The 63,847-nt window shown below is 37.3% G+C and overlaps 1 non-coding gene and 1 gene segment (V, D, J or C); both read left to right on the forward strand.

Annotated features, from left to right (window-relative positions):
- Positions 1-13,382: 13,382 nt before the first annotated feature.
- Positions 13,383-59,995, forward strand: LOC122904011. The segment is given in 6 exon segments: positions 13,383-13,442; positions 13,553-13,861; positions 32,828-32,899; positions 43,904-44,227; positions 56,984-57,031; positions 59,679-59,995. Coding segments are annotated over 6 exon segments (939 nt in total).
- Positions 14,777-14,878, forward strand: LOC122905713. Its single transcript, XR_006384406.1, has one exon. It is a non-coding gene; the product is annotated as a U6 spliceosomal RNA (small nuclear RNA).
- Positions 59,996-63,847: the final 3,852 nt, after the last annotated feature.

Consider the following 63,847-nt stretch of genomic DNA (forward strand, 5'->3'; position numbering starts at 1 on the left):
CGTGTTCCTGACCTTAGCGGAAAAGCTTTCAGTTTTTCTCCATTGAGAATGATATTTGCGGTGGGTTTTTCCATAAATGGCTTTGATAATATTGAGGTATGTGCCCTCTATCCCTACACTTGTAGAGTTTTAATCAGGAAGGGATGCTGCACTTTGTCAATGCTTTTTCAGCATCTATTGAGAGTATCATATGGTTCTTGTTCTTTATTTTATTAATGTGTTGTATCACATTGTTTGATTTGCGGATGTTGAGCCAACGTTGCAGCCCTGGAATAAATCCCACTTGGTCGTGGTGAATAATCCTTTCTATGTACTGTTGGATCCTATTGGCTAGTATTTTGGTGAGAATTTTCTATCTGTGTTCATCAAGGATATTGGTCGGTAATTCTCTTTTTTGATGGATCCTTGTCTAGTTTGGGGTTCAAGGTGATTCTGGCCTCATAAAATGAGTTTGGAAGTTTTCCTTCCATTTCTATTTTTAGGAACAGTTTCAGAAGAATAGGAATTAGTTCTTCTTTAAACATTTGGTAGAATTCCCCTGGGAAGCAGTCTGGCCGTGGGCTTTTGTTTGTTTGGAGATTTTTTTATAGATTATTTATTTGATAGAGAGAGATCACAAGTAGGCATAGAGGCAGGCAGAGAGAGAGAAGGGGGAAGCAGGCTCCCTGCTGAGCAGAGAGCACGACACGGGGCTCGATCCCAGGACCCTGAGATCACGACCCGAGCTGAAGGCAGAGGCTTAAACCACTGAGCCACCCAGGCACCCCTGTTTGGAGATTTTTGATGACTGCTTCAATCTCCTTACTGGTTATGGGTCTGTTCAGGTTTTCTATTTCTTCCTGGTTCAGTTGTTGTAGTTTATATGTCTCTAGGAATGTATCCATTTCTTCCATATTGTTGAATTTGTTGGCATAGAGTTGCTCATACTGTGTCCTTATAATTGTTTGTATTTCTTTGGTGTTGATTGTGATCTCCCCTCTTTCATTCATGATTTTATTTATTTGAGTCATTTCTCTTTCCTTTTTGATAAGTCTGATTAGGGGTTTATCAATCATTAATTCTTTCAAAGAATGAACTCCTAGTTTCATTGATTTGTTCTATTGTTTTTTTGGTCTCTATTTCATTGATTTCTGTTCTGATCTTTATGATTTCTCTTCTCTTGCTGGGTTTAGGCTTTCTTTGTTGTTCTTTTGGAGATGCATCTTGAAATAAGTTGCTGTGGCTAAGGTTGAAGAGTTTACTACCTTTTTTTTTAATTTATTTATTTTCAGAAAAACAGTATTCATTATTTTTTCACCACACCCAGTGCTCCATGCAAGCCATGCCCTCTATAATACCCACCACCTGGTACCCCAACCTCCCACCCCCCCGCCACTTCAACCCCCTCAGATTGTTTTGCAGAGTCCATACTCTCTCATGGTTCACTCCCCTTCCAATTTACCCAAAAACACATACCCTCCCCAATGTCCATAACCCTACCCCCCTTCTCCCAACCCCCTCCCCCCAGCAACCCACAGTTTGTTTCGTGAGATTAAGAGTCACTTATGGTTTGTCTCCCTCCCTATCCCATCTTGTTTCATGGATTCTTCTCCTACCCACTTAAGCCCCCATATTGTATCACCACTTCCTCATATCAGGGAGATCATATGATAGTTGTCTTTCTCTGCTTGACTTATTTCGCTAAGCATGATACGCTCTAGTTCCATCCATGTTGTCGCAAATGGCAAGATTTCGTTTCTTTTGATGGCTGCATAGTATTCCATTGTGTATATATACCACTTCTTCTTTATCCATTCATCTGTTGATGGACATCTAGGTTCTTTCCATAGTTTGGCTATTGTGGACATTGCTGCTATAAACATTCGGGTGCACGTGCCCCTTTGGATCACTACGTTTGTATCTTTAGGGTAAATACCCAGTAGTGCAATTGCTGGGTCATAGGGCAGTTCTATTTTCAACATTTTGAGGAACCTCCATGCTGTTTTCCAGAGTGGTTGCACCAGCTTGCATTCCCACCAACAGTGTAGGAGGGTTCCCCTTTCTCCGCATCCTCACCAGCATCTGTCATTTCCTGACTTGTTGATTTTAGCCATTCTGACTGGTGTGAGGTGATATCTCATTGTGGTTTTGATTTGTATTTCCCTGATGCCGAGTGATATGGAGCAATTTTTCATGTGTCTGTTGGCCATCTGGATGTCTTCTTTGCAGAAACGTCTGTTCATGTCCTCTGCCCATTTCTTGATTGGATTATTTGTTCTTTGAGTGTTGAGTTTGTTAAGTTCTTTATAGATTTTGGACACTAGTCCTTTATCTGATATGCCGTTTGCAAATATTTTTCCCATTTTGTCAATTGTCTTTTGATTTTGTTAACTATTTCCTTTGCTGTGCAAAAGCTTTTGATCTTGATGAAATCCCAATAGTTCATTTTTGCCTTTGCTTCCCTTGCCTTTGGCGATGTTCCTAGGAAGATGTTGCTGTGGCTGAGGTTGAAGAGATTGCTGCCTGTGTTCTCCTCAAGGATTTTGATGGATTCCTTCTCACATTGAGGTCCTTAATCCATTTTGAGTCTATTTTTGTGCGTGGTGTAAGGAAATGGTCCAATTTCATTTTTCTGCACGTGGCTGTCCAATTTTCCCAACACCATTTATTAAAGAGGCTGTCTTTTTTCCATTGGACATTCTTTCCTTCTTTGTCAAAGATTAGTTGACCATAGAGTTGAGGGTCTATTTCTGGGCTCTCTATTCTGTTCCATTGGTCTATGTGTCTGTTTTTGTGCCAGTACCATGCTATCTTGATGATGACATAATAATAGACATAGTAATAGAGCTTGAAGTCTGGAATTGTGATGTCACCAACTTTGGCTTTCTTTTTCAATATCCCTTTGGCTATTTGAGGTCTTTTTTGGTTCCATATAAATTTTAGAATTATTTGTTCCATTTCTTTGGAAAAGATGGATGGTACTTTGATAAGAATTGCATTAAATGTGTAGATTGCTTTAGGTAGCATAGACATTTTCACAATATTTATTCTTCCAATCCAGGAGCATGGAACATTTTTCCATTTCTTTGTGTCTTCCTCAATTTCTTTCATGAGTACTTTATAGTTTTCTGAGTATAGATTCTTAGCCTCTTTGGTTAGGTTTATTCCTAGGTATCTTATGGTTTGGGGTGCAATTGTAAATGGGATTGACTCCTTAATTTCTCTTTCTTCTGTCTTGTTGTTGGTGTAGAGAAATGCAACTGATTTCTGTGCATTGATCTTATATCCTGACACTTTACTGAATTCCTGTACAAGTTCTAGCAGTTTTGGAGTGGAGTCTTTTGGGTTTTCCACATAGAGTATCATATCATCCGCGAAGAGTGATAATTTGACTTCTTCTTTGCCTATTTGGATGCCTTTAATTTCCTTTTGTTGTCTGATTGCTGAGGCTAGGACTTCAAGTACTATGTTGAATAGCAGTGGTGATAATGGACATCCCTGCCGTGTTCCTGACCTTAGTGGAAAAGCTTTCAGTTTTTCTCCACTTGAAGAGGTTACTACCTATTTTCTCCTCTAGGATTTTGATGGACTCCTGTCTCACAGTGAGGTCTTTCATTCATTTAGAGTTTATCTTTGTTTACGGTGTGAAAGAATGGTCCAGTTTCATTCTTCCATATATAGCCGTCCAATTTTCCCAGCACCATTTATTGAAGAGACTTTCTTTTTAAAACAAGAGACAAGAACCATATTGTCTTCTCAATTGATGCAGAAAAGGCATTTGACAAAATACAGCATCTTTTCTGATTGTAACTCTTCAGAGTGTAGGGATAGAGGGTACAGTCCTCAATTTCATGAAACCCATCTATAAGAAGCCTACAGTGAATATCATTCTCAATGGGGAAAAGCTGAGAGCCTTTTCCTTAGGATTAGGAACACAAGGGAGAAGGGGCAAGATGCCAGAGAAGTAGGAGACCCTATTTCAACCTGTCCCCTGAATTGAGCTGGATATCTACCAGAACACTCTGAACACTCATGAAATCGACCTGAGATGTAAGATTATACACATCTCTTCTCTAGAGAGGCAGAGGATCATCAGTTGAGAGGTACAAAGGAGAAGTTGGGTTTGCATGAACAGATATTGGAAGATAAACAGAAGGGGGAGGGAGCCACCAGAGCTAGCCATTGGAAAGTAATACCCCAATGCAAAAGTGCCCTGTGCTTGGGTTCCAGCACTAGCTTGGAGACTAGTGGCTGCAAGATGTGAAGGAACTGGTAACAGCACTCACACAGAACAAAGGGACTTAAGGGAAGATTGTTGGGACCAGGTAGCTGCAAATGTGGACCTATGCCCACAGTCCGGGACTGGCTGCAGCTTCCACCTGCCTTGCCTGAGAGGACCTGACACAAACTCAAGGCATCAGTCCCTGGGACTGGCAGCTGCCACTGCCACTCCTGCCACCTCCATTGCCTCGACCCCCATTGGGGCTGAGAGGACCTGGGGCAGACTTGAGTCAGGGGTCCCAGGAATTGCAGCTGCTGTGACCAGGCTCACCTGGACCAGTATCACTAGTGGTTTGCATGGCACCGGTGTACAGAGACAAGCGGGGGCCTCCACTGACCACTGAGATGGTCATTGGGGGCACAAACCACCTGTGGGAGTCTACAGTATACAACAAGGCTTATAAAAGGTGAATCTGTGTTCTGGACCATTCAGAAAGGATCAGACTGTGGCTTCTCTTTGAGGTGGAGGTCTGGGTGCAGACAGTTTACTTTGCTCTTACCCTTCAAAAAGGCACAAAATGCCATCAGAGAAAAAAATCCTCCAGAGAACAACAGCCCAAAAAACACAGACCCTTGATGGGGAGCAGGGCAAATCACCCCAAGCAGGATTGATTGAAAAACAATGTGGCAGCCCCGTATCCCAGAAGACAAACTGAAAGAGGACAAAAAACCACAGGGTCCCCATGAAACCATAAAACCCCAGCACCAGGGGAAAACAGTATATTAAGTTCCTGGTATTGCCTTACAGCCTATATATTTCTTAGCTACAACTTTTCTCACCCCATCTTTTTTTTTTTTTCAATTCTTTCTCATGATTCTTGTTCTTTTATTTCTTTTACCTACTTGCCATTTTAATTAGATGTTTAATACAACATATTCTGTAGTAACATTTTAACTTGAACTTTTTCATACATATACCTTTCACTTTTTCTTTTTCTTTATATATATATAGATATAAATATACATATAAGCTTCACTATAGTCCTTTTTTTTTCCCTTTTCAATGCTATCATTATATATATGCCAATTTTAATTTCCCTGTATCTCTGGAAATTTGAGTTCTATAACAAAAATAACAAGATACATGCAGGAAGAACTGAAATATCCTTCCTCACCCACATAGAGGGATTATAATCACCTTCCATCACCCCCCTTTTATTTATTTTTTTTGTTTTGTTTTTTTTTCTGGCTAGACTTTAAGTATAAATTTTTTTCAAGTTTATTTAATTTTTTTCCAATTTATTTATTTTCAGAAAAACATTATTCATTATTTTTTCAACACACCCATGCTCCATGCAAGCCATGCCCTCTATAATACCCACCACCTGGTACACCAACCTCCCACACCCCCGTCACTTCAAACCCCTCAGATTGTTTTTCAGAGTCCATAGTCTCTCATGATTCACCTCCCCTTCCAATTTACCCAAATTCCCTACTACTCTCTAACGCCCCTTGTCCTTCATGCTATTTGTTATGCTCCACAAATAAGTGAAACCATATGATAATTGACTCTCTCTGCTTGACTTATTTCACTCAGCATAATCTCTTCCAGTCCGGTCCATGTTGCTACAAAAGTTGGGTATTCATCCTTTCTGATGGAGGCATAGTACTCCATAGTGTATATGGACCACATCTTCCTTATCCATTCATCCGTTGAAGGGCGTCTTGGTTCTTTCCACAGTTTGGTGACTGTGGCCATTGCTGCTATAAACATTGGGGTACAGATGGCCCTTCGTTTCACGACATCTGTGTCTTTGGGGTAAATACCCAGGAGTGCAATTGCAGGGTCATAGGGAAGCTCTATTTTTAATTTCTTGAGGAATCTCCACACTGTTCTCCAAAGAGGCTGCACCAACTTGCATTCCCACCAACAGTGTAAGAGGGTTCCCCTTTCTCTACATCCTCTCCAACACATGTTGTTTCCTGTTTTGTTAATTTTGGCCATTCTAACTGGTGTAAGGTGATATCTCAATGTGGATTTAATTTGAATCTCCCTTAGGGCTAATGATGATGAGCATTTTTTCATGTGTCTGATAGCCATTTGTATTTCTTGATTGGAGAAGTGTCTGTTCATATCTTCTGCCCATTTTTTGATGTGTTTGTCTGTTTCGTGTGGGTTGAGTTTGAGGAGTTCATTATAGATCCTGGATATCAACCTTTTGTCTGTACTGTCATTTGCAAATATCTTCTCCCATTCCGTGGGTTGCCTCTTTGTTTTTTTGACTGTTTCCTTTGCTGTGCAGAAGCTTTTGATTTTGATGAAGTCCCAGAAGTTTATTTTCGCTTTTGTTTCCTTTGCCTTTGGAGACGTATCTTGAAAGAAGTTGCTGTGGCTGATATCAAAGAGATTACTGCCTATGTTCTCCTCTAGGATTCTGATGGATTCCTGTCTCACGTTGAGGTCTTTTATCCATTTTGAGTTGATCTTTGTGTACGGTGTAAGAGAATGGTCGAGTTTCATTCTTCTACATATAGCTGTCCAGTTTTCCCAGCACCATTTATTGAAGAGACTGTCTTTTTTCCACTGTCTATTTTTTCCTGTTTTGTCAAAGATTAATTGACCATAGAGTTGAGGGTCCATATCAGGGCTCTCTACTCTGTTCCACTGGTCTATGTGTCTGTTTTTATGCCAGTACCATGCTGTCTTGGTGATCACAGCTTTGTAATAAAGCTTGAAATCAGGTAACGTGATGCTGCCAGCTTTATTTTTGTTTTTCAATATTTCCTTAGCGATTTGGGGTCTCTTCTGATTCCATACAAATTTTAGGATTATTTGCTCCAGCTCTTTGAAGAATGCTGGTGGAATTTTGATCAGAATGGCATTAAAAGTGTAGTGTTCAACATAGTATTAGAAGTCCTAGCAACAGCAATCAGACAACAGAGAGAAATAAAAGGTATCCAAATTGGTAATGAAGAAGTCAAACTCTCCCTCCTCGCAGATGACATGATTCTTTATATGGAAAACCCAAAAGACTCCACCCCCAAACTACTAGAACTCATACAGCAATTCAGCAACGTGGCAAGATACAAAGTCAATGTGCAGAAATCAGTGGCTTTCTTATACACTAACAAGGAAAATACAGAAAGGGAAATTAGAGAATCGATTCCATTTACTATAGCACCAAGAACCATAAGATACCTGGGAATAAACCTAACTAAAGAGGTAAAGGATCTGTACTTGAGGAACTACAGAACACTCGTGAAAGAAATTGAAGAAGACACATATAGATGGAAGACCATTCCATGCTCTTGGATCGGAAGAATAAACATTGTTAAAATGTCTATACTGCCTAGAGCAATCTACACTTTTGTTTTGTTTTTATTTTTTCTTTTGATGGTCTTTTTGCGTGTTGGTTTGGTTTTGGTTTTGTACTTTATAGCCTTACTCTTGGGGCTCATTTTGGCTGAATTATTTTCTTTCTTTCTTTCTTTCTTTCTTTCTTTCTTTCTTTCTTTCTTTCCTTCTTTCATCAGTGACTTCTGATTGCTCCAAAACTCCCCACGGTGCACCTTGCTTGGATAGTGGTTGATATTTTCAACTATATATCCCCTTACTGCAATTCAACAGAATGATAAGGAGGAGGAATTTCCAGCAAAGAAAAGACAGAGAGACAATGACCTCTCCAGCAGGACTAATGGATATGGATCTAAGCAATATGTCAGAAATAGACTTCAGGGTAATAGTTGTAAAGATAATAGTAGGCTTGAGAAAACTAGATTTGGCAACATAGATTCATTAAGGGAGAAATGGCAGTAGATCTGGCAGAAGTTAAAAATGCTATCAGTGAGAGTATCTAATCTAGATACTCTAACAGTTAGGGTAAATGAGACAGAAGGACAAATTAGCCATCATGAAGACAAACTAATAGAAAAGAAGGAGTAGGAGGAGACCTGGAACAAACAGCTTAAAATACATGAAAACAGAATTAGAGAAATAAATGATGTTATGAAATGTTCCAATGTCACTATTATAGGGATCCCTGAGGGGTGGAGAGAGAAAGAGGACTAGAAGATATATTTGACCAAATTGTAGCAAGAATTTCCCTAATCTGGGGAATGAAATAAGTAATAGTGTCCTAGAGGCAGAGGACAGCCCCCAAGATCAATGGGGGCAGATTAAAACTCAGGAATGTACTAGTAAAACTCACAAATTTTAGAACCAAGGAAACCATTTTAAGGGCATTAAGGGGAAGAGATTCCTTACATACAGAGGAAGGAACATCAGAATAACATCAGACTTGCTCGCAGAGACCTGGCAAGCCAGAAAGGGCTCACAAGACATATACAGGGTACTAAATGAGAATAATTTGCAGCCAAGAATTCTTTATCTGGCAAGGCTGTCATTCAGAATAGTTGGAGAGGTAAGAAGCTTCCAGGACCACAGAGACTGAAAGAATATGTTACCACTAAACTGGCTTGGCAAGAAATATTAATGGGTGTTCTATAGAAGGAGAAAGACCCCCAAAAGTGATACAGACAGATATACAGACAATCCATAGAAACAAGGGCTTCACAGGCAACATGATTAAAATAAAATCTTTTCTGTCAATAATCACTATCAAAGTGAACAGCCTAAATGCTCCCATAAAACAGCACAGGCTTGCAGATTGGATAAAGACAGGAATCATCCATATGCTGTCTACAAGAGATGCATTTTGAACCTAATGATACATGAAGACTGAGAGTGGGTGGATGGAGAATGATCCTTCATGCCAACAGACCTGAAAGGAAATCCAGGGTAGCAATTCTCATATCAGACAAATTAGATTTTAAGCTAAAGACTCTAGTCAGAGATACAGCACATTATATCATTCTTAAAGGGTCTATCAAACAAGAAGATCTAACAATTGTAAATATCTATGCCCCCAACCTGGGAGGAGCCAATTACATAAGCTAACTGTTAACCAAAATAGAGTCTAGTTGATAATAATACGTTAATTGTAGGAGACCTTAACACTCCACTCTCAGCAATAGACAGATCAGCTAAGCAGAAAATCAACAAAGAAGCAAGAGTTTTGAATGACACACTGTACCAGGTGGACCTCATAGACATATACAGCTTCCATCCTAAAACAACAGAATACTCATTCTTCTCAGACTTGCATGAAACTCTCTCTAGAGTAGAACACATACTGGGTAACAGATTAGGTCTCAACTGATACCAAAAGATTGAGTTTATTCCATGCATTTCTCAGACCACAATGCTGTGAAACAGGAATTCAATCTCAAAAAAAAAAAAAAAAAGAAAAGAAAAGTATGGAAAAATTCAGACACTTGGAAGCTAAAGACCATTCTGCTCAAGAATGTTTGGGTCAATCAAGAAATCAAAGAAGAACTTAATTCATGGAAACCAATGAGCATGAGGACACATCAATCCAAAACCTATGGGATATGGCAAAGGTGATCCTAAGGGGGAAATACATTGCCATCCAAGCCTTACTCAAAAAAAATAGAAAAATCCCAAATACACAAAATAAGAAACCTTAAAGAACTGGAGAATCAACAACAAATTAAATCTAACCCACATATGAGAAGGGAAATAATTAAGATTAGAACAGAGATCAATGAATTAGAAACCAGAAATACAGTAGAACACATTTATGAAACTAGAAGCTTGGTCTTTGAAAGAATTAATAAGATCAATAAACCACTGACCAGATTTACCCAAAAGAAAAGAGAAAGGGCCCAAATTAATAAAATCATGAGTGAAAGAGGAGAAATCATGACTAACACAAAGAAAATAGAAATAATCATCAGAAATTATTATCAACAGCTATATGCCAATAAGTTAAGCAACCTAGAAGAAATGGATGCATTCCTGAAAACCTATAAACTTCCAAGACTAAAACAGGAAGACATTGACAACCTGAATAGACCAATAACTAGTAATTAGATTGAAGCAGTGATTAAAAACCTCCCAGAAAAACTAGAGTCCACATCCTAATGGATTCCCTGGATAATTCTGCCAAACATTCAAAGAAGAAATAGTACCTATTCTCCTGAAACTGTTCCAAAAAATAGAAACAGAAGAAAAACTTCCAGACTCTTTTTATGAAGCCAACATTACCTTGACCCCCTAAACCAGGCAAAGACCCCACAAAAAAGGAGAATTTCAGACCAATATTCCTGATGAATATGGATGCCAAGATTCTCAACAAGATCCTAGCTAATAAGATCCAACAGTACATTAAAAAGATTATCCACTAGGTGGGATTTATCCCTGTGATGGAAGGGTGGTTCAACATTCACAAATCAATCAGTGTGATAGAACACATAAATAGAAGAGACAAGAACCACATGGTCCTCTCAATTGATGCAGAAAAAGCATTTCACAAAATACAGTATCCTTTCCTGATTAAATCACTTCAGAGGGATAGAGGGAACATTCCTCAACTTCACAAAATCCATCTATGAAAAGCCCACCATGAATATTATTTTCATTAGGGAAAAGCTGAGAGACTTCCCACTGATATCAGGAACATGACAAGGATGCCCTCTCTCGCTGCTGTTGTTTAACATAATACTAGAAGTCTTAGCAACAGCAACCAGACACAAAAAGAAACAAAATGTAATCAAACTGGCAAAGAAGAAGTCAAACTCTCTTCACAGATGACGTGATACTCTGTGAAAAACCCAAAGTCTCCACCCCCAATTTACTAAAACTCATACAGCAATTCAGTAACGTGACAGGATACAAAACCAATGCACAGAAGTCAGTTGCTTTCTTTTACGCTAACAATGAAACGCAGAAGGAGAAATTAGGGAACTGATTCCATTTACAATAGCACCAAAAACCATTAGACACTTTGGAATAAACCTAACCAAAGAGGTAAAGGATCTATACTCAGGAACTATAAAACCCTCATTAAAGAAATTGAAGAGGACACAAAAAGTTGGAAAAACATTCCATTCTCATGGATCAGAAGAATAAACATCGTTAAAATGATGATGCTGGCCAGAGTAATCTATAATTTCAAGCCATGCTGATCAAAATCCCATTGGCATTTTTCAATATCCTGGAACAAACGATACTAAAATATGTATGGAACCAGAAAAGACCCAAAATCGCTAAGGAAATGTTGAAATAGAAAAACAAAGCTGAGGACATCACGTTGCCTGATTTCAAGCTACATTACAAAGCTTTGATCACCAAGACAGCATGGTATGGGCACAAAAAAAAGACACAAAAGCCAATGGATAAAAGCCAATGAATAGAGATCCCAGATATGGACCCTCAACTCTATGTCTAATCTTTGATAAAGCAGGAAAAAATATTCAATAGAAAAAAAAAGTCCTTTCTTTTACTGATTATATACATTTTTAGAAAAGAGATTACAAGGATTTTTAGAATTAAAATGTTATTTAACAAAGCCTTTCCTGTTTTCAATAATAATTAAAGTACAACTTGAAAACATCAAAAGGATATATTATTGTCAGGCACAGGATGTCTTTTATGTTTGTTATCATTTTTTAGTGTGGTAATGTAATTTTAACTTTATGAAATATATTTTATGGTGATTACATATATAGAAACTCAAACATGAAAAAAATTGAGTAATATAGCCACCATCCAAAGGGGTAAGTAGTATAGAAGGGTGCCTATTTTCATAGGCCATAACTAATATTCACATTATCTTTTTAAGGACCTAATAAATTTTCAAAACACAATGTTAACTAAATGGGTTAAGTGATAAAGGACAGGTGTTTAATAGTTTTTGGCAATTAAAAATATTCTTATAGATTACTTAAAGACTTGCAGTATTGCTTACAATAAGTTAACCAAATAAGGAGAATTAAAAAACAGATATTCAAATATCAGCTAAAATGTATATTTATATATTAAATTGAAAGTATTCCTATTTCTGTTTATAAATATGTACGTGGGTCCTTCGGTGGTATAATCAGTAAAGGGTTGGATCTTGCTTTTGGTTCAGATCATGAACTGAGGGTATTGGGATCAAGCCCCACTTCCAGTTCTGAGTTCAATAGGAAGTTGGCTTGGAATTCTCTTTCTTCTACCTTTTTCAGCCCCGTGCATTGTCTCTCTGTCTCTCTCAAATAAATGAATAAATCTTTAAAAATTATAAATATGTAGAGAAAAATCAAAGTAAAAGTAAATGATGGGTGCCTTGTGCTGTCATTTTTATAGTTCATTTTTCTCAAATTGCCTTTAAGGAACTACATTTCTTGTATGTGCTATTATGTACCAGCTATGTGTTTTTGCCTCAGTCACTTCTCTTTGCCACTATACTCATTTGGGAAATGGAGACTAATCATGGCAGCTCTCTCATAAGACTGCAGAGTAATAAATAAAATAATGCAAGAAAATATTTAGAACACTGCCTGACACATTACAAGTCCACAACAGACATTGGATAAATATTAATTGTAAAGCTCATCCTTACTTATGTGACATAACATTCCTTTGCAAATGATCCTACCTATGACATCATGCTCACAAGACTGTTGCAAGCCCCAGGGCAAGTAGAAGCTGGTTTCCAGAGACTGCTCTGACCCGTGTATCCCCAGCAATTGTAGCCTAGTCCCTTCTTGGAGGCACCCAGATGATAAATGAAATTGCATTTCTCTGAGTCCTAATCTGCCTGGTGACATCTCAGTTAACTTTAAAAATGCTTATGCACAACTCACATTCAACAACATCGATGAGATAGTTCGCTGCCTGTTGTTCTGTTGTGCTGTGTTAAAGAAGAGTTAAGGTCAGATTTCCCATCCCAGTCCCAGATCAACAGCAAGTCAGAGACAGACAGACATAGGGGCTGAGCACAGCAGGCACATCCTCATGTTTCTGAGCAATGTTTCTGCAGTATTCGATCCCGGAGGGATGGCTGATGGGTGTGAGAATCATCCTGTCCTACCCCAACCAGACACATTCATACTAGAAATTTCCTAGCAGATAGGGAATACTCTCACCCCATCTGCCCGGCAATGATGGGACACAGGAAGCCCCAGACTGCTCAGATCTGTGGCCGATCATGAACAACCTCAGAGAACTATCTAAGCCACCACTTCTTCTGAGAAACCCAAACAAGCCCCGCCCTCCTGCCACTGATATGTCAAGTCCTGCCAACAGGGATCTCACTTCTTACCTTGTCACTGGGGAGCCAGCCAGGCCAACGGGATGCCACTTCTGGAAGCAGTCATCTTCTCCTGTCTCTGGGCCTGTGAGTTGTCCCCCAGGCACTTCAGTCTACAGGAGAGAGTCAAGAAATTCTTTATTGTTGCCTTTTTCTGTATCATTTGTTCATGGGGATTTCTCTTCTTTGCTTTGCAGTTGGCCTCGGGCAGGTGAAGTTGGAGCAACCTGAAATATCAATTTCCAGAGCAAGATTTAAGAGTGCCCACATACTATGCAAGGTGTCCTCTAAGGACTTTACCAATGAAGTCATACACTGGTACCGGCAGAAACCACATCAGGAGATAGAACATCTAACATATGTCTTGACAAGCTATACTCAAGTTTCTTTAGGTGGGAAGAAAAACAAACTTGAAGCAACTAAAAATGCTGTTACTTCTATTTCAACCTTGAAGGTAAATTTCTTAGAGCAAGAAGATGAGGCCATGTACTACTGTGCCTGCTGGGATTGGATCCACAGCATCAGAGCTGCTAAGAAAATCTACGCAAGAACCATCTTCAGGTCTGATCTACCCACATCCTTCTCAATATGGCAACCACAGAGGTTGCACAGCTGGGTGCCCAGCCTGATCCTCTCTTTCTGCTATATTTCCTGAACTCTGCAGGAAGACATTTTAGATTCTATTCATACAATGAGCTCCACATGATATCAGTAGCACTGGTACAAACATAAACATTTTGATCTTATTTCCCATGAAATTCTGTTGTCTGGGAACTCTGAAAATACAGGATTGGTGGTTCAGAGAAAAATCCATTTATCTGTTAATTCACCATAGAGAAAGAGATTTTGAGTATTTGAATGGTTCAGAATGAATCCAGGAAAAGGTATACATTTTACATAAATATTTCCTATTATTACTACTTTCTGATTTTATTCATTTATTACAGTTCTTCAGAGGTTCAATGATCTTTTGAATGTAAATATTGCCTTCTATTTGTATCTGAGACCATCCTGAATGTATCTGACCATTAATTCCTGAAGTAAACAATCAGGTATTTGTTGGTATAGGAGAGACCAAGGTTTAAACCCTGTATTCTAGAGGTAGAAGCAGAACCTCACTCCACATTCAGGGATCAATTCTAGGAGAAAACCAGCGCATTGGGTGTCTCCAGCATGGTGGATATGCCTCTGACTTCGTTCTCCAGGGTTCTACAAAGAAAACTAAGGATCTAAGGACCAAATGGTTAAAAAGAAAGATAATACACCCTGCATACATCTCTAAAGAAAAAAAAAGGCACTGTCCCTCACAAACCAATAAAAAAAAATCATTATTGAGAATTGAATTCTGTGATTAGTAACTGTATGGTTGTGAGTTTATAAGAAACAGGGAAACATGCAGTGTAAAAATTCCACTCCCTTTCTTGCTTCAGCAGCACATATACTGAAATTGGAATGATACAGAGAAGATTAGCATGGCCCCGTGCAAGGATGGCATGTGAATTCATGAAGTGTTCCATATTTTTCTAAAAAATATATAATAATTCCGCTCCCGCATCTTCAGAATCCCCTTTCAAAGGATGAGGGAAAACCTTTACTTCACAAACCTTGTACCTTTGGTAACATGGTAACACGGATGTCTGATCACATAATTACCATGCCTGCATTTAATACTTGGTCCCCGAGATCATGACAACATAGTCATTCTTTTTCTCTTTCTAAGAATCAGGCGGTGCTACCAAGTACAGAGATGCTATAGAAGCAAAATGAAGTCCTCCCACAGCAGTGTCATCGCCTTCCGAGAGGCAAACACATGATCTGATGTCCTACACCCTGTCCATTATGACTCCTATTTGTGGTGGATCCCGGGAGGAGAACACTGAATGAATGGTTTCAACATCACCTTACCTTACACCTAATAAGTCTACAGAAGCAAAGGTAAGAAGACCACTTCTTCTTGTGATGTGAATGAAATATGTGAATGAAAAGAGGGAATAAGGGGTGCCTGGGTGGCTCAATCATTAAGCATCTGCCTTTGGCTCAGGTCATAATCCCAGGGTCCTGGGATCGAGCATCACATCAGGCTCCCTGCTCAGGAGGAAGCCTGCTGCTCCCTCTCTCACTCCTGTTTGTGTTCCCTCTCTTACTATGTCTCTTTATGTGAAATAAATAAATAAAATCTTTAAAAAAAAGCACTGATATGCTTCTCACAGTATCAGTGCTAAATACAGATTATTTCATTTAATCCTAAAAAGAACGGTGCAAACCTTGATTAACATGGCCACATGGCAGTGAATCTCAGGAGATGGAACCACTCTTACTTTTCAACACAAAACAACCATGACACACTACAGTGTGAGCAGTAGGGCCCAGGGTACCTCATCTATGAGGCTTTGAAGTGAGAGGATACCATATAGCTCTCAAAAACATGCTTTTTGAAGAATTATAAGTAAAATTTACAACTTTACTGAAGGTCAAACCAATTCTCCCCTCACGTGGACCATGGCAGGCATTACTAAGGCATGCATATTAACTTCCAAAGGCACCCAGAGCATGGAGCCTCAAGAGAGGATCTGATCAAGATGGAAGGCCAAAGGTAGAGTCAGTATTTTCAGCACCCCTGCCATCAATATTTTTGGGTTTTTACATTTAATAAAGATTGTTTGTATAATAATTTAAAATGTAACTATATAAAAATAATAAAATAAAACTCGTCTATATGACATTTCAAATTGTTATATATTTATATTTTCCATTATATGGTATTATTGCTTACACCCCCAGAAAAAAGAATAACTAGAAAACTATGATTAAACACAATGACAAGAGTGGTTACCATGGAATAAGAGGGCCATGAATTATGCCCGAGTCCAGCAAACCCCCAGTTTAGTAAATAAGGTTTTACTGAAACACAGCCTGCACCATATGCTTACAAATTGTAGAAAGCTGCCCTTGCATTACAATGGCAGAGCCCAATATTTGCAACAGAGACCCACAAACCTTAAACTATTGATCATTTATCCCTCTACAGAAGATATTTGTCAATCACATCCCTAGAATGATATACTATGGAGTGACATTTATTTTTATTTTATCTTTCCTTCTGTTTCAGGGTTTCCTCAATGACCCTTTGTTACATATCCACTCTCCCCATATTAACTATCTCACTCTGGATAAATTTCTTGCCATATCTTTGATTCATTTTCCTAATTTGGAAATGGAAAACATATACATATTTACCTGGAGGAACCACTGAGAGAAGTAACTTAAAGAATACATATAAAGTTCTTCCACATGCTTGGAGCAGGCCTAATGTTCATTATATTGAGGCACTGAATTTCTTATATGGGTTATTATGGCATATTTGATCATAATAGTGCAAAATATAAAACCAAGACCAAAACTTACTATTTTCTCTACTTCTTAATTTTAAATAATAGAATAAGTGAAAATAGAAAACTTTTCCTCTCAGATTTTCTAACAGAACACCTGCTGCTGACATTCCTGGAATACAACCATGTCTATTCATTTCCTAACTGTCTGTGATGGCTTTTGTGCTACAGTGGCTGAGGCGGTGAATTAGAAGAGAGACCTTAGGGCCAAACAGCCTAAGTAAAGTATTTGTTATCTGACTCTGAACTGAAAAATGTTGACAGCTCCTTCCATGCAAAAAAAAAAAAAAAAAAGAGAGAGTAAAGAAATGAGTTTTTAATTACAATTAAAATTCAAGATACAATAAGAAAATATTTTGATAAATTTTACTCTGAAAATGAAAACAAAGCTTGCACGGCACAAAGCAGCATAAGTTAAATCAAAAGACAAATAACAATCCATGAGGAAATACTTTCAAGTTGTACAGCACATGATGATCAACTATCCTCAAAATAAAAATACATTTTAAAAATGGAAGGAAAATGGCAAAAGACATGAAAATCCAATTCACGAAGAGAAATATAAAAATAGTTCTTGAATATATTCATGTTCAACTTCACCTTTAATAAGGTAAATATCAATTAAAATTACATTGAGATACCATTTCTCATTCATGAGACTGAATAAAAGCGGTACACTATGTTGGGGAAGCTGTGGGAGACACTCTGACACATTGCTGGAAGGATGCAAAATACAACCCTTTCATGGAGGAATTTGGAAATATCTAACAAAATTTCACATGCATTTAACTTTAACCTAGCAAAAACACTTTTAGAAATTTACTCTGAAGGTACACTTCCAACACTATAAACATATATATATATATATATATATATGCACAAAAGTATTCATTGGGCAACTGCAAAATGTTAGAAATGATATAAATATTCAAATATAGTGAGTTTAGTTGGATAAATGATGGCACATACACCTAGTAGAAGAGTATACACTGCTAGATAGAATGTGAGATGTAAAATCCATTGCAATACATTTTTCTGGCAAATCACAATTGGAAGATAAAATTTTAAAAAATTATCACTTACAATAGTCACACTAACAATATCAAGAGAACCTTTATAATATGTAGAGGTTAAATTTAACCAAAAATGGGAAGGATTTGTATGCTAAAATCAATAAAACTTTACTGACAGAAGTTGAAGAAGAAGTAAATAAATCTAGAGATATACCATGTTCACAGATTGGAAGACTCAATACTGATAAGTACGTTCAATGTAATCCCTACTAAAATCCCAGGAGAACTTCTCATACAAATTAATAAACTGATTGCAATATTTATATTGGAAGATGAAGAATAGTGCATTGCAAAATAGTTTTGAAAATAATTTAAGCACTTACTATGAACCTACACTGCTCAAGACAGGGGGGTATTGGTGAAAACATAGATACATAGATAAGAGGGAGAGAATCCAGAAATAAGGCAACACATATGTGGTTAACTAATTTCTAACAAAGATGCCAGGGAAATCCATTGGACAAAGAATGGACTTCTCTACAACTGGTTATGAAACAACTTTTCATCTATGTAAAAAAAAAATAATAAACCACAATCCATATCAAATATCACATACACAAACTAAAAACAGATTCTAGGACAAAATGTAAACACTAAAGCAATAACACTTCTAGATATTGTTGTGAACACATTGTGAAAATATGTCACAAAAATATTTGTGACCGGGGGGGGACAAGATGGTGGGGAAGTAGGAGGAGGCGCCTTTTCAACCTGTACCCTAAAGTGAGCTGATTACCTACCAAAGAACTCCAGTCACCCATGAAATCAGCCTGAGATCAGAATTAAACGCATCTGGATCTCTACAGGGGCAGAAGACGCCAGTGGGCAGGTAAAGCAGAGTGGAAAAGGCGGGCTGATATCGGAAGATAAACGAAAGGGGGAGGGAGCCACCAGAGGTGACTGGTTGGAAAGTAATACCCCTAATACAAGAGAGAGTGCCCTGCATCTGGGGACCAGCATTGACCTGGAGACTGGTTGAAAGCACTCCAAAAGAGCAAAGGATCGCGGGGGAGAAATTTGGGAATCAGGGTGGCTAGGGATAGGGGCTCAAGTCCCAGGTCCCAGGACAGCCTCCCCTGGCGCTGAACCAGAGAAAGTGTGGTGGAGAAACCAGGTCTTTGTCCCTGAGCGACCAGTGTGCCCGAGACTGCTGCGTGAGTTCTGGCTCCTGTGAGGGGATGGGAGCCACACCCAGGTGGCAGAATGCGCTAGCCCTGCTACAGAGCCTGAGATATGTGTGCCCTACATCCTCCCCTGAGAGAGGTACAAAGGCCCAGCCGGCGCTCTTTGATATGCGTCATTGTTTCAGAGCCTAAGACGCGCACCCCAAACTCTCCCCTGAGAGAGGTGCATGAAGGCCCAGCCTGGTGCTTTCAGACCTGCGCCCCGTTCTCAGAGCCTGAGACACACGCGTGACCCACAGCCTCCCCTGAAAGAGATGCGAGCAAGCCGGGCACTCTTAGACCCAGAAAGACCAGGCACTCCCAGGCCGAGCCAGCAGGAAAATCTCAATATGTGATTGCTACTTGGAACCTCTCTGGTGGTCTGGAGTTCCCAGACAGCCGCCGCTGCCATGGTTTTGGGTACAAGCAGAAGATCCTGCATCCCCAGGGACTGCGACTTGGAACCTGCTCTGCCAGAGGCCAAGGGGAAATTTATATGGGCTCTGCAACACCCACAGAAGAACAGACTGAGGCTTCTCTCTGAGAGGGAGGTCAGGGTGTAGTTTGCTTTCCTCTAAACCTACAAAAACCATCAAAAGCGGTCAAGGCAAGAGGGGGGGAAAAAAAAGGTGAACAAACATAAAAACCTCCAGAGAACAAAAGCCTGAAAAAAACATTTTCCTCAGAGCCCACCCCCTTGAGGGGGACTGGAGGACTTACTCAGGGAACATCATTGAAAATCCACGTGGCAGGCCCCTCCCCCAGAAAACCAACCAGGAAAGGAAAAAAAAAAAAAAAAAAAAAAAAGACTACAAGAGAACCACCACCACTTCATAGGACAACTTTTATTTTTAATTTGTTCCCACTATTCTGGCTCATTTTTTATATAGATAATTTTTAACCTATTTACCATCACAGCGAGCTGTCCAGTACATCAAATTCCATAATAACCTTTTAACCTGAACTTTTTGATACAAACACCTATGTTTTTCTTTTGCATTTTTATTTTTTGAATTTTTTTCTTAATTTCAGTTTAGTTTAGTCTAGTTTATTCCTTTTTTATTTTTATTTTCTAATATTCATATAGAGTTAAACTTCAAAGTAATCCCCTTTCCCCAATCAATACTACACCTATAGGTAAACCAATTTTTAATCCCCTTTTATCCTAGAAAAGTTGAGTCTTGGGCGCCTGGGTGGCTCAGTGGGTTAAGCCGCTGCCTTCGGCTCAGGTCATGATCTCGGGGTCCTGGGATCGAGTCCCGCATCGGGCTCTCTGCTCAGCGGGGAGCCTGCTTCCTCCTCTCTCTCTCTGCCTGCTTCTCTGCCTACTTGTAATCTCTCTCTGTCAAATAAATAAATAAAATATTTAAAAAAAAAAAAAGTTGAGTCTTTAACAAAGATATCAAGATACATCCAGGAAGGATCAAAACATCCTTTCTCACCCACAATGAGAATTTTTAACCACTCTCCCATTTTTTTCTTCCACCAGTGTTTCTGTGTTTTTGTGTTTGTCCTGATAGTATATAAATCTTACACTTGGGGTTCTTTTTGATGAGGTTCTTCCTTTATTTACATATTTTTTTCTCTTGTTATATACTTTTATCAGTCTTTTTGTTTGTCTGTTTTTGTTTGTATACCTCATAAATCTTACCTTGGGGCCCATTTGGGCTGAACCTTCGCTTTCATCTTCCCTTTCTTTCCTGTCTCTCTCACTCTCTCTCTCTCTTTTTTCCTTTTTCTTTTCTTTTTTCTCTCATTTGGGTGGGGGATCCTGATTGCTCAGAAGTGTTCCAGGGTGCACCTTGACTGCACCACGGTCGATACATCCAGCTACATCTGTTCAGTCATCTCTCACCAAAATGACCAGGAGGAGGAAGTCCCAACAGAAGAAAAATAAAGAGGATGGACCTTCTGCAACAGAGCTAATGGCTATCAACATAGATAATATGTCGGAAAGAGAATTCAGGGTAACAATTATCCAGGCAATAGCTAGGTTGGAGAAAGCCATGGATGACCAAATGGAATTGATTAGGGCTGAGCTGAAAGCGACCAGACAGGATGTTCACAATGCTAGGGAAGAGCTAAAAGCTACCAGGGCTGAGGTTCACAATGCTCTCAATGAGTTCCAATCTAATATAAGTTCTCTCAACGCTAGGGTAACTGAGACAGAAGATAGAATTAGTGATCTGGAGGACAAACAGATAGAGAGAAAGGATCAAGAGGAAGCCTGAAATAAACAGCTTAGAAACCATGAAAACAGAATCAGAGAAATAAATGATGTCATGAAACGTTCCAATGTAAGAATTATTGGAATCCCTGAAGGGGAGGAGAAACAAAGAAGTCTAGAAGATATAGTGGAACTAGTTCTTCATGAAAATTTTCCCAATCTCATGAATGGAACCAGCGTTCATGTACTAGAGGCCGAACGGTCTCCACCCAAGATTACAGATTCCAGAAAAACATCAATACACCTGATAGTCAAATTGAGGAATCATAATTGTAGGTATAATCTCTTGAAAGCCTCTAGGACATAGAGGCTTCTTACTTACAGAGGAAAGTTCATCAGAATAATGTCAGACCTCTCCACAGACCTGGCAAGACAGAAAGGGCTGGCAAGATATATTCAGGGCACTAAATGAGAAGAACATGCAGCCAAGAATACTTTATCCAGCAAGACCGACATTCAAAATGGATGGAGAGATAAAGAGTTTCCAAGACCAGCAAGGCTTAAAATACTATGCAACCACCAAGCCAACACTGCAGGAAATATTAAGGGGGGTTCTATAAAAGAGGGAAAATCCCAAGAATAGCATTGAACAGAAATATAGAGACAGTCTACAGAAAGAAAGACTTCAAAGGTAACACAATGTCAATAAAAACGTATCTATCAATAATCACTCTCAATGTGAATGGCCTAATTGCACCCATAAAATGGCACTGGGTTGCAGATTGGATAAAACGACAGGACCCATCCATATGTTGTCTACAAGAGGCCCATTTTGAACTTAAAGATACACCCAGACTGAAAGTGAAGGGATGGAGAAGCATCTTTCATGCCAATGGGCCTCAAAAGAAGGCTGGGGTAGTGATTCTATATCAGATAAATTAGATTTTAAACTAAAGACTGTAGTCAGAGATACAGAAGGACACTACATAATCCTTAAAGGGACTATCCACAAAGATGATCTAACAATTGTAAATATGTATGCCCCCAATATGGGAACAGCCAATTACATAAGAAAACTGTTAATCAAGATAAAGAGTCATATTGATATGAATACACTAATCGTAGATCTTAACACACCTCTCTCAGAAATAGACAGATCATCGAAGCAGAAAATCAATAAAGAAACAAGAGCATTGAATGAGACATTGGACCAGATGGACCTCATAGATATATACAGAACATTCCACCCTAAAACAACAGAATACTCATTCTTCTCAAGTGCACATGGAGCCTTCTCAAGAATTGACCACATATTTGGTACAAATCAGGACTCAACCAATACCAAAAGACTGAGATTATTCCCTGCATATTCTCAGATCACAGTGCTTTGAAACTGGAGCTCAATCACAAGGAAAAGTTCAGAAGGAACTTGTTTCAAACACCTGGAAGTTAAAGACCACCTTGCTTAAGAATGCTTGGATCAACCAGGAGATCAAAGAAGAACTGAAACAATTCATGGAAATCAATGAGAATGAAGACACATTAGTCCAAAACCTATGGGATACAGCAAAGGTGGTCCTAAGGGGGAAATACATGGCCATTCACGCCTCTCTCAAAAAAATTGAAAAATCCATAGAGACTATGGACTCTGAAAAACAATCTGAGGGGTTTGAAGTGGCGGAGGGGTGGGAGGTTGGGGTACCAGGTGATGGGTATTATAGAGGGCACGGCTTGCATGGAGCACTGGGTGTGGTGAAAAAATAATGAATACTGTTTTTCTGAAAATAAATAAATTGGGAAAAAAAATTGAAAAATCCAGAACGCACTAGCTGTCTCTACACCTTGAAGAACTGGAAAAGCAACAACAAATCAAACCAACTCCACACATAAGAAGGGAAATCATCAAGATTAGAGCTGAGATCAATGAGGTAGAAACCAGAGATACAGTAGAATGTATCAGTGAAACTAGAAGCTTGTTTTTTTGAAAGAATCAATAAGATCAATAAACCATTGAATACACTAATCCAAAAGAAAAGAGAGAAAGACCAGATTCATAAAATTATGAATGAAAAGAGAGAGATCACAACTAACACCAAGGAAGTAGAAACAATCATCAGAAGTTATTATCAACAGTTATATGCCAATAAGCTTAGCAACCTAGATGAAATGGATGCATTCCTGGAAAACTATAAACTCCCAAAATTGAACCAGGAAGAAACTGACAACCTGAATTGACCGATATCTAGTAACGAGATTGAAGTGGTGATCAAAAACCTCCCAAAAAACAAGAGCCCAGGACCTAACAGATTCCCTGGGGAATTCTACCAAACTTTTAAAGAAGAAATAACACCTATTCTCCTGAAGCTGTTTCAAAAAATTAAAGCAGAAGGAAAACTTCCAGACTCTTTCTATGAAGGCAGCATTACCCTGATCCCCAAACCAGGCAAAGACCCTACCAAAAAGGAAAATTTCAGACCAATATCACTGCTGAATATGGATGCTAAGATTCTCAACAAGATCCTAGCCAACAGGATCCAACAGCACATTAAAAAGATTATCCACCATGACCAGGTGGTGTTCATTCCTGGGCTGCAAGTATGGTTCAACATTTGCAAATCAATCAGTGTGATAGAACAAATTAATAAGAATAGAGGGAAGAACCACATGGTCCTCTCAATTGATGCAGGAAAAGCATTTGACAAAATGCAGCATCTGTTCCTGATTAAAACACTTCAAAGTATAGGGATAGAGGGAACATTCCTGAACTTCATCAAATCTATGAAAGACCCATAGCAAATATCATCCTCAATGGGAAAAAGCTTGCTGCCTTCCCGTTGAGATAAGGAACACGACAAGGATGCCCACTCTCACCACTCTTGTTCAACATAGTATTAGAAGTCCTAGCAACAGCAATCAGACAACAAAGAGAAATAAAAGGTATCCAAATTGGCAATGAGTAAGTCAAACTCTCTCTCTTTGCAGATGACATGATTCTTTATATGGAAAACCCAAAAGACTCCACCCCCAAACTACTAGAACTCATAGAGCAATTCAGTAACGTGGCAGGATACAAAGTCAATGTACAGAAATCAGTGGCTTTTTTATACACTAATAATGAAAATACAGGAAGGGAAATTAGAGAATCGATTCCATTTACTATAGTACAAAGAACCGTAAAATACCTGGGAATAAACCTAACCAAAGAGGTAAAGGATCTGTACTTGAAGAACTACAGAACACTCATGAAAGAAACTGAAGAAGACACAAAAAGATGGAAGACCACTCCATGCTCTTGGATTGGAAGAATAAACATTGTTAAAATGTCTGTACTGCCTAAAGCAATCTATACTTTTAATGCCATTCCAATCATAATTCCACCAGTATTCTTCAAAGAGCTGGAGCAAATAATCCTAAAATTTGTATGGAATCAGAAGAGACCCCAAATCGCTAAGGAAATGTTGAAAAACAAAAATAAAACTGGGGGCATCATGTTACCTGATTTTAAGCTTTACTAAAAAGCTGTGATCACCAAGACAGCATGGTACTGGCATAAAAACAGACACATAGACCAGCGGAACAGAGTAGAGAGCCCAGATATGGACCCTCGACTCTATCTCGACAAAACAGGAAAAAATATACAGTGGAAAAAAGACAGTCTCTTCAATAAATGGTGCTGGGAAAACTGGACAGCTATAAGTAGAAGAATGAAACGCGCCCATTCTCTTACACCGTACACAAAGATCAACTCAAAATGGATAAAAGACCTCAACGTGAGACAGGAATCCATCAGAATCCTAGAGGAGAACATAGGCAGTTACCTCTTCGATATCAGCCACAGCAACTTCTTTCAAGATATGTCTCCAAAGGCAAAGGAAACAAAAGTGAAAATGAAATTTTGGGACGTCATCAAAATCAAAAGCTTCTTCACAGCAAAGGAAACAGTCAACAAAAGAAAGAGGCAACCCATGAAATGGGAGAAGATATTTGCAAATGACAGTACAGGCAAAAGGTTGATATCCAGGTTCTATAAAGAACTCCACAAACTCAACACACACATAACAGATAATCATATCAAAAAAGGGGCAGAAGATATGAACAGACACTTCTCCAATGAAGACATACAAATGACTATCAGACACATGAAAAAATGTTCATCAACACTAGCCATCAGGGATATTCAAATTAAAACCACATTGAGATATCACCTTACACCAGTTAGAATGGCCAAAATTAGCATGACAGGAAACAACATGTGTTGGAGGGGATGTGGAGAAAGGGGAACCCTCTTACACTGTTGGTGGGAATGCAAGTTGGTGCAGCCTCTTTGGAGAACAGTGTGGAGATTCCTCAAGAAATTAAAAATAGAGCTTCCCTATGACCCTGCAATTGCACTTCTGGGTATTTACCCCAAAGATACAGATGTCGTGAAAAGAAGGGCCATCTGTACCCCAGTGTTTATAGCAGCAATGGCCACGGTCGCCAAACTGTGGAAAGAACCAAGATGCCCTTCAACGGATGAATGGATAAGGACGATGTGGTCCATATACACTATGGAGTATAATGCCTCCATCAGAAAGGACGAATACCCAACTTTTGTAGCAACATGGACAGGACTGGAAGAGATTATGCTGAGTGAAATAAGTCAAGCAGAGAGAGTCAATTATCATATGGTTTCACTTATTTGTGGAGCATAACAAATAGCATGGAGGACATGGGGAGTTAGAGAGGAGAAGGGAGTTGGGGGAAATTGGAAGGGGAGGTGAACCATGAGAGACTATGGACTCTGAAAAACAATATGAGGGTTTTGAAGGGGTGGGGGTGGGAGGTCGGGGTACCAGTTGGTGAGTATTATAGAGGGCATGGATTGCATGGAGCACTGGGTGCGGTGCAAAAACAATGAATACTGTTATGCTGAAAATAAAAAATAAATTAAAAAAAAAGAACCTAAAAAAAAAAAAAGAGAGAGAGGGCACTTATTGCATGGAGCACTGGGTGTGGTACAAAAACAATGAATACTGTTATGCTGAAAATAAATAAAAAATAAATTAAAACAAAATTTGTGACCTTGGGTTAGCCAAAGTTTTCTCATATAGAACACAAAAAGTAAGAATCATAAAAGAAATGTTTGACAACTTGCACTTCCTCAAAATTAACATTTCTGTTCTTCTCATGATTTCTGTTCTTCTCATGATGGAAAATAAACAGTGAATCATATAAATCAAATCAAGACAAATAAAATTAAAAAACCACAAATTTAAAAAAAATAACCCAAATGCCTATCAGAGAAAAGACTGAGATCCATCATACAGAGAGAAGTGTCAAAGCTGAGTATTAACAAATTACAGTTAAAAATTATAAAGAGATATAATGGGAATTTGGGCAGAACTCAACTGAAATTTAACAATTTACACTAAAGAAAAACAAACAGGGGCACCTGGGTAGCTCACTTGGTTAGGTGTCTGCTTTTAGCTCAGGTCATGAGCTCAGGGCCTGGGATTGAGTCAGGCTTGAGTCCCTGACTCTCAAGTCCCAGGCTTGAGCACCCTGCTCTGTGGGGAGTTTCCTTGTCTCTCTGCCTTTCCCTTCCAGCACTACCCCAACACCACCACCACCTGTGCTCTCTCTCCCTCTCTATCATTCCCTCACTCTTCCTCTCAAATAAACCAGTAAAATCTTTTAAAAAATAAAGGAAAACAAACAAAATTTAGGAAAAGAACCCACATGTGTTCCAAGGTGTTGAGATCTGGAAATAGCTCAGCTCTCAACTTAAAATAGCATCCAAAAAAGTAGGAGGAGCTGAAATGTCATTCTGTGTATCCATTGGAGAACTGAGATTGTACTTAAATAAAAATTGGAGATAGGCTCTTGCAGCTAGAAACAGGAAGTGAGCATTTGTTCTTCTTGGATAGATGTTGTCAAACACATTCACCTGGTCACAAGATTAAAGTGGAAATTTCTAAAGAAATATAAAGAGCTGAGTATAGACTAGTGGAAGAGTGTGAACCCTGAGGGACCATGTATAAAGTATTTCCCATCACCTTTTAAGTGTCTTCTCCAGGAACTCCATACAATTCTTGGAGAGAAGATTGGGACATTCCAGAAAAATACTTCCCCCTTGATGCTGTAGGAGGGGAACAACAACTAGAGCTAAATCCACCCAGACCTAATCTATGCCATCACCACTGTAAGAAACAAGTGACTTCATCTGCAGGGGAAGGTGCTGGTGGAATCCCCCTGCTGTTGAGGGAAGGCAAAGGAGGAGATCACAAAAATGTTCACCAGAAACATCTCCACTATATCCAAAAGTAACAACTTTTCATTTACAGAAGGATGGGCATCAAAGTACAACCTGAAGTAGGTGGGTACTTATTGTGGCTGAGGGAGTGAAATAGGGATTTAAAATTTTCTACTTCTGGAAAACTGGAAGGAATAGTTGTGAAGATCACATCCTTAAAACCCATTTTCACTGCATCTGCTTAAAATTGAGACATAATGAAAATATCAAGAATGTCTCCCTCCCTGACTTTTCACCCACAGGCCAGCAAACCTTTAGTAAAAGTCACAGTGGAATAGAGCTCAGAGAGCTTCAAAAGATGGCTCTCTCTGGTGAGCAAAATAAACAGTAGATACCCAACTTTTGTAGCAACATGGATGGGACTGGAAGAGAGATTATGCTTAGTGAAATAAGTCAAGCAGAGAATGTCAATTATCATATGGTTTCACTTATTTGTGGAGCTTAACAAATAGCATGGAGGACATGGGGAGATAGAGAGGAGAAGGGAGTTGGGGGAAATTGGAAGGGGAGATGAACCATGAGAGACTATGGACTCTGAAAAACAATCTGAGAGTTTTGAAGGAGCAGAGGGTGGGAGGTTGGGGGTACCAGGTGGTGGGTATTATAGAGAGCACCGATTGCATGGAGCACTGGGTGTGGTACAAAAATAATGAATACTGTTATGCTGAAAATAAAAAAATAAATTAAAAATAAAGACAAATGAGTAGAAAAGACAAAGTAGAACTAGGGAATTTTTAAGTGTCTGAACACTAACAAAACAAAATTCAACCCTGATAACTTAACAACAACAAACTTCAACTCCAGTCTAACTCCTGATCCATTAACATAAACCCCCAAAGTAAAGGCCTAACAGGAAATGTGTGTTTACTTTCAAACACAAAATATATTTACTTCAGTATCTACTATACCACACAGCATGTCCAGCTTCCAAACAAAAATTTCATAGACATACAGTAGGTCAGGAAAAATACACTCTGAGGACTCAAAGCCATTACCACAACCAGATTGAGACATGACACAGATGTTGAACTATCAGGGAATTCAAAATAACTATGATTAATATATTAAAGACTCTAATCTAATGGAAAGGGTAAACAATACTCAAGATTAGACAGATAATTTCAGTAGAGAGATGGAAAGAACCAAATTAAAGGCAAGAAATAAAAACACAATAAAGGAAATGAAGAATGCCAAAAAGGCTCACCAGTGGATTTAAGAGATACAAGGAAAGAATTAGTCTCCATGAGTATAGACCAATAGAAATTATCCCAACTGCATTGGAAGGACTAGAGAGAGAGGAAAAAGGAAAGGAGGGAGTTGATAAGCATAACTCATAAAAGCAAAGAACTGTAAGAACTTCCTCCATCTCTCTCTCTCCCTCTCCCACTGATTTCAACCAATGAGGGACTACAGCCCATTAACAACAAAATGGCTTCTTTACATTAATATCATTGAATGGTAACAGTCACACAGTGATGAGAGAAATCTGCTGATAAAGGGAGTTAGTAGACCTATTCTGCAGGATGAGTTGGTGTAAATACTGTGGCTCCCTTTCTCTGCTGTCTATGGGTCTTAGCTGTGTGTTCAGAACACCACTTCCTCTTGGTAAACCAGCTCTCAGATTTGCTTTGTGATCAGCTGAGTATTCAACCACCTCTCCTGACAAGAGTTGGCAGGATGCTATTCCCACTGCAGGTCATCCTGGTGACCTCCCTGTGGATCTGTAAGTGGCTCTACCCATGGGAGATTTCACTCAGTGAAGAAAGGAGATAGAAAGCATGGACAATCAAGCCAGCCATTATGGGGAGAAGAAAGCTCATATGGTCATTTAAACTAAGCTGACAAACTTCGCCATGAGCTTGAATTCTTCAGGAAGGAAAATTTAAATATCAGACCCTAAGCTTTTCACTAATAGAGAACAAATGTGCACTATTTTGCAAATGTCAAAATTTCATGAATTGTTGCTTTTTTCTCTCAGATGCAAATGCAGACATTCTAATAACACAGCTCATGCCATCCATTACTGAAAACAAAGAAACAGAATTTTTAGAACACCAAAGGAAGAATGTAAATATATACTAGTACTGACAGAAGCCAGACCAGCCTCTAAATGAATTCTGTGCATTTCCTCAAATGAAAATGTGGTCCAGGAACAAGGTGTTAATGAGGACAGCTACGAAGCCAGGAAAAGAAAGAGGGTTTACCAGCAAGCCTCAGGATACACCAAGTTAGTGAGGCAAACGCTGGGCTGGAATACTACACCTGCTCAAATACACTCGAGTGAAGTGTGGAAATGCTCTGCTGCCACTGGAAAAAAGCCCTCCCACAACTCCACACCCTTGCCATCACATACATGCTCCTTTCTACCTCCCAGAGGGACCTGACTAATGTCTATACAGGAATTTTCTCCTGAATCTGTGTCCTCAGCAAGGTCTGAGCTAGGAGCCCAAGGACCGAACCTGTGATGTTTCTTTCAGTCAGGTCACTTTCAGTCAGTTCTGTGGGAGCTACACTAGCTTCTGCAAGTGTCTTGATTTTTATACTTCTGCATGTATGAGAAGTTTCTGGGGAAGGAAGACAAATTAATGTGCAAAATGGTGTGCTGAGTTTGAATGAACTAACAAATGAACAAAGGAATGAAAGATGGAAGATACAAGACTTCTGAGTGTTACAGATCTTGATTTCAAATTCCTGCTCAGCCACTTAACCAGCAGCATTGATTGAGGAAGGGTACTAAATCTTTGTTATACTGTGTTCCCAGTTTTAAATATTAACCTGCTGGACTGCTGGGAACTAAAGAAGGTTGCATACAGACAGTTCTAGTACAGGATCAACACATCACAGTGTCCTTTCCCATTATAACTGAGCTACTTCATGAGCCATCTCAGCGAACACAGGATCTCAGGGAGTCTTTAAAAATCACATCTCACTTTGCCCTCTAAACAACAGTAAAGAGTTGCTCTAATTCTAAAAAGCTAAGAATTGTGAAGAGGGAAAGAGTCAAGGGCAATAAATGAAAGAATATTTTTCCTTCAATATTTTTCTTTATTCATAGTATAGAAATGTCATAGCATCTAAAGCAATAACTACAGTAATTTTAAATATTCATCAAACTTTGTGAACTTTCTATAAACTATTGATCTATAAAATATACTTACTTCTGCATAAGGTTGTGAGATTAGTATCTCGTTTGTTATTATATAATAAGACTTTTCTTCCGATTTGCATGCTAAATTAGAGCTCTCCACACCTTCAATCTGAGTGAAAAAGAGCTGAAGGATAGGTGTGTCTGAAGTAAAAGCTAAAGGAAAAATGCAAGGTTGTTGTTCCCAAGGGGAATATACATTGAATTATTATAACACAGGTGTTTTGGTGAGGGCTTCCAGGATTTGATAGTTATTTATACCAAGAACATAATAAAATGACACTGAGACAGATCTTACTGAGAGGGTCTTTCATTGGTTCTAAAGCAAACCTTCCTTCCCCATTCTTGCCTCTGAGGAAAAAGGGCTGCCTCCACCACTACCTCCCCAGTCCTGATTCATGCCCCCTCTTGGAGCCAATTCTAATTAGTCACTGGCAACACCAAATGTATGGATGTATGTATATCTTTGGCTTGGGTTTGTAGGTGACTATACACCTTCTTGTCTTTTCATTGTTTTTTATGTCCACTATCAACCTGTGCAGTACCTCTGGACTTATTTCCTTGCATTTCAAATGGAGACACCAAAATGAGAATCTCTCAGAATCAACTCTCTTTTACCTGAACACCAGTCAGAACTTTTCATATACATTTCAAGAAGTCTAGGGTTTCCCTTGAGAAGGTCATTGTCCCCTGGTACCAATTAAAGAAGAGCTCCTGAAAAGAATCCTATAGGCTCTACCAATATTACCTGTAAGACTAACCAAATTCTGGTTAATCACAGATAAGAAAAACAATAGTCTTCTACCTGATAGTCAATAAGGTCCTCATGTCCCATGAAGCCCCCTGATATTGTGCCTACCGGAATCTCACAATATCAGAGAGTGAGAAGGACTTGTAAGTAAACCTTCTCTATTATTAACCCTGAACACCTTTCTCACTTGAGCAACCACAGCAGACACTTTCCTGCTCTTAATCACAGGTTCATAAGCTGTGGGAACAGGAAGCACCCTCTGAACATTCATAGCCCAATGCCCACAAGCAAATGGGATGTGGGAAAGCAGGGGTGGCAAATGTCTTGTTTAAAGCTAGTTAACCACAAAAGTAGGGCTACACATGCATTTCTTTTTTTTTTCCAATTTATTTATTTTCAGAAAAACAGTATTCATTATTTTTTCACCACACCCAGTGCTCCATGCAAGCTGTGCCCTCTATAATACCCACCACCTGGTACCCCAACCTCCCACCCCCCCGCCACTTCAAACCCCTCAGACTGTTTTTCAGAGTCCATAGTCTCTCATGGTTCACCTCCCCTTCCAATTTACCCAAATTCCCTTCTCTCTAACGCCCCTTGTCCTCCATGCTATTGGTTATGCTCCACAAATAAGTGAAACCATATGATAATTGACTCTCTCTGCTTGACTTATTTCACTCAACATAATCTCTTCCAGTCCCGTCCATGTTGCTACAAAATTTGGGTATGCATTTCTGAAGATCACAGAATAGCTTCCAAGAGGCTGCTTCTTTCAACATTTCAGAGAAATGGATTGTGTTTTCAAATTTGGGGTTAAAATGGTATCTATTTTTTCATAGAAGATAGATTTCTACAAATTGATTCTTTCATTCCAGGGATAATATGTCATTACACAAATTATCTTCTCATTTTGATTGTGTGGTAAAAAATCATTTTGCTGTCATTAAAGTAGCTGATTACAGAATGGAGAACATTGTTCACATTTCTCAAATATATTTCTATTGGTATATTTGCAGTGTAAGTTACTGAAGAATTTTCCTCTTTAGAAATACAATCCCAAATTACTAACAGAGTAGGTCTGGTGAGAACACAAAGGCTTTTCCTTTGATGCACACTCTGAGCAATTTTACACAATTGAACACCTGGATATCAACCTCTTAATTCACTGAACACTTTCCTGGTAATGTAGATATGTAGTTGGTTGACCAGTTAATCCCAATATCTATCTATCTATCTATCTCTCTCTCTCTCTCTTTTATTTTTGTTCTTAGTGTTTTTGTTTTCTATCAGCCCTTTTCAGTAATTATTGGCTTCTTGGAAAACAGACACTTGGGTCAACTAAGCTCAGGTAAACTTATAAAATATCAGACGCTATGAAGCCACTATTCAAGGATTCCCAGGAAACTCTGAAGATCAAATTGCCAGTACAAGGTTTCTTCCTGCTGGTCCTGCCATGAAGCTCAGGAGAAGGCTGATGTTTTTGTAGAACCTCTAACTAATGTGGTAACAGTCTGGGTCAAGAGATTTGCACAAGGAACTAAGCTAATAGTAACACCCCCAGGTAAGTAAATTTCTTTTTTTTAAAATTTTTTAAATTTATTTTCAGTGTAACAGTATTCATTGTTTTTGCACCACACCCAGTGCTCCATGCAATCTGTGCCCTCTCCAATACCCACCACCTAGCTGATAGATACTTTTTAGAAAAAACAATGTAGGATCACCTCAGCATAGGGACAGCAATTTTTCTGTCGATATATAGGGATATATGGAAGAAAACTCTTTGAAAATTATTTATTTACATCCCTTCTTGAAAGCAGATTTATTATTTTTATTATTTTTATTTTTTATAAACATATAATGTATTATTAGCCCCAGGGGACAAGCAGATTTTAATTCTACTTTTAGAAAATACACACACACACACGCAAATATATTCAGGTTTGAAATTAAAATTATTTTGAGAACTGTGTTTATAAAGCATTGGTGTGAGTTTATGGTTCAACACGTTTTTCTTGTAGTCACTTATGTAAGAAATACTTGTAAGTACCTCTAATATTAATAGGACTCCTTTCTTAATGAATAGTGATTCTTTCTCAAATAACTTGAAATTTTTTGTGCCATCTTTTAGACCAGTGCAAAAAAAAATCTTAGAATAAATGACTATAGAACATCAATAATTCCATTTATTCTTATTACTGTAACATCTTAGTGGAGAGGCTGGCACTAGTCAAAATTTTTGCTATTGTTAGTGTTATAATATTGCCTAGAGATGGTCTAGTTTAATGAATTTGTGAGCTAATTAAACCAATTCATCTCCAGAACTCATAAAAAGAGTCTTCATAGTTTTAGGAGAGTTTTGTGTAGAAAAAAATTACAGACTGTGTATAATCATCTGTTAGCAAATAAATTTTGATTCACTTGTTATTGCTTTCTTAAAATTATAAAAATTATATATGTTCATTAGAGAAAAAATTAGAAATGAAAAAACTAAAATTTTATAGTGACAGTTATTACTGTTAACATTTTGGATTCCCATCTGTTCATATTATCAATGTAATAACAATCTCAAGTGAATGGTGCTAATAGTTTATGAAATTAAATGCAAAAAGAGTGATCATAAAAATTGGGACATGATCAGTGATAAAGAATATCAATTTTTCAGAATTCAAATGACCACCCCCTGGATATCTTTATAAAATCAGGAGTACAGAAAAATATGTTAATTATTACCATCTAGTCTACAGATCAGTTCAGAATCAATGGTCTAATTTGTGGAATACTTCAATTTCTAAGACTCACTGTCACTTGCTTCTAAAAATGTTGAGAATGTAAAAAGCATTGTCTCAAATATTGTTAGCCTGAATATAAGATGCTCTCTCATGCTTTAGTGAAAATATCCAGACATAAAGGAAAAAGAAAGGCTGTTTTGCAACTTGAATATATAAATTTATAGTAATATGGATAAAAGTCAAATAATTATTTGTCAATTTAATATCTTAATTAAATTATACCTACACAGTTAAAAACTATGTCAATATAAATACCAGTTGAGAAATACTGCCTTTTTTACCCCTAATTTCATTAAAAATAGTTTTGTTCAGCACTTCATATCCATCTAAAACATCCAATTTGGAGCAAATTTCTGGATAGTCTCAGGGTCTGAGTGTCTGTTTAAGGATCCCCTTATAATGATGTCACTGGATAGTTTATTTGAATAGAAAACTACCCACTTATAAAATTTTTTAAAATGCATTTTTATTCCCTCTGGTATTCCATATTTTTTCAATGTAAGTATAACATGTAGAGATTTTTGTTCCAGGTAATATTTACCAAATCCATATTAAACTTCTTTGCTGTCTTTACCAGCTCTACCTCTTATGTCAACTTTGAGTTTATTTCAGGTTGTTTGAGTATTTGAATATTGAGTATTGAATTGAATTGAGAATTGAATTTTGAGTATTGAATATTTCAGTATTGTTTGATCAAAGAAGAGCATTAGAAGAGCCTCTTTTAATATGAGAGGCTGAAACAAAAGGCAACTCCCATGTTGTGAGGGATAATATTGGGAATGAAAACTTCACCTTATGCTCCGGCATTTCAGTGTGTTTGATTCCACATGCTTTGTGTCTGTATCTCAGCAGGATTTGTAAACATCTCCTGGTTTTCATGTCATCTTTGAGGTAGACCTGGCCAAACAGTCAAGCTCTGGGGCAGAAAAGAAACAAGCTCTGGCGCACAAACTATTTATCATTTATTTATACTGCCTATTTCCTAAATCTATTTGAGAAGACTTAAAATAAAACACACAAGTAGAGTTCTGCCATGAACTAAAAATAGAAGATCTTAAGCACTGAGGAAAGCAGAAGAAAAAGGAAAAAAAAAGGCCTGTAGTTATCTATCAGGAAACAGAGTCAAATTTTAGATTCAATGGTGGAGAAAACTGTGATGAAGTACATACTTTATATCACCTGTGAAAATGAAGCACACTGACTTTTCACATTTGTTATGTTTTTCCCACCATAAAATGAGAAAAGGACTTTAAAGTACAAGTCCCTTAGGAGGAATGTGAAGTGAAAGAGTGGGCATTGCCTTCCACATCCACTTTATAAAATGGAAGAAATGGTCTAAGAAAAGCACATTCTATGCTCCCACTATGTCGTTACTTTGGGCACCACGATATTTAATGTCATTCACAGATGGTGACCTTCAGCAGACCTGGTCAGACACCAACAAGTTTGACCTTCATGCTCATATTTATTAGAAAAAAGTTTAAACATTTTAAATACAGTTAGAATTTTAAATAAAGTTAGAGATGTCATAAATTTGAAATTCTTATTCAAGTATGAATTAGCTTTATTTATTGCATAAAAGAAGAATAACAAAAAAAAGAGAACGATTAAATCAACACCAATATGTAGGTTTGAAATATCACACTTGCACTTGAAAATGTAGCTGACATTTAGTAAATTTATATAGAATTCATACTGTTGCATCTTAATAAAATATAAATAACTCAAACTATTTAACTCCAATGTATTTTGTGATTATTCCAATTAATGTATATAAATGTTTTGAAGAGATTTATGTACTTTGGAATATGTCTTCTACTTCATGAATCATAAAAATGATTTAGGCCATAATATAATAATGTTTAAAGAAGAATGTTGAAGGAAAAACCATGTAATCTAATTACCTAAAATATAGACAATAACCATGCATAATCAACGTCACTATTTTAATGTTCAGTTAATATTCCATTGAGAAAATTGTGGAAGTTCAAGATTCATTTTATCCTGGGGTGCCTGGGTGTCTCAATTGTTTGAGTGACTGCTTTCAGCTCAAGTCATGATCCTGGAGTCCCATTATAAACTCCCTCACTGGGCTTCCTGTTCAGGGAGAAGTCTGCTTCTTCCCCTTACCCTTCCCCCTCTTACGCGCGCTCTCTCTCCCTCTCTCCCTCTCTCTCTCAAATAAATAAATAAAATCTTAAAAAAAAAAAACAAAAAACAAGATTCATTTTGTCCTGGAAAGAATAAAGTAAGAATCTAACAAAGGGAAAGGACAGGAGGCAAAACAGTGTGTTACTTTCTAGAAACTCTTTATTCATCATTTGATTTTCAATTTCTTGACTACAATGAATCAGAAGTGTTCCCATAAAAAATACAAACTTTCTGAGATGTAAAATGGATTCCTTAATATATTGACCAGAGACTAAAACTATGTAAATAACATAAAATGGAAAAATTAATCTCATTTAACTAACATGCTTTCTAAATTAAAAACAAAGTGCTCGTATATGGTTGGAAAAATATGCAGTGTCCCACTATTATAACATATATTATATTTAATATATATAAAATCATATATTTTATTATATATAAATATATTATTATATTATATTTATATATTGTATATTTATATACTGTACATATTTGTATGTACTATATATAATTATATATAATATATACACATATATACATAATATTTACACATATATATCAGTATAATACAATATAATATAATGTATATATAATGATATATAATGTATATTATGTAGTGTATATATATTATGTATATAATATAATATAATTTATATGTATATACATACATTTATATGTATATAAATTTGTATATTTATATGTATATGTATAATTTGTATATGTATATAAATGTATATATGTACAGACATTTATATGTATATACATAACATATTATATATGTAATATATGCAATTATAGATGTATAATTACATATATTATAATTATATTATATTTATATATTATGTATATAATATAATAAAATTAATATGTTATATTTATGTTTATATATTATATATTATATTTATATATTGTATATTTATATATTGTGTGTATATGTATATACATATATAATTATAGAATATTATATTTATATATGTGTATACATATATACACATATATACACATAATATATACACATATATATAATTATATTATCATGTATATAATATAATCATATATGTGTGTATATATTTATTTATATTGTATATATGTGTATATATTATTTATATTATAATATATTATGTAATTATTGTAATACATATAATAATGTAATATATATATATTTTTAAAGACTATTTATTTATTTATTTGACAAAGTGAGATCACAAGTAGACGGAGAGGCAGGCAGAGAGAGAGATAGAGGGAAGCAGACTCCCTGCTGAGCAGAGAGCCCAATGTGGGACTCGATCCCAGGATCCTGAGATCATGACCTGAGCCGAAGGCAGCGGCTTAACCCACTGAGCCACCCAGGTGCCCAGTGTAATATATATTATGTAATTATATATGTAATTATATTATGTATATTATGTAATGTATATATAATGTATATTATGAAATATATACATTATATATTATATATTATATGTAATTATATACACTATAATTATACATGTGTGTAAATATTATGTATATATGTATATACATATATAAATGATATTATATTACAATATAAATAATATATAAATATAATATAACATAATTTATATGTATGTATATATATACAATATATAATATATAAATATAATATAATATAATTTATATATAAAAGTATATAACAGTATATGTATAAAAATATATAAATATATATTTAATTATTTAATATATATTTAATATATTATATATACTAATATATGTATTTTTATATATTTAATAGTTAATTTAATATATTTAATAATTAATAAATATTATAATATATAATATATAAACATACTATTGACATATATTTAATAATTAATAAAATATAATTATTTAATGTATATTTAATATATACATATATTTAATATATAATGTATAATTAATATAATATATATTAATATATTTTATACATATACTGCTATATATTTATATAGCATATATATTTTATTGATTAATTAATTTTTGTTATTAATTATCATTTATTTATTACTTATTATTTATTTAATATTATCATTTAATTGATATATCTATATTTTATACATATATTGCACATATATATTGTACATAAACATATACATATATTTCTATAAAAATAAATATATAAAATTTATAAAATAATTATTTATAAATTTATTTATTTATTTTTAATATATAAATTTATATAAATACATAATGTGTATTATATATTTATTATACATATTATATATTTTTTTCACTATAAGCACGATTTTTTTGGTAGATTTTATTTATTTATTTGAGAGAAAGAGAGAGAAAGAGACAGAGCACAGGGATGGGGATGGGCAGAAAGAGAGAGGGAGAAGCAGACACCCTGCTGAGCCAGGGAGTCTGGCCTGGTACTCAATTCAGGGACTTCAGTATCATGACCTGAGCTTAAGGCAGATGCTTAACCAATGAGCCATCCAGGCACTCCCAAGGTGTATACTTAAAGTAAGCATATCATGACCTAATTCGATGTATATCATATGTAAGATCTCATCACTTGCTTACTGATTTATATAAAAATCAGGATCTTTCCTATACAGGCAGAAATTCCCAATATTTTTTTTCCTAAAAAAAAAAGAGAGAGAGTATTATGAACCACCCCCAAAAAGAATTGTCCCCTTTCTTCTCAAATGAGAAATCCAATTCCTCCTTTCTTAAGACATTGCCCATTGAATTAGTAAACTAATTCCAAATTATCTCAAAGAGAATATCAGAAAAGCACTTGGATTTCCTTTAGAAATCAATTTTTTAATTTTTTAATTTATTTTCAGTGTAACAGAATTCATTGTTTATGCACCATACAATACGTGCCCTCCATAATACCCACCACCTGGCTACCCCAACCTCCCACCCACCCCGCCACTTCAAAACCCTCAGATTGTTTTTCAGAGCCCATAGTCTCTAATGGTTCATCTCCCCTTCCAATTTCCCTCAACTCCATTCTCCTCTCCATCTTCCCATGTCCTCCATGTTATTTGTTATGCTGCACAAATAAGTGAAACCATATGATAATTGACTCTCTGCTTGACTTATTTCATTCAGCATAATCTCTTTCAGTCCCATCCATGTTGATACAATAGTTGAGTATTCATCCCTTCTGATGGAGGTATAAGACTCCATAGTGTATATGGACCACATCTTCCTTATCCATTCATCTCTTGAAGGGCATCTTGGTTCTTTCCACAGTTTGGCAACCATGGCCATTGCTGCTATAAACATTGGGGTACAGATGGCCCTTCGTTTCACGACATCTGTATCTTTGGGGTAAATACCAGTAGTGCAATTGCAGGGTCATAGAGAAGTTCCATTTTAATTTCTTAAGGAATCTCCACATTGTTCTCCAAATTGGCTGCACCAACTTGCATTCCCACCAACAGTGTAAGAGGGTTCCCCTTTCTCCACATCCTCTCCAACACATGTTGTTTCCTATCTTGCTAATTTTGGCCATTCTAACTGGTATAAGGTGATATCTCAATGTGGTCTTAATTTGAATCTCCTTGATGGCTAGTGATGATGAACATTTTTTCATGTGTCTGATAGTCATTTGTATGTCTTCATTGGAGAAGTGTCTGTCCATGTCTTCTGCCCATTTTCTGACATGATTATTTGTTTTGTGTGTGTTGAGTTTGAGAAGTTCTTTATAGATCCTGGATATCAGCCTTTTGTCTGTACTGTCATTTGCGAATATCTTCTCCCATCCTGTGGGTTGCCTCTTTGTTTTGTTGACTGTTTCCTTTGCTGTGCAGAGCTTTTGATTTTGATGAAGTCCCAAAAGTTTATTTTTGCTTTTGTTTCCTTTGCCTTTGGAGACATATCTTGAAAGAAGTTGCCATGGCTGATATCGAAGAGATTACTGCCTATGTTCTCCTCTAGGATTCTGATGGATTCCTGTCTCACATTGAGGTCTTTTATCCATTTTGAGTTTATCTAAAGGATGCTAACATTTATAATTTCAGTCATTAACAATAAATGTATAATCAAGTAACATACCCATGTCAAGTGACATGCCCTTTAAAACTATGTTTTGTTATATGTCTTGACATTAGAACTGCAAGAAGCTCTGGAACGATAACTTCTTTTTCTTTAATTTAAATTCAATTAGCCATTATAAAGTATATTATTAATAAAGCAATAACTTTTTTTAATTTTCTAATTTCTCTTGGATTTATTCTATGATTTATGAATTATTTAGAAGTGGTTATTTAACTTCAAAGTATTTGAGGTTTATATTATTAGTGTTTTTAATTTATTTTTTATTTATTTATTTTTTTCATTTTTTTTGAAATTCTTTTTTCAATTTATTTATTTTTAGAAAAACAGTATTCATTATTTTTTCACCACACCCAGTGCTCCATGCAATCCGTGCCCTCTATAATACCCACCACCTGGTACCCCAACCTCCCACCCCCCCCCGCCCCTTCAAACCCCTCAGATTGTTTTTCAGAGTCCATAGTCTCTCGTGGTTCACCTCCCCATCCAATTTACCCCAACTCCCTTCTCCTCTCTAACACCCCTTTTCCTCCATGCTATTTGTTATGCTCCACAAATAAGTGAAACCATATGATAATTGACTCTCTCTGCTTGACTTATTTCACTCAGCATAATCTCTTCCAGTCCTGTCCATGTTGCTACAAAAGTTGGGTATTCATCCTTTCTGATGGAGGCATAATACTCCATAGTGTATATGGACCACATCTTCCTTATCCATTCGTCCGTTGAAGGGCATCTTGGTTCTTTCCATAGTTTGGCGACCGTGGCCATTGCTGCTAAAAACATTGGGGTACAGATGGCCCTTCTTTTCACGACATCTGTATCTTTGGGGTAAATACCAATAGTGCAATTGCAGGGTCATAGGGAAGCTCTATTTTTAATTTCTTGAGGAATCTCCACACTGTTCTCCAAAGAGGCTGCACCAACTTGCATTCCCACCAACAGTGTAAGAGGGTTCCCCTTTCTCCACATCCTCTCCAACATATGTTGTTTCCTGTTTTGTTAATTTTGGCCATTCTAACTGGTGTAAGGTGCTATCTCAATGTGGATTTAATTTGAATCTTCCTGAGGGCTAATGATGATGAATATTTTTTCATGTGTCTGATAGCCATTTGTATGTCTTGATTGGAGAAGTGTCTGTTCATATCTTCTGCCCATTTTTTGATGTGTTTGCCTGTTTCGTGTGTGTTGAGTTTGAGGAGTTCATTATAGATTCTGGGTATCAACCTTTTGTCTGTACTGTCATTTGCAAATATGTTCTCCCATTCCGTGGGTTGCCTCTTTGTTTTTTTTTGACTGTTTCCTTTGCTGTGCAGAAGCTTTTGATTTTGATGAAGTCCCAGAAGTTTATTTTCGCTTTTGTTTCCTTTGCCTTTGGAGACGTATCTTGAAAGAAGTTGCTGTGGCTGATATCAAAGAGATTACTGCCTATGTTCTCCTCTAGGATTCTGATGGATTCCTGTCTCACGTTGAGGTCTTTTATCCATTTTGAGTTGATCTTTGTGTACGGTGTAAGAGAATGGTCGAGTTTCATTCTTCTACATATAGCTGTTCAGTTTTCCCAGCACCATTTATTGAAGAGACTGTCTTTTTTCCACTGTCTATTTTTTCCTGTTTTGTCAAAGATTAATTGACCATAGAGTTGAGGGTCCATATCAGGGCTCTCTACTCTGTTCCACTGGTCTATGTGTCTGTTTTTATGCCAGTACCATGCTGTCTTGGTGATCACAGCTTTGTAATAAAGCTTGAAATCAGGTAAGTTGATGCCGCCAGCTTTATTTTTGTTTTTCAACATTTCCTTAGCGATTCGGGGTCTCTTCTGATTCCATACAAATTTTAGGATTATTTGCTCCAGCTCTTTGAAGAATGCCGGTGGAATTTTGATCAGAATGGCATTAAAAGTATAGATTGCTCTAGGCAGTATAGACATTTTAACAATGTTTATTCTTCCGATCCAAGAGCATGGAATGGTCTTCCATCTATTTGTGTCTTCTTCAATTTCTTTCATGAGTGTTCTGTAGTTCCTCGAGTACAGATCCTTTACCTCTTTGGTTAGGTTTATTCCCAGGTATCTTATGGTTCTTGGTGCTATAGTAAATGGAATCGATTCTCTAATTTCCCTTTCTGTATTTTCATTGTTAGTGTATAAGAAAGCCACTGATTTCTGCACATTGACTTTGTATCCTGCCACATTGCTGAATTGATGTAGGAGTTCTAGTAGTTAGGGGGTGGAGTCTTTTGGGTTTTCCATATAAAGAACCATGTCATCTGTGAAGAGAGAGAGTTTGACTACTTCATTACCAATTTGGATACCTTTTATTTCTCTTTGTTGTCTGATTGCTGTTGCTAGGACTTCTAATACTATAAGTTTTAACACTACAACAGTTATATATATATTTTATTCAGCAGGTAAAATCACAGATACTGAGGGGTTTTAAAAAACATTTAGCAGCTTTCTAGAGCAGATTCAACTTTAAAGGGAGACTCTGAAAGTCAAAATATGGTCTTTTTAGTCATATATAATCGTCAAATGAAATTCCAATACAAAATGTGCTTTCAGGGGCGCCTGGGTGGCTCAGTGGGTTAAGCCGCTGCCTTTGGCTCAGGTCATGATCTCAGGGTCCTGGGATCGAGTCCCGCATCGGGCTCTCCGCTCAGTAGGGAGCCTGCTTCCTCCTCTCTCTCTCTGCCTACTTGTGATCTCTCTCTGCCAAATAAATAAATAAAAATCTTTAAAAAAATGTGCTTTCAGTGAACATTTTCCAAATGAAAACAAAATTAGTCATATATAAATGTCAAATAAATCCCAATACAAAATATGCTTTCAGTGAACATTTTCCAAATGAAAACAAAATTCAGATAAGTGTGTTACTTGATAAAGTTAATACAAAAGCATTTCTGGGTGTGGGGAGTTTCCTAAAAACACTTTTGGAAATACTGTCACTTTGCTACTAAATTCAAGATATTGCAAATATTTGGGAGGAACAGTTTTGAACATTGTCCTACTCACAATCCTGGAATGGTTCAGATGTGTGATTGAGATGTTTTATAAAATCAGGAATTAAGTAGAAGACCTCCATTACTTTACAAGTGGGTTTGGCTCAGGTCATGATCCCAGTGTCCTGGAATCAAGCCCCATGTCAGGTTCTTTGATCAGTGGGCAGCCTGCTTATCCCTCTCCAGCTTCCCCATGCTTGTTTTTCCTCTCTCCTTAACTCTCTCTGTCATAAATAAATGGAATCTTAAAAAAAATTTAAAAAGGAAGTGGGTTTGGAATCCATATTTGAAGATTTGAAGGTCAACTTGATAGATTGTCAAGTATGCATTATAGTAGTTCAATTCAAAATGTGAGTGTGTATTATTTCAAAAATTCTCATATTTTAATCCAGATTCTTCCATTTAATAGTTGTTATTTGAGCAAGTTACATGACTTCTTATAACTAATTATCATTCAAAATAAGAACAGTCAGTACCTTATAACCCACTGTGGATGAAAGGCCTGAGATAAGCACTAATTCTATGGCAAATTTCTTTCATTTCACTGTGAGGTGGTTCCAAACCACATGATGTTTGTGTTACTTTAATAAGGTTTTAATTGCTATTCCATTTCCCCACAGATAGAAACCTTGATGTAGCCATTTTCCCCAAGCCTACAATATTTTTTCCTTCAATTGCTGAAAGAAGACTCCATAAGTCTGGAACATATCTTTGTCTTCTTGAGGATTTTTTCCCTGATGTTATCAAGATAGATTGGAAAGAAAAGGATAAAACAATTCTGACATCCCAGCAGGGAGACACCATGAAGACTAATGACACATACATGAAATTCAGCTGGCTGACTGTGACTGAAGCGTCAATGGATAAAGAACACAAATGTATCATCGAACATGAGACGAATAAAGGAAAAGTTCAAGAGATTCTATTTTCTTCCCATATAAAAGGTATGTACATATATATATAGAGATAGATAGATATATCTATATATATATCTAGATATATATATATATATATATATATATATATATATATATATATCCTGGTACTCTTTTCTTCAAAGGAAATACCCCACTTCCCTGCCAAGTAGTAATGAAAACAAACAAATAAAAGTCTTTCTAAATGTTGGTATCTTAAATGGTAGTATGAATGTCTTGCTATTTCCCCATAGAACTGAAAGAGAATGGGCTTTGGAACATACAAACATACAAAGAAAAAGACAAATTCGCTTAGCTTTTCTTGCCTCAGTTTCATCATCCAATATAAAGGTCACAATAATGTTTTTTAGGGCCATTGTATATAATAAATGAAAAAATACAAATGAAAGCACCTACCAACCTCACAACAAGAAATGCTCTGAAGAGAGTCCACTTTTGATTATCTTACTTGATCAGGAAATGAAAACAATTATATACCTGTCAGGAATGTTCTACTCAGCAATCAGAGTCCTTCTCCCCTCAGTATTGCTCTACTTAAAGTATAACCCTGATCAGGCTGTGATCAGTAATTCGTTAGATTTAGAAGTCAAGTCCTGGCATTAACATCACAGACCAAAGCCCCAGAGGGCCCATAAGAAAGAACCAGTTTGCACTTTCCCTGTGGTTCACAAGTCCTTGGGAAGCAGTGAGAAACAAGCCCACAAAACATACAAAGACCTTTGCATTGTGCAACTCTGAGTTGTTGAATTAAATCTTTATCCTCTTGGATCTTCAGTGATTCCATTGATCAAATTTAGATTAAATACTGACATAACTTTCCTTTTTCCTGGCATGTGATGAAGAGGAAACACAATCAGTTAAAATGCTTGTTTTTGAAAACATAACATGGATACATTTATTCATATTTTTATTGTATTTATGTATATTCTTCCCTAAAATAACTAAAGTAAGATTCCAAACAGTCTGAATTATTTTTGTTTCTACAGCTAAGATAAAGAAAGGAGGCAAATAAGCTAATCATAACTTTAATGTAACCACTGGGCTGAAGTCCTTTAGGTATCGATTTTTATACTGATCAATGTAAAAATATACTAAGTAACATTCCATGGTGATGATCATAGAAAAGGGAGTAGTTCTTCTATATGGTGTGTTTTACTTGGGAATTAACTTCTGAAAGGATTGTCAACCAAGGTCTTCTCATAGCAAAGTTAGTGAGGGCATTTCTTTTAATGCCTTTCTTCAACAAAGTTCTTTTTTTTTATTAACATACAACACATTATATGCTTCAGGGGTACAGGGCTATGATTCATCAGTCTTACACAATTCACAGCATTCAATGTAGCACTTACCCTCCCCAAAGACCACCACCCAGCCACTCCATCCCTCTTACCCCCTTCCCTCCAGCAATCCTCAGTTTCTTTCCTGAGATTAAGAGTCTCATCTTATGGTCTGTCACCCTCTCTAATTTCATCTTGTTTCGTTTTTCCCTCCCTTCCCCTATGATTCCTCATATCAGTGTGATCATATGATAATTCTCTTTCTCTGAATTATTTAGTTGGCTTAGCATTATAGCCTCTAGTTCCATCCATGTCCTCGTAAATGTCAAGATTTCAGGGGTTTTTGATGGCTGGATAGTATTCCATTGTACATATATACCACATCTTTATCTATTCATTTGTTGTTGGACATCTAGGCTCTTTGTATATAATTTTGCTATTGTGGACATTGCTGCTATAAACATCTTTGGATCACAACATTCGTATCTTTGGAGTAACTTCCCAGTAGTTGAATTGCAGGGTCATAGGGTGGCTCTATTTTCAACTTTTTGAGGAACTTCCATACTGTTTTCCAGAGTGGCTGCATGAGCTTGCATTCCCACCAACAGTGTAGGAGGGTCCACTTTCTCTGCATCCTTGCCAGCATCTGTCATTTCATGACTTGTCAATTTTAGCCATTCTGAATGGTGTGAGGTGGTATCTCATTGTGGTTTTGATTTGCATTTCCCTGATGCTGAGTGATGGTGAGTACTTTTTCATGTGTCTGTTGGCCATCTGGATGTCTTTGCAGAAATGTCTGTTTATGTCTTCTGCCCATTTCTTGATTGGACTATTTGCTCTTTGGGTGTTGAGTTTGATAAGTTCTTTATAGATTTGGGATACTAGCCCTTTATCTGATATGTCATTTGCAAATATCTTCTACCATTCTGTCAGTTGTCTTTTGGTTTTGTTGACAGTTTCCTTTGCTATGCAAAAGATTTTGATCTTGCTGAAGTCCCAATAGTTCATTTTTTCCCTTGATTCCCTTGCCTTTGGTGATGTTTCTAGGAAGAAGTTGCTGTGACTGAGGTCAAAAAAGCTCCTGCCTGTGTTCTCCTCAAGGATTTTGATGGATTTCTTTCTCACATTGAAGTCTTTTATCCATTTGGAGTCTATTTTTGGGTGTGGTGCAAGAAAATGGTAGTTTCCTTTTTTTGCATGTGGCTGTCTAATTTTCCCAACACCATTTGTTGAAGAAACTGTCTTTTTTTCCATTGGACACTCTTTCCTGTTTTGCTGAAGATTAGTTGACCAGAGAGTTGAGGGTCTATTTCTGGGCTTTCTATTCTGTTCCACTGGTCTGTGTCTGTTTTTGTGCCAGTACCATGCTGTCTTGATGATGACAACTTTGTAATAGAGTTTGGAGTCTGGAATTGTGATGCCACCAACTTTGGTTTTCTTTTTCAACATTCCTCTGGCTATTTGGGGTCTTTTCTGGTTCCATATAAGTTTTAGGATTATTTGTTCCATTTCTTTGAAAAAATTTGATGGTATTTTAATAAGGATTGCATTAAATGTGTAGATTGCTTTAGGTAGCATAGACATTTTCATATTTGTTCTTCTAATCCATGAGCATGGAATGTTTTTCCATTTCTTTATGTCTTCCTCAATTTCTTTCATGAGTACTCTATAAGAGTTTTCTGAGTCTAGATTCTTTGCATCTTTGGTTAGGTTTATTCCTAGGTATCTTGTGTTTTTGGGTGCAATTGCAAGTGGGATCAACTCCTCAATTTCTCTTTCTTCTGTTTTGTTGTTCGTGTACAGAAATGCAATTGATTTCTGTGCATTGATTTTATATTCTGACACTTTACTGAATTCCTATATGAGTTCTAGAAGTTTTGGGGTGGAGTCTTTTGGGTTTTCTACATAAAGTATCATATCATCTGCAAAAAATGAGATTTCTTTGCCAATTCGGATGCCTTTTACTTCTTTTTGATGTCTGATTGCTGAGGCCAGGACTTCTAGTTATATGTAGAATAGCAGTGGTGCTGGTGGACAGCCCTGCTGTGTTCCTGGGCTTAGGCTTTCAGTTTTTGTCCATTGAGAATGATATTCATTGTGAGTTCTCATAGATGGCTATTACAATATTGAGGTATATACCCTCTACCCCCACACTGTGAAGGGTATTGATCAAGACAGTATGCTGTACTTTGTCAAATTCTTTTTCAGCATCTATTGAGAGCATCCTATGGTTCTTGTTCTTTATTTTATTAATGTATTGTATCACATTGAGTGATTTGTGGATGCTGAACCAAATTTGCAGCCCAAGAATAAATCTCACTTGGTCATGATGAATAATCCTTTTAATGTACCATTAGGTCCTATTGGCTAGCATTTTGCTGAGGATTTTTGCATCCATGTTCGTCATGAATATTGGTCTGTAATTCTTTTTGATGGGGTCTTTGGTTTTGGGATCAAGGTAATGCTGGCCTCCTAAAATGAGTTTGGAAGTTCTCCTTCCATTTCTATTTTTTGGGACAAGAATTGGTATTAGTTCTTCTTTAAATGTTTGGTAGAATTCCCCATGGAAAGCCATCTGGCCCAGGGATCTTTTTGGTTGGGAGATTTTTTATTACTGCTTGAATATCCTTACTGATTATGGGTCTGTTCAGGATTTCTCTTTCTTCCTGGTTCAGTTTTGGTAGTTTAGAAGTCTCTAGGAATGCATCCATTTCTTCCAGATTGTCTAATTTGCTGATGTATAATTGCTCATAATGTGCTCTTATAATTGTTTGCATTTCTTTGGTGTTGATTGTGATCTCTCCTCTTTCATTCATGATTTTATTAATTTGGGTCCTTTCTCTTTTCTTTTTGATAAGTCTGGTCAGGTGTTTATCTATCTTAATAATTCTTTCAAGGAGCCAGCTCCTAGTTTCATTGATCTGTTCTATTGTTCTTTTGGTTTCTATTTCATTGTTTTCTGCTCTGATCTTTATTTCTCTTCTCCTGTTGGGCTTATACTTTATTTGCTGTTCTTTCTCCAGCTGCTTTAGGTGTAGGGTTAGGTTGTGTATTTGAGACCTTTCTTATTTCTTGAGAAAGACTTGCATTGCATATACTTTCCTCTCAGGACCACCTTTGCTATGTCCCAAAGATTTTGAACAGGATGCTCTTTAGCTTTCATGTATTTGAGTTCTTTCCAACCTTCTTCTTGTAGTTTAGTTCTAGTTTCAAAGCATTGTGGTCTGAAAATATGTGGGGAATAATCCCAATTTTTTTGGGTACTGGTTGAGACCAGATTTGTGATCTAGGATGTAATCTATTCTGGAGAATGTTCCATGTGCACTAGAGAAGAATGTGTATTCTGTTGCTTTGGGATGGAATTTTCTGAATATATCTGTGATGTCCGTCTGGTCCAATGTGTCATTTAAAGCCTTTATTTCCTTGTCGATATTTGCTTAGAGGATCTGTTCATTTCAGTCAGGGGGTATTATAATCCCCTACTATTATTGTATTGCTGTCGATGTGTTTCTTTGATTTCATTATTAAGTGGTTTATTGGCTGCTCCCATATTAGGGGTACAGATATTTTAAATTTTTAAATCTTCTTGTTGGATAGACCCTTTAAGTATGATATAGTGTCCTTCCTCATTTCTTTTTATACTCTTTGGCTTAAAATATAATTTATCTCATACAAGGATTGCCACCCCAGCTCCTTTTGATGTCCATTAATATGGTAAATTATTTTCCACCCCCTCACTTTAAATCTAGAGGTGTCTTTGGGTCTCAAATGAGTTTCTTGCAGACAGCATATCGATAGCTTTTGTTTTATTATCTATTCTGATGCCCTGTGTCTTTTAATGGGGGCATTTAGTAATGAGTAACTCAATTACAATGTAATTGAGGTAACTATTGAGAGATATGAATTTAGTGCCATTGTATTGCCTGTTGGGTGACTTTTACTGTATAATGTCTCTGTTCTTTTCTGGTCTGTTACTTCTAGGCTCTCTATTTGCTTAGAGGGCTCTTTTCAATATTTCCTGTAGGTTTGGTTTGGTATTTGCAAATTATTTTAGTTTTTGTTTGCCCTGGAAGCTTTTTATTTCTCCTTCTATTTTCAATGAGAGTCTGGCTGGGTATAGTATACTTGGATGCGTATTTTTCTCATTTGGTGCTCTGAATATATGATGCTAGTCCTTTCTGGTGTGCCAGGTCTCTGTCGATAGTTCTGTTGCTAATCTAATATTTCTACCACTGTAGGCTACAGACCTCTTGTCCTGAGCTGCTTTCACGATTTTCTCTTTGTCTCTGAGACCTTAAGTTTTACTATTAGATGACAGGGTGTGGACCTATTTTTATTGATTTTGAGGGGGGTTCTCTGTGCCTCATGGATTTTGATGCCTGTTTCCTTCCCCAGATTAGGGAGGTTATCTGCTATAATTTGCTACAATATACCTTTTTTTTTCATTTTTTTCAATTTATTTATTTTCAGAAAAACAGTATTCATTATTTTTTCACCACACCCAGTGCTCCATGCAAGTCGTGCCCTCTATAATACCCACCACCTGGTACCCCAACCTCCCACCGCCCCGCCCCTTCAAACCCCTCAGATTGTTTTTCAGAGTCCATAGTCTCTCATGGTTCACCTCCCCTTCCAATTTACCCAAATACCCTACTCTTCTCTGCCACCCCTTATCCTCCATGCTATTTGTTATGCTCCACAAATAAGTGAAACCATATGATAATTGACTCTCTCTGCTTGACTTATTTCACTCAGCATAATCTCTTCCAGTCCCATCCATATTGCTACAAAAGTTGGGTATTCATCCTTTCTGATGGAGGCTTAATACTCCATAGTGTATATGGACCACATCTTCCTTATCCATTCATCCGTAGAAGGGCATCTTGGTTCTTTCCATAGTTTGGCGACTGTGGCCATTGCTGCTATAAACATTGGGGTACAGATGACCCTTCTTTTCACGACATCTGTGTCTTTGGGGTAAATACCCAGGAGTGCAATTGCAGGGCCATAGGGAAGCTCTATTATTAATTTCTTGAGGAATCTCCACACTGTTCTCCAAAGAGGCTACACCAACTTGCATTCCCACCAACAGTGTAAGAGGGTTCCCCTTTCTCCACATCCTCTCCAACATATGTTATTTCCTGTTTTGTTAATTTTGGCCATTCTAACTGGTATAAGATGATATCTCAATGTGGTTTTAATTTGAATCTCCCTGAGGGCTAATGATGATGAACATTTTTTCATGTATCTGATAGCCATTTGTATGTCTTGATTGGAGAAGTGTCTGTTCATATCTTCTGCCCATTTTTTGATGTGTTTGTCTGTTTCGTGTGGGTTGAGTTTGAGGAGTTCATTATAGATCCTGGATATCAACCTTTTGTCTGTACTGTCATTTGCAAATATCTTCTCCCATTCCGTGGGTTGCCTCTTTGTTTTGTTGACTGTTTCCTTTGCTGTGCAGAAGCTTTTGATTTTGATGAAGTCCCAGAAGTTTATTTTCGCTTTTGTTTCCTTTGCCTTTGGAGACGTATCTTGAAAGAAGTTGCTGTGGCTGATATCAAAGAGATTACTGCCTATGTTCTCCTCTAGGATTCTGATGGATTCCTGTCTCACGTTGAGGTCTTTTATCCATTTTGAGTTGATCTTTGTGTACGGTGTAAGAGAATGGTCGAGTTTCATTCTTCTACATATAACTGTCCAGTTTTCCCAGCACCATTTATTGAAGAGACTGTCTTTTTTCCACTGTCTATTTTTTCCTGTTTTGTCAAAGATTAATTGACCATAGAGTTGAGGGTCCATATCAGGGCTCTCTACTCTGTTCCACTGGTCTATGTGTCTGTTTTTATGCCAGTACCATGCTGTCTTGGTGATCACAGCTTTGTAATAAAGCTTGAAATCAGGTAAGTTGATGCCGCCAGCTTTATTTTTGAGCCCAGGACCTGACGGATTCCCTGGGGAATTCTATCAAACCTTCAAAGAAGAAATAACACCTATTCTCCTGAAGCTGTTTCAAAAAATTGAAGCAGAAGGAAAACTTCCAGACTCTTTCTATGAAGCCAGCATTACCCTGATCCCCAAACCAGCCAAGGACCCTACCAAAAAGGAGAATATCAGACCAATATCACTGATGAATATGGATGCTAAGATTCTCAACAAGATCCTAGCCAATAGGATCCAACAGCACATTAAAAAGATTATCCACCATGAGCAGGTGGGATTCATTGCTGGGCTACAAGGATGGTTCAACATTCGCAAATCAATCAATGTGATACAACAAATTAATATGAGAAGAGAGAAGAACCACATGGTCCTCTCAATTGATGCAGAAAAAGCATTTGACAAAATCCAACATCCGTTCCTGATTAAAACGCTTCAAAGTATAGGGATAGAGGGAACATTCCTGAACCTCATCAAATCTATCTATGAAAGACCCACAGCAAATATCATCCTCAATGGGAAAAAGCTTGCAGCCTTCCCATTGAGATCAGGAACAAGACAAGGATGCCCACTTTCACCACTCTTGTTCAACATAGTATTAGAAGTCCTAGCAACAGCAATCAGACAACAGAGAGAAATAAAAGGTATCCAAATTGGTAATGAAGAAGTCACTCTCTCTCTTCGCAGATGACATGATTCTTTATATGGAAAACCCAAAAGACTCCACCCCCAAACTACTAGAACTCATACAGCAATTCAGCAACGTGGCAGGATACAAAGTCAATGTGCAGAAATCAGTGGCTTTCTTATACACTAACAATGAAAATACAGAAAGGGAAATTAGAGAATCGATTCCATTTACTATAGCACCAAGAACCATAAGATACCTGGGAATAAACCTAACTAAAGAGGTAAAGGATCTGTACTTGAGGAACTATAGAACACTCATGAAAGAAATTGAAGAAGACACAAAAAGATGGAAGACCATTCCATGCTCTTGGATCGGAAGAATAAACATTGTTAAAATGTCTATACTGCCTAGAGCAATCTATACTTTTAATGCCATTCCGATCAAAATTCCACCGGCATTCTTCAAAGAGCTGGAGCAAATAATCCTAAAATTTGTATGGAATCAGAAGAGACCCTGAATCGCTAAGGAAATGTTGAAAAACAAAAATAAAGCTGGCGGCATCAACTTACCTGATTTCAAGCTTTATTACAAAGCTGTGATCACCAAGACAGCATGGTACTGGCATAAAAACAGACACATAGACCAGTGGAACAGAGTAGAGAGCCCTGATATGGACCCTCAACTCTATGGTCAATTAATCTTTGACAAAACAGGAAAAAATAGACAGTGGAAAAAAGACAGTCTCTTCAATAAATGGTGCTGGGAAAACTGGACAGCTATATGTAGAAGAATGAAACTCGACCATTCTCTTACACTGTACACAAAGATCAACTCAAAATGGATAAAAGACCTCAACGTGAGACAGGAATCCATCAGAATCCTAGAGGAGAACATAGGCAGTAATCTCTTTGATATCAGCCACAGCAACTTCTTTCAAGATACGTCTCCAAAGGCAAAGGAAACAAAAGCGAAAATAAACTTCTGGGACTTCATCAAAATCAAAAGCTTCTGCACAGCAAAGGAAACAGTCAACAAAACAAAGAGGCAACCCACGGAATGGGAGAAGATATTTGCAAATGACAGTACAGACAAAAGGTTGATATCCAGGATCTATAATGAACTCCTCAAACTCAACCCACACGAAACAGACAAACACATCAAAAAATGGGCAGAAGATATGAACAGACACTTCTCCAATCAAGACATACAAATGGCTATCAGATACATGAAAAAATGCTCATCATCATTAGCCCTCAGGGAGATTCAAATTAAAACCACATTGAGATATCACCTTATACCAGTTAGAATGGCCAAAATTAACAAAACAGGAAATAACATATGTTGGAGAGGATGTGGAGAAAGGGGAACCCTCTTACACTGTTGGTGGGAATGGAAGTTGGTGTAGCCTCTTTGGAGAACAGTGTGGAGATTCCTCAAGAAATTAATAATAGAGCTTCCCTATGACCCTGCAATTGCACTCCTGGGTATTTACCCCAAAGACACAGATGTCGTGAAAAGAAGGGTCATCTGTACCCCAATGTTTATAGCAGCAATGGCCACAGTCGCCAAACTATGGATAGAACCAAGATGCCCTTCAACGGATGAATGGATAAGGAAGATGTGGTCCATATACACTATGGAGTATTAAGCCTCCATCAGAAAGGATGAATACCCAATTTTTGTAGCAACATGGACGGGACTGGAAGAGATTATGCTGAGTGAAATCAGTCAAGCAGAGAGAGTCAATTATCATATGGTTTCACTTATTTGTGGAGCATAACAAATAGCATGGAGGAAAAGGGGTGTTAGAGAAGAGTAGGGAATTTGGGTAAATTGGAAGGGGAGGTGAACCATGAGAGACTGTGGACTCTGAAAAACAGTCTGAGGGGTTTGAAGGGGCGGGGGGGTGGGAGGTTGGGGTACCAGGTGGTGGGTATTATAGAGGGCACGACTTGCATGGAGCACTGGGTGTGGTGAAAAAATAATGAATACTGTTTTTCTGAAAATAAATAAATTGGAAAAAAAAACTAGTCTTGTGCAAGTTTTCAACCAACATTGATTAAGAATGTGAAACTATAATACACATAGATTTAATTTGAAAAATTATTACCTGAGTATTTAAACCTCAATAAATGGTGGTAAGTGATTTATATTTATTTTTTAATGAGCAAAGTCACTGTATGGAAAAGAAAGATGATTTCAAGACACTCAAAAACCAGTTCTTGAGGATATTTTAACATCTAAACACGATTATGTAAATATTTCTGTTCTTGAGATTTACACAAAAGCCTATAACTCAGATTCATTTTTTTAAAGCATACCAAAATAAGATTATGTGAAGTGAATAATTTACACAACAGAACGATATCTGGAGAGAACACATCAAGGAGAAAAATAATGAACATGCTAAGACTCTCTTCCTCCATCCAACAGTCAATGATCCTTTTTTTTATGTTCAGTTGGCCAACATATAGTACATCATTAGATTTTGATGTAGTATTCAATGATTCATTAGTTGCAGGGAACACCCAGTGCTCATCGTCAACATGTGCCCTCCTTGATACCCATCATCCAACTATCCCATCGTTCTACCCTTCTCTGAAACCCTAAATTTGTTTCCCAGAGTCCAGAGTCTCTCATGGTTTGTCTCCCTCTCTTATCTCTACAAGCAAGTAATCCAGTCAATGATCTTTTTATGGAAGTTTGTTTTTGTATGCATATCAGGTTTTTGTTTTTGTTTTTGTTCTTAATTTATTTTTTATTTATTTTCAGCATAACAGTATTCATTATTTTTGCACCACACCCAGTGCTCCATGCAATCCGTGCCCTCTATAATACCAACCACCTGGTACCACAACCTCCCACCCCCACCCCTTCAAAACCCTCAGTTTGTTTTTCAGAGTCCATAGTCTCTCATGGCTCACCTCCCCTTCCAATTTCCCTGAACTCTCTTCTCCTCTCTAACTCCCCATGTCCTCCATGCTATTTGTTATGCTCCACAAATAAGTAAAACCATATGATAATTGACTCTCTCTGCTTGACTTATTTCACTCAGCATAATCTCTTCCAGTCCCATCCATGTTGCTACAAAAGTTGGGTATTCATTCTTTCTGATGGAGGCATAATACTCTGTAGTGTGTATGGACCACATCTTCCTTATCCATTCGTCCATTGACGGGCATCTTGGTTCTTTCCATAGTTTGGCGACTGTGGCCATTGCTGCTATAAACATTGGGGTACAGATAGCCCTTCTTTTCACGACATCTGTATCTTTGGGGTAAATACCCAGGAGTGCAATTGCAGGGTCATGGGAAAGTTCTATTTTTAATTTCTTGAGGAATCTCCACACTGTTCTCCAAAGAGGCTGCACCAACTTGCATTCCCACCAACAGTGTAAGAGGGTTCCCCTTTCTCCACATCCTCTCCAACACATGTTGTTTCCTGTCTTGCTAATTTTGGCCATTCTAACTGGTATAAGGTGGTATCTCAATGTGGTTTTAATTTGAATCTCCCTGATGGCTAGTGATAATGAACATTTCTTCATGTGTCTGATAGCGATTTGTATGTCTTCATTGGAGAAGTGTCTGTTCATATCTTCTGCCCATTTTTTGATATGATTATCTGTTTTGTGTGTGTTGAGTTTGAGGAGTTCATTATAGATCCTGGATATCAACCTTTTGTCTGTACTGTCATTTGCAAATATCTTCTCCCATTCCGTGGGTTGCCTCTTTGTTTTTATATTTGTGGGGTTTTTTTTACACTATAGAGTAATACAACCCTCACCTCAGTTATATATTCAGAAAATCTATGATTATTCCTTGTCCAGTCTTTCTGTCCCTGGAAAGAAGCACACTGAAATGCTGAGCTTCTGTAATAAAAAAGACATTTTCTATGAGTAATTATGATAGGAGAAGAGATAATGCCTGATATAATGCCTCCAATATGGTGGAGTCATATGAATTTCTATGGATTGTTTTGCAAGGTACTTTCCACATGTTCTAGCTTATCTAAACCCTCATAATGGAATGTTGAGTGCTGGCTCTTCCAATCACTGGTATTACTCCCAGCAAGTTATTTAGACTTTCTAAACCTCATTTCTTCATGGCTAACATGAATACAGCTCACATCAGTATCATGACCTAATACATGTGAATCTTTCACATACTTCCTGGCTCAGTAATAATCATTCAATAGGTATTGGCTTTCATTAGTATTATTGTCATGTCCACAAACACCACCACTCAAAAAATCAAGTGCATGAGTTGGGGATATTGGAACATGTGTGCTTTGGAAAGGTGGGACCTCTTTCCTTTGCTTAAATGGGGAATTTACCTATTCCAGACTCCTCCCAAAATGTAATATTCTGCTGTGCATTCTAGGGTTGGATGAATTCATTTTGGTAACAACCCTTCATGTTGGCAGTGGGTGCTGAGCAATGTATAGCAGTCACTGTTTCAGTTATTTTTTTCCATTTAACAAGAATTTATAGAATACCTACTGTGTAGCAAGCACTGTGCTGGGAGCTATGAGCACAGAGGGAAAACAAGATAGTCCTAGGCATTAAGTTGTGAGAAAAGAAGGAAAAATGCATCATTAATGAACTTCAACATCTTCATATGCAGAAATAAAATAAATTAATTGATCTACTAGCTTACACAGACTCAGAACAATCAGTTCTGGAATTGTGGGGCTCATATTAGTAATGGCTCTCTCCTCTCTGTTTACATATTCTATCATCTACTTATCTATATATATACCATCCATCTATCCATCCACAAAACAGACAACATATCAAATAATGAATTTAATTTAATAATTAAATTTAATAATTTAATTATTAATAATACTTGTCTTTTTAATAATAATTTAATTATTAATAATACTTGTCAATTTAATAATACTTGTCTTTATTTCTTTTAGAGCTCTCTGCTATTACATCTAGAAAATCTTCCCTGAAAGATGAAACTGGTAAGTTTTTGTCTATGTTTGCTCTTAGTTATGCTATAGCATTTTTTCCTCCTGATCAACTTAACTTATGAAATTCCCTGGCTTCAGGGAGACACCTCAGAATGGCCGGATCTTGAAAAATATACTGAGTTATATTCCAAGTCAATCCATTTCTCAGGAGTCATTTTCACACAGTAAATGCTGGTTTTGGTGTGAGAGGACTATAAATTAGGGGTACAGTGATGTACTCTGAATTCTTTCTGCAATGGACTCTGTTCACTTCTGTGACCTTTGTTTCTACTGACTGAGGAAAACATGATATCAAGTTGCTTCTGGATATTTTTAAGTTTTTGTTCTTGTTGGTGGTTAATAACATAAATTGACACTGAGAGTGTCTTATACAGGGGGCACTGTACTGCACATTGCACTGTACTGTATGTCCATGTGGTTCGATTCTCTTAATATTCACTGTGGAGGATTTTATCCCCATTTTAGACAGTGGGGGGGGGGGACAAGGACCTAAAATTAATTCTGTCCCTTGTGTCATGCTACACAATGATCTGGGGCTTCAACCCAGACCTTCTGAATTGGGAGTTCAAATACTTACTAGGTTCTTATTCTTTCTCTAATTCCCAAAGCCAAGGTCCTGAGACAGATCCACACATGAGAGAGGGGGTGTAAGTGCAGAGCTTCACATACCACAGACTAGACATTAACCCCAGTCTTTTACTATTTAGTTTCATGAATGTGGGTACAGTAGTTACATTTTCTGGAAAGCAGGAATAACACAAATAATGTCTCACTCAGTTACTGAAGACATAAGGTCATATTTGTAGAATGTCTAGCATAAGGTATCTCATTTAGCTGTCACATTGTAAGTACTGGTTTCTGGTCCTTTCTACTACAAGAAGCTACAAGAAACTACAAGAAGCACTGGCTCTAGCCTTGCTGATTTTCCCCCTCCATGTCCAATCTTAAGGATCCTCTAGACCTCAGCTAACATATTACCTAACCAAAGGCAAGGAGCAATGAGCACAGCACCACTTGATGTCCTTTTCCACAGTAAGGGTTAATGATTCTTGAGTTCTGACTCTTTTGGAGATAAACACATAAAAAAAAATTCCAGGTGCACCTGGGTGGCTCAATTGGTTAAGGGTCTGCCTTCAGCTCAGGATATGATCCCAGGGTCTTGGAATTGAACCCCATCTTGGGCTCCCTGCTCAGTGGGGAGCCTGCTTCCCTCTGCAGTTCCCGCTGCCTGTGCTCTCTGGCCCTTTCTCTCTCTTTGGTAAAGTAAAATAAAATAAAATAAAAGTCTTAAAAAAAAGAGAGAAAGAAATGTACAGATGAACAGACTCAAGACCCAACCTAGTGGTTCATTGAATGGCCAGTCTGGTCCACCATCATTGTCATTAATTTCTTGACATCATATATTTCTTACAAAACCTCAAAGGATAAAAAATGCAATTATCATATAACATCATAGATACAATGAGGGTATTCAGGAAAGACAAGGGAGTGAGTTTGAGCTCTTAAAGTTGCAGAGAATTTGGATTTGCCCCTTTCTTCAATTTTTTTAAGTTTATTTTATTTTATTATTTCTTCAAGATTTTATTTAAATTTCAGTTATTTAATATAAGGGTAATATTAGGTTCAGGTGTACAATATGATTTAACACTTTCATACATCACCCTGTGCTCATCGCAACTAATGCCCTCTTTACTACAACCTCCCACCCATCCTACCTTGAACACAACCAAATTTGTACCCCTGATAGTAATCTTAGTAATGGCTAAGATGCTTCTAAATCAGCAATTCATCTTTATATTTATGCTTAATTCTTTGTTGTTGAGGGTATTTATTACACGTGGAGGTATAGAAACACAGAGTAGGTAAGAATGTGTTCTTTTTTTAAGGTTTTATTTATTTATTTGGCAAAGAGAGAGACATAAAGAGAGGGAACACAAGCAAGGGGAGTGGGAGAGAGAGAAGCAGGCTCCCTGCAGAGCAGGGAGCCAAATGCAGGGATCAATCCTAGGGCCCTGGGGTCATTACTGAGCCAAAGGCAGATGCTTAATTACTGCATTACCCAGGCTCCCCAAGAATGTGTTCTTGAACATTATGTTGCTGGGACTAAAATCTGGCTTGTGGTACTTACTAACTGTAGACATCAGGCAAATTAGTTCTCTGTTCTCAATTAACTTGTAAAATGGCACATGAAAATAATCTCCTAGGTTATTGAAAAATTAAGATTAAAGTTTAGCACACAAACCTATCAAATTAATCTGTAGTTTAGATAGTGGTTAAAGCATATTAGTGATTATTATTACTTAGAGACATGGTGGGGATGAAGAAATGATAAAAGCTATTTTCACCAATTTTTTTTCAGGTTGACTCATTCATCTAAGATATAACCTTACTTCTTAATACTTTGGAATGTTCTTAGTGAACCTCTGATGTTGATTGACTTTATCTGCAAGCTAGATTATGAGTTATTTGGTGGTGGTGGTAATGGTGGTGGTGCTGGTGATGTTGATGGTGTAGACATTTACTACCAGGTTTTGCTGTTGTGGGGACATCAGAAATGTATAATATGACCCATCTCCCATTAATAAGTTATAGCCCTTCAAAAGAACAGAAGGTAAAACTAATAAATGACCTATTTTAGACACCCTGCAGGTGCAGCTCATAAACACCTCTGCCTACTACACCTACCTTCTCCTCCTTTTCAAGAACCTGATCTACTTCACCATCATTCTCTTCTATCTTCTTGGGATACCAGCACTCTGTGGCAATGGGAAGAGCTCCTAGCACATCATGGCTTCACGTGTCCACTTGTCTTCATTAGCTATTGTTGCCTAAAGCATCATCTGAGTATATAATGGGGTATTCTGGATTTGGGTTATTTCAGTTCACATGTGTCTTTCTATTGTGTCATTGTTGCAGAATGATTTTACAAACAACTGGGCAAGCAGAAAAGTTCACTCTGCAGCAAGAACAACTTCTGCCATGACTTAAGTGTAGGGTCAAGGGCTTCAACACTGCTCTCTCCTTAATGTCTGCCAGCTCCTCAGAGCCACCTGTGCCTCTAAGTTTAGCCAACACAGAGCTTCTAGGTGCATCTCCTGGGGCCCTTTAACCAGATAATTGCTTCAAAACCTTTTATTTTGCACATCTGGAAACTGACATCTTTGCTTTCATAATAGGCACAATAAAAACAATCAAAAGTCTACTTCTGCATCTGTGTACTTTCATTTGGGGCAATCTGAGAGGCCAAGGTAAGGGATAGCATGACAAATGAGCTTTCAAATTCAGGACTGGTTGTAATATTGGTCAATTTCACATTTCAAATCTTGCCCTGAGATAGTCCTTATGAAGCCTTCTTTGGGACACCCACACCAGGGGGGCCATAGCCAGTGAAGGTGCCCAAGTTATTTCTCCTTCAAAGGTGAGCAGATTCAGACCCACTTGGTTTGAAACATTCTGGTAGTGACAGTATAACATTGTTGCATGACAGGCAGGTGTGCTCAGACCCATGTTTCCTAATCCCACAAGAACCCCAGTAGAGTCCCGCTAACATTGAAAAAGTAGAGTAGTAGAGGAGTTAAGTGCATGAACTCTGAACCTGCCAAGTACCTGGGTTTAAATATTGAGTCTATAGCTATTTGAACTGTCTATGCTGCAACTTTCTCATTTATAAAATGAAGATATGTTATGCCCCATCTCCTGGAGTTGTGTAAATGAGATAGTTAATTTTGTTGAATATATATGAATCTTCAACAACATTAGCATCTACTGTTGGCAGTTCTACTTTAGAAATAGGAGAAAACACACCTGCTTGCACACCCTTATTGTAGGCACTAAGATTTAAGTGCAATACCATACCACTATTTACAACAGTCCCAAATTAAATCAAATGCCAATAAGGGGAGGTGAATCATGAGAGACTATGGACTCTGAAAAACAATCTGAGGGGTTTGAAGTGGCGGGGAGGGGTGGGAGGTTGGGGTACCAGGTGGTGGGTATTATAGAGGGCACGGATTGCATGGAGCACTGGGTGTGGTGAAAAAATAATGAATACTGTTTTTCTGAAAATAAATAAATCAATTTAATTAAAAAATGCCCAATAAGAAACTAAAAAAATAAAATTAATGTATGATGGGCTAGTATGCATCTACACAAAAATATAGATTGTTGAAGAAATGGAAAATTAATCAGAAAGTATTATTGAGGTAGTAGCTGGCTGATTCAGTTTAAAGAATGAGAGACTTTCGATCTCATTGTAAATTCATTGTAGAGATTACATAAATAAATAAAAACTAAAAAAATTTTAGAGATTACATAAATAAATAAATTTATTTTAAAAAGAGATTGTAGAGATTACATAAATAAATAAAAACTTTAAAAAAGGAAAGTATTATTGAAGAAATAGGCATGGCAGGGTCCTACTAAAATTTTTAGATTATACATTCACATGGTTCCAAAATTTAAACATTCTAAAAATTGAACTACAAAATCTTACTCCAGCCACTGTCACTACCTGCCCACCACTTACAGGTCACATCTTTTGTTTCTTGCCCATCCTTCCAGGTTTTATTTAGGCAAGTATGAACTTAGATATTAAAAAAATACATATAGATCTAATTTTCTTCCTTCTAACACACAGGTAGTAATGACATACATTATCCTGCACCTTCACTTATATACCCTTCTACTCTTTTTATGTCAATTTAAAAGAACACTTACATAGATGGAGAATATTTTATTGGCAACTATATACTTTACAAGGTACTTTATAAGATCAGTTCCCTGGATAGACCAGTGAATTATTTTCAATGTTTTATTATCATAAAATATATTGAAATTATAACAATGTTTTATGACACTTTGGATGTATGCTTTGGTCACTTTGATTGGTACTGCCAACTTATTCTGGTAGTGTTAGCACCAGTGTACACTCCTTCCATGATGTAGGTGAATGTCAGGACAATGCTGCAAACATCATAATTTTCCTTATCTGATGGGTGAAAAGATAGTATCTCCTCATGTCTTAATTTACTTTTCTTTTAATGAGGATAATCATCTTTTTGTATATCCAGTCCATTTCTATTTCTTCCTTTGTACAATATTTGTCCAGTCCTTTGACCATGATTTCTATGAGTAATAATGCTAATAAGTATGACACTCATTTATATGTGTGTGTGTATGTGTGTATCTCTACAAACATGAGTGTAAAACAAAATGTTCAATGCATGGTTGATGGGTGAAGAAATAAATTATTGTTTTTCTCTTTTACAAATGAATCTTCTTAAAGTAAAAGTTTTTATATACTGGAATAAAACAATGCCTCACTTAAAATTGGGAAGGATCACTTATGGGAGGGAGGAGTCAAGATGGCAGAGAAGTAGCAGGCTGAGACTACCTCAGCTAGCAGGAAATCAGCTAGAGAGCTTATCTAAAGATTGCAAACACCTGCAAATCCATCGGCAGATCGAAGAGAAGAAGAACAGCAATTCTAGAAACAGAAAAACAACCACTTTCTGAAAGGTAGGACTGGCGGAGAAGTGAATCCAAAGCGACAGGAAGATAGACCCCGGGGGAGGGGCCGGCTCCCGGCAAGCGGCAGAGCAACGGAGCACAAAATCAGGACTTTTAAAAGTCTGTTCCGCTGAGGGACATCGCTCTGGAGGCTAAACCGGGGCGAAGCCCACACGGGGTCGGCGTGACCTCAGGTCCCGCGGGGTCACAGAAGGATCGGGGGGTGTCTGAGTGTCGCAGAGCTTGCGGTTATTGGAACGGGAAAGCCGGCTGCAGAGACAGAGCCGACAGTAAGCTCGCAGCTCGGTGTTGCCTTGAACCGGTCGCAAGCTCGGTGAGCTCGGAGCGCGGCTGAAGGTTAGGCAGACACAAGTTACTAGGAGCGGTTCGCTGAGGGCGCACAGGAGAGTGGGGCCCTGGGCTCTCGGCTCCTCGGGCCGGAGACCAGGAGGCCGCCATTTGTATTCCCGTCCTCCGGAATTCTACGGAAAGCGCTCAGGGAACAAAAGCTCCTGAAAGCAAAGCCGAGCAGATCACTCAGCCCGGCCCCTGGTAAGGGCGGTGTGATTCCGCCTGGGGCAAAGACACTTGAGAATCACTACACCAGGCCCCTCCCCCAGAAGATCAACAAGAAATCCAGGCAAGACCAAGTTCACCTACCAAGGAGTGCAGTTTCAATACCAAGAAGAGAGCAGCAGAATTCCAGAGGAGGAGAAAACAAACCACGGAACTCATGGCTTTCTGCCTGTGATTTTTTAGTCTTGCAGTTAATTTAATTTTTTTCTTTTTCATTTTTTTTCTCTTCTTCTGCTAAATATTTTTATAACTTTTACCCTTTTCTTTTTTAACGTTTTTAACTAGATTATCTAATATATATATTTTTTTCTTTTTTATACTTTTCTTTATTCATTTTCTTTTTTTTAATTCTTTTTTTTCTTTTTTTTTCTTTCTTTCTTTTTGAACCTCTTTTTATCCCCAAATCAGAAGAGATCCTAATCTCTTCAATCTTTTTTTTTCTTAATACTTTTTTAAATTCTTGATTGAATTTTTAATTCAATCTCTTTTTTTTAATTCTTTTTTTCTTTCTTTCTTTTTGAACCTCTTTTTATCCCCAAATCAGAAGAGATCCCAATCAGAAGAGATTGGGAGATCCCAATCAGAAGAGATTGGGAGGTCCCAATCAAAGGAGATCCCAATCAGAGGAGATCCCTCACCCAATCGTGAGGGGGGAGAAGTCCCCCCTCATGATTTGGGATCTCTTCTGATTTGATTAAAGCATATTTTCCTGGGATTGTTGCC

The sequence above is a fragment of the Neovison vison genome, chromosome 4 (assembly GCF_020171115.1).
Source record: "Neovison vison isolate M4711 chromosome 4, ASM_NN_V1, whole genome shotgun sequence".
NCBI classification, from domain to species: domain Eukaryota; kingdom Metazoa; phylum Chordata; class Mammalia; order Carnivora; family Mustelidae; genus Neogale; species Neogale vison.